The sequence below is a fragment of the Ixodes scapularis genome, unplaced genomic scaffold, assembly GCF_016920785.2.
Source record: "Ixodes scapularis isolate PalLabHiFi unplaced genomic scaffold, ASM1692078v2 PGA_scaffold8__174_contigs__length_109621045, whole genome shotgun sequence".
Taxonomy (NCBI): Eukaryota; Metazoa; Arthropoda; class Arachnida; order Ixodida; family Ixodidae; genus Ixodes; species Ixodes scapularis.
Genome location: NW_024609883.1, coordinates 20,470,970 through 20,543,058, shown reverse-complemented (window position 1 = coordinate 20,543,058; position 72,089 = coordinate 20,470,970). Strand labels below are relative to the sequence as shown.

General features: G+C 47.0%; 1 protein-coding gene across 1 annotated transcript; it reads left to right on the top strand.

Moving 5' to 3' along the window:
* Positions 1 to 47,669: 47,669 nt before the first annotated feature.
* LOC115317701 lies at positions 47,670 to 48,815 on the top strand (the record flags this gene model as incomplete). The annotated part of the gene is made up of 1 exon (XM_040210063.1): positions 47,670 to 48,815. A coding segment is annotated over one exon (1,146 nt), but the record flags the coding sequence as incomplete, so codon positions are not given.
* Positions 48,816 to 72,089: the final 23,274 nt, after the last annotated feature.

Below are 72,089 nucleotides of genomic sequence, written 5' to 3'. Positions count from 1 at the left end.
AGGCCCCTACCATAGAGGAAACAAAGATGCTGATCCTCGTTTGTAAATAGCCAACTTCGAAGAAAACGAAGGTACCGCACCTGGTTTGAAAACTAACCACCGTAAAAAAACGAAGATACTGCGCTACATTCACCGCAGAAGAAAAGAAAGAAGCTGCTTCTCCTTTAAATAGCCCCCCTGAAGAAGGTGCCGAGCCGGCACCGAAACGTTGGGACCCTACGATTTTTAGGGATTGGTTGGCGTTTGCCCTTTATTCATTTATAACATTTAACCCAACCAGGCAGACGTCTGCCGAAATGTTCACCTTCAAGCTTAGGAGGAATATGATGAAAACCATCAGAAGAAATCGGAAGACGTTTATTTGCAATGAAGACGCTATGAATGAACGTCGTTTAGCGACGGCAAGTTATGAGCGTTCGGGAATTTACAAGTTCACGTGATTGCTAACTATGGACATGCGGAAAATGAAGACCAGTTTTGTCGGGAGATGGTGTTGCGGTGATGACCTGATATCGGACGACTCGTGGCGGACGAACAAGCAAGTTTCATCTCAGCGAATGGTAAGTGTCCCCTGTCAAGCACAATACGTGGCTACCGACGTTGTCGACGTTTCGAACACTTACCGCCTTCGACAAAAGTCCTGGCACCTAGGCTAACTTTCTGGAAATACTCGAAGTCTTCCTTCAGTCCAACGCCATCATGAACATAACTGAAAACGATCCACTATTCAATCGGTGGGTGGCGAAACGTATCCGCATCTGCGGAGTCATGGGCGGTGCGCACTCTAAGTGGCTGGAAGCTTACAGGATGCCTGCCACGACGTCCGAACACGTCATTGACGTTCTACGGTCTCTTTTACCTACTTTTTCCCTACTGAAGATAATTTATTTGATAACGCGCCAAATCTTGCTTCCAAAATAAACAAGTTTTTGAAGAAAGAAAACCGGCATCAGGCATCACATTAGTGCACCACACCATTCTGCAACTAACGGGCATGGAGAGCAGATGGCGTGCGAAACAAAAAAAAAAGTTCTTTTGAAACCTACAGAAGCAGCTGTTCAGTGAAGAATCGTTAGGTTGTTGTTCCGGCAGCACGCGACGATCTCATCTTACACGGTAAAAACACCCGCCGAAGCAATATTCGGCGGACGAAGAGCCACACCCTTTGATCTCATGATACTATGGCTTACAAACGAAGATCGAGAGATTCCCAGGTCGAGAGTAATTGCAGTTTATTCGGTCGGACAACTCGTCTACGTAAGGAATTTTAGCGGAAGTCGGGCCTTCCATGTAAAACTTGAGTAGAAAAGGCTCTATGTTGGTTGACCAGAACGTGTCATATCTCTGAATGCGTTGGATATCAATGCTTTTGAGTGTACATATAACTAAATCACAAAACTCTCTTTGTGTATTGTGTAACTGCCCTTGTATTTGATAGTAGAAGCTATGGTGGTGATTTGGACCTTTCACACAGGGCTCCTTTTTCTTATTTTTCGCCTCATACTTATTTGCGGTTTAAGAATTTTTCAAGGATCTTTTGGAACGGGAACACTTTACGTCAACGAGGCCCATTTGTTCCAAGTATTCCATCAGGAAATGCTGCTAGAAATCCGTCCCTCCTATTAACGAATAAGCCGTACTTCTGCACAGTGCAGTTTTCCTGTTCCACGTACAGTTGTAAAGCAGCATCCTTATTGATTCTACCATATTCTGTTGCGGGCGAAGAAAGTCTTTGGGTACACGGTACTTGAAACAAGTCTGGCACTGTACGTTGTAGTTCGACACCCACTAATGTCGTCGCCCTTTTAGAGCCTCATCATTTAATCATTACCTCGTCACCTCATATTGCTCTTCATCAACAGTAAGTACAATAGGCTACCGCCATATTACAATCCAAGAATTGAAAAATTGAGTCATTCAGTCCTTCAACAAGTTTATTATTTATATAATGTTATTACGTTACATCACCTCCAGACGATCGACGTCCATCCTCGATCTTCAAATACTTATACCTGTATATAAATTAGACGCACAAGGGTCCGTGGCCGAGTGCATGGTCTAGCGCACACCAGCTCGGAGCACGTGGAGCGAAAGCTCGCGCTGCAGAAGCCACCCCGCCCCTGCCCGTTTCGATCTGGAAAAGCATCGTACCGGCGTGCGGTCGTGTATCACTACTGCGTGGTGCACGTTAGAGACCCCAGGTTTGCGGTTGTACCGCACTGGCCAAATTGCTCATCTACAGCTGAGAGTCAGACGCCCACTAAGGCGGACTAATTTCCGGCTGTATAAACATACACACAACAATTTGCAATTAAACGGATAATAACAAAAAGCACGGCGTGCCGCTTGTTTTCTTTGGATGCCTTTTTTTAAACCAGCGCAAGCTCGCGCATTCTCTCTTTTGAGACGGTTAGAACGGTCGCACATAAAACCCGCATTTCTCCTGCCCGGCCGCTTCCTCCTCTCGTTATGTGTAGTTGGTTATAACTAAATAAGCTATATTAATGGTGTATTATTCATATTTACTTCCAGTTTCAGTCAGGGAAAAGGAGTTTCGCGGGAACTATACTCTGTTTCACCTTATAATGTTCCGCAGGAAAGGCTACAAGCGCGAGCTCCTTGCTCTAGGGCACATCAAGGCAGCACAAGCTCTCGTGCGTTCAGAGTAGCTCCCAACGCTATGAGCTCGCGCTTCTATACTTCGTTTCAGCTTCGGTCCGAGCGCGGCCGATGTTATGAGCCGAAGGGCCAATCAAACAGCGAAAGAGGCACAACGTCATGGCGTGCTCTCTGCAGTTGATAGGACCAGCGGGCTCTCTGTGCGTGCTCCTTCGCCGGCTAGTCCTATCAAGCGCAGAGCGCGCGCCATGGCGTTGCGCTCTTTACGCTGTTTGATTGGCCCTTTTGCTCGTAACATCTGCCGCGCTCGGACGGAAGCTGAAACGAAGTATAGCCTTGTCTGCGGTACAACATAAGGTAAACGGAGTATAGACAATTGCAAGCATGGCGCCACAAGTGGTGCCCCATGCGCGCAAGCGCGTGCAACGCGCGAGTGAACGTATAGCTTTGGCAAGCTCGTAATCGCACGGGCGTGCCTGCTCGAGCAGAGACATGGCGGCGGCCAGTCGCCCAGCTTGCAATCGTCTATAGAGCAAATAAATTAGCTGCGCTTAGAGTATCGGTACTCTCTTCCCCGACAGTGTTGTAAACGCCGCCATTCTGGTGCTTGTGCAGAGGAGGCGCAAATTCCGATCGTCATGATTCAAAAGTGCGACATCCTCAGCATTAGATTCGCTGTTAGGAAGCTCATGATGTTGCTTTGCTTTCTCGGACACTGTTTAAAGTGGAGGACGGAAAAGCGTTTCTTGTGATTTCAGATAAAGCTTCAAATAACTGGCAACCATGATTTTAAGCCACAATATGGCAGGTGTCACTACTCTGAAGCGTAGCTTATTTAATGACTGTATTCATGCTCTTGTTCAAGAGGCTTGTAATACCTGGAGGGGACATGACGTAAGCCCCGTGGATTCCACAAGCCACTGCCTTTTGACACCTTCCTCTTCCTCATTGTTCCCGCTTCTGCCAGTAAATTAGCTACGGTTCAGAGTAACGACACTTGGCCATACTGTGGCTTAAAATCATGGTTGCCAGTTACCTGAAGCTTTATCTAATATCACAGGAAACGCTTTTTCGTCCCCAACAAATGTTTAAACAACCCGCGACAGAGCATTGCAATATTGCATCAGCTTCCTAGCACCGCATCTAATGCTGAGGAAGTCGTACTTTTGGATCATGACGATCGGCAGTTGCGTTTGCTCTGAACAAGACCCAAAATGGCGGCGCCCAAAACAATTTTGGGGAACGGAGTGCCGATACTTTAAAGCTATTTAGTGACTCTTGCCATGAGGTGAACTTGAGCGTATTATTTTCCTCTTCGTCTTTATTGTTTATTGATTTTAATCATATCGAATAATGAACACATTATATTGCCGCGCGTCAAGTAGTCCAGGCAGCCGTGGCCTAACGGTTATCGAGTTTGCCTCCCACGCGAAGGGTCAGGGTTCGATTCCTGGGAGCGGCGCATCTTTTGTTTATTCCTGTAGACTAGTATTCTGGTAAATTCGTGAACCGTCTTGCTGATTCGAGATTAGAATGTTCGACGCGCCGAACCTTCTACGGCGAATGCTCCAACAGCCCACGCGTGTACAAAAGCGGCTCCGCGTGGCAAGCTGGAGTCAGTTTCGCCCCAGCGTTCGACTCTGCTGCTACGCCGACGTCGACTCCCGCGACGCTCTGTTATTATCGTTTGTACCCTTTTATTTTTGGCACAAGTTCGCCACATTAAACGTTTATTTTTTTTTTTTCAGTTCACTGTTCACCTTCTCTTCGCCTTAATTCGCGACATTTTGGTGGAGGTGCTGGGTAGACATCTTTCTTCGTCACCGCGTTCAGCTGCTGATAGTCCACGCAGAACCTTAGCGTTCCGTCCTTCTTCTTAACCAGCACGACTGGCGAGGCCCACGGACTATTTGAAGGTTGGATATGTCGTCTCTCAGCATCTCTTGAACTTGCTCCTGGATTACCTCCCTTTCTTTAACTGAGACTCGGTACGGCGATCGATGCACAAGGCGTGCGTCATCCTCGGTAACGATGCGGTGCTTCGCAACGGCGGTTTGGCGTACCTTCGACGACGTCGCAAAGCAGTCGCGAGTATTCGGCGACGAGGTTAAACAGCTGCCGTCGTTTCGGGCCCGGAAGCTTAGAGTCAATGTCGAGCTGCGCCGGCAACGCACTGATGCGCTGAGACGGACATTCACCAACCAGTATCGACGGGAGAGGGCCGAGGACCTTCTTCGAATGAGGACCCAGGGCGCAAACGAGACGATCACCAGTTTTGTTGAGGATGTTCTGCGCCTGGTCGCTCGCGCCGACCCTCAAGCCACCGACGAAAAGAAGCTGCAGATCCTGATGCGAGGCGTAAAGGATGACATTTTTGGTGGTCTTGTCCGCAACCCTCCAGCCACCATCGAAGATTTCGTCAAGGAAGCTACGAGCATGGAACGTGCCCTCCTCAAAAGAGCCAGCCATTACCATCGGCACTCGAGCATCGCTGCTTCTTCTGCATTGGACCACGACATCAGCCCGAGCCTCCCCGGTATAGGCGACATCGTCCGTGAAGTCGTCCGGGAAGAGCTCCGCAAGATGCTCCCCGCTGCAGATAGCCCGTCCTCTCTAAGACTCGCCGAGATTGTCCGAGAGGAGCTTCACCGAGCCGTCCAGCCTGAAATTTCCACCAACACGACGACGCCAGAGGAACCAACGCAGAGCTACGCCGCCATGGCCCGACGACCGCCGCAAGCTAACCGCCAGACAACGGCACCACCCCGACGAGACCCTCCGATGCCACAGTATCCTCGGCGTCAGGAAGGACAGGCCCAGTACATCCGTCCGGAGCAACCCTCGACGAGGAAGACCGATGTGTGGCGGACGGCCGACAGGCGGCCGCTGTGCTACCACTGCGGTGAGCTCGTAGTTCAGCTCGCCAAGGCGACTTCGTCGCCTCGCGAGGTGATGCCCGACGGAACACGAACATCGTCACGCCGCCCACCACGACCTGAGGTCGTCCACGTCGTGCGCCTGAAGCCATACTACGCTCGATAGGACTGTGGACTTTATGTGCTCCAAAGGACTCTTTAGTTTATTGTTCTTTTTTTATTTTGTTTTGTTTTGCATTGCATCGGGGCGATGCACTTTTTAAAGGGGGGAGTAATGCCGCGCGCCAAGTAGTCAACGTGGCCGCGGCCTAGAAAGAAGAAGACGCCGTTTCGAACGGCTGCGTTTTCATGTTCTCCGCCCAAGAAAACACATCGGCCTCTGGCCGAGGTAATCCGTCTACTGCTGCAACTGATACCGTTACTCCGATGAATGACTACCGAGTGCTGATGCCACGCCTGCCTACAGGTAACCTCGTTCTGAATTCAGTGTTCCTGCATGGAGATCTCGCCGCTCGACCCTACACACTAAAAATTTCAACACCCATGTTCGTGTTAAAAGGGTGTTTTTCCGAGCTCACACCCTTCCTACACCATTTTTACATGATTTTTGAATATTCAAGGGTGTACGGAAAGGCCTACACCCTTCGTACATCCTTTTTACACCCTACGGCTACCGAAATCGTGTTAAGAGGGTGTTGCCGTGTTGCGGTGGTACACCCATGATTTCCGAATCGTCGAACTCGTCGACAGCAGAAGTCAAGAAGCAGCCTGCTCAATTTAGAGGATTTCGTGAAGTTCAAGTAAGCACAATGGGCAGCTGACATCCAAGCCAAGCCAACGCTCAAGTTGTTTTCAAGCCAGATGAATGCCGGCGTTGTGTACAAGCTCCTTGGTTGTTTACGTGCAAGCGACCCCGAAAATAGCATCGGTTACTCGCGCACTTCTGCTCAGAATGGTGAGACCACATCGGTTCTATTATGATACATTCCGTCTCATCCTGAGATGCACTAAAGCGATGGCTAGACGTGCGAGACGGTTCGGGCTCACAGCTTTACTGTGAGCCTGTACCGTAAAGGTCGGTTCCGACACATGCGTTTGAGTGTGTTTGTCTGCGTTGCGTTTAGAACCGAAAACGAGTCACCGACACATCTGTGCTTCGTATGAAGCGTGGATTCCAATTCAAAGAATCATCTTGGCACGCGATATAAGCAGCAGGGATGTCCTGGTTTCGGTAAAGATGTCGCTGGTCTGCCGCTGGCGTGGCCTAAGAAGAGGGGAGGAGCCTGAGAGAGGGGAGGGGGAGGGGCTATTGCGGAGCGCCAATGGCGAGGTGCGCGGAGGGGCGCGCGCCGGGAAGCAGGCACGGAGGCTGCGGGCTCCTATTTCAGTTGCTTTGTCGGAGTACAGATGGCGCTAGGAGCGCGCTGTCGCGTGGAGCATAGAGTTATTATAATGTACGCTAGAGGTTCAAGTGGCGCTAGTGTGCTGACGCAAATTGAAGCAGACAGCAACCAGTCGAAAATTGACTTCCGGTAATGCATTCCTATGGGAAAATGCGAGTGCATTTTCTCACTGCGCTCAATCATAAGAGCAAATATCGCAAATAATTCGTACGTACTAGGTAGCTTAGAACATTTTTCAGTCAGGCCGACGAAATAATTGGTCAGTTACGGTGTTTTTCTTTCAAATTCATCGCATTAAAAACGGTGCTAAAACAGCTTCGTACGTGTATTTATGTGCACTGTCGGACACTGTTAGCGCGAACACGACTTCGGCGCTTTTCAGCGTGGGGGATATACGTGCCAAACGAAAGAACATCTGGAAATTAAGAAAGACGGCAAGAACTACGTAGTAACACCGGATCAGTAACTACACGTGCATATACGATCAAAATTAATTGAAGGCCGCGTAATGTATTCCTATTTTAAATAAGTAAGTACCGTTTTATTCTTTCTGCTCTGAGCGAAGCTGCTTGTTCTACGTTCAAAATATCACTCGCACGCTCGAAATCTTTGAGAACAAGTGCCCGATAAAAGCTGCCTGGCAGAGAAAACAATATGAAGAGACAACTTTTATAGCCCACGGACTTTATTCTCTACGTTTTGAATGTTTTTATCCGCTCATGCACGACGGGGTCATTTTTATATAGTGACAAGACTGGCATATTATCAATATATAAGCGTCACCGGATTGCTGGCGAGCCTTGAACACACTCTACATTCCTTTCGATTGTAATTTTGCTTCGAATCGTCGCTTGTTTCTACACACCTGCTGGGGAACACACGTTTGGGACTGAAATGTAGCGAAGTTAAACATCGGTCACTGATGAAGAAAAATGCGCTAACTAAAGCAATTACACTTTTACAGTCTTAATTAAGGTACATACTATTCGGTACGACCCAAATAACCAAAGTGTTCCGTGTTATTTTCCGGCGAAGAGACAAAATGCACGCGCGCTTTCCCATAGGAATACACAGGAAGACTGGAAAAGTAGACTGGTTGCTGTCTGCTTCAATTTGCGTCACGGAAGTCGCATAGACACTAGCGCCAGTTGAACCTCTAGCGTACATTATAATAACTCTATGGCGTGGAGTGGGGAAGACGGGGCGGACGGGCGTAGCAACGACGCGGACACCGCTTTGAGTTGCTTTGTCAGAGTACAGATGGCGCTACGAGCGGCGCAGTGCGCTTGTGACGGTTGTGCGCCTTTGCGCTACGCGGTGAAACGGGCGCACTGTCGCACTAGCGACGCCGGCATGTTGTTGCAGCCCGGTCGTGACGGCTCTTGCGGCGCGCCGCCGTGTTTCGCTTGCTTTTGATGGCTCTGCGCTCGGTCGCGCGTCGTCGCTCTCTGGGCGCGCTTATGGCGCTGGTCACTTGATGAACTCGCGCTCACTTTTCTGCGCGCTTTTAAACTGCAGATGACGGGGCTCTGTAGCGCTTTTGAGTGTACAAATTTGAAAAGTGATGGCAGTGAGGTCTTGTGAAAGTAATCCGGAATACGTAAAACAATCCCTGATTGATAGACAGTTTGACGTCTATTTTTAGGTTATTGGTTGTCGCACCAATACTGCTTTTCTTCTAGCAGTCTGCTAGCTGAAAGGCTCAAGACAAACAAAGACAACGCACTGGGTAATTGACCTCTCACTAAAGGAGATGAAAGCGAGGAACAGAAATAACTGTCGAACGGTAATAAAGTTGTTATTTTTGCATGAAAAAGCAATGCTTGTGATTTGCGAAGGGAAATGAATTTCCTTATCAGATATTCCTGCTTTCTTTTCACAAATTTCTTTTTCTTTTCGTACGTTTGTTAGTTTGTGCACGGGTATTGTGACCCAAAATTGGAGCGAGCAAGCCAAAAGGCACTACGGCGCAAAGCAGCAGGGACTGGGTTAAAGAATTTTACATATATCCAATTTTTTGGACTGCACAATTAGTTCACATCTCTCGCCCACCATCAAACAACTTCTCACTCAGTTTATCAATAACATTAAAAAAAAAAATACAGTAGAAATATTTCCACTTCTGTAGGTGATCAACCCAGTATAAAAGGCTCTGGATCAACCAATCGAGCGAGCACGGAAATAGAAACCGGAGCAGCTATCATCCAAGCATTTCAAACTTCGCAGTGTAGCAACTGCTGCCAGGCGAAAACAATAAAAATAAAGGAACAGCTGCACTGCGCGAAAAACTGGCTCCCACGCCACAATGCCCGATTGGAATTTTTTTTTTTTTTTCGCGGTGGTGCTTAGATACGTGTTCCCCATCATTACAAGCCTCGCCATCATCCGTTCATTAGACCTAAGTTATAGAATTTATTGAGGTTTTTTGTGTCTTGTTTTTGTTCCCGAAATACCTGTCAACGTGCTTTTGGCATTACTTGACTGCGCGCTGGGCAGGGGACGTCGCGGTGTTACAAAGTCCCTAGATAAGAGCTTCCTACTAGTTGCGACATTTCTTGAGGCGCCGACTGCGTGGCGGTGCAGTTTTAAGGCAGCGAATGGCGGCGCACAGCAGAAGACTGAACGGAATGGCGCCATTTTGTTCCAGTGGAATCTGCTTCGTCATTTGTATACATGCCTTGAACCTACGTCACATGACGACGTTGAACACCGGTAACAGCCATGATGGTGGTTGAGTCGATGGTGATTCGCGGCAAGAGCCTTGGTAAACTGCGCCGCGCTCGGTTGTAGCAATTGCTAAGTGCCCCGCCCAGCGTTTCGTCGGCATGCCCCGCGACAGAGTAATCATCAAGTTAGAAAAAGTACGAGCAGCAGGAAAGGAATGCGGGCGCGCATTACTGAGTTTGCGGACGGATTTCATAGCGGCGAGCGACCGCACCTTTCTACCGTTGTTTACGTTGGTGCACACCTTTGCATCTGCTTTCTCCGTTCGTCCTGTGGATACCCTTGGCCTTTCGTTTCATCACGCCGTTTGCACGCTTCAAGCGCACATTTGGGCTGTTTGCCCGGCCAGCGGCGCCGCCGTGTGCACGCTCACAGTCTGCGACACGATAACCTTTGCAAAAAGCGAAAGTGTGCGAGTGAGCTGCTTAGGAAATATAATTTAAACCTTGATACAAGGAGAGTCGTCTTGTTCAGTATTTTTTCTCTCCTTTTTTCAGGGTTTAGATTATGACGGTAACCTACTTTGCTTACCAGTATTTCTCAAGATCGTAAATTTTTTTACTACAAGCGGCTCCTTGAGCCGTCCGTCACAATTAAAAACGCGCAATGAAAAAAAAATTTTTTTTTTTTTGCCAACAGGATGATTTTTTTGCGTCAAAACTTCGTTGGCGGCATATGGAAACTTTTTGCTCATAGCGAAATCGCACCAACGTTAGCAGCCGCCTGCCGCTCCTTTTATAACGTCACATTTCTCCATATCGCTAGCAGGGAATCCCGATGGACAATGCCCCGACCAAAGCAATAGGGCCATTGTCTCAACGTACAGCTATGCCTTCCCCTCTCCCTCAAACACCGCCATTCGCATTAACCACACCCGCGCCGAGGGGCCAGACGTCCTTCGTCGCTGTGTCGCCATCGAAGTCCGGACGGAGGATGAGGATAATCCATGCGGTAAGGGATAATTCCACAAACGCGCCAGAAGCTAGGAGAAGGCGGAATCTCTCCAAGGCTGTCGGGACGAACTTCGTCAGTCAACTCAATAATCCTTCGTTGGAGGCCACGTTGGCGAACCCAAGGCGCCTCTCGCTTTGCTTCCGGGCACAGCTGACCGGAGTCATCCGCATATTTGTGTATGTCCCCGGCCACTTAATAAACGTATACGGTATGGGCGACGAAAAAATAATAAAACGCTTCAACCTGTAAATAGTAAAAAAAAAAAAAAAAAAAAATAGAGGGGCGGCGAAACGAGAATGTGTGACGGCTACACTTTTATCCTAAATATATTATATAGGTGGTATTCACTGAGCCTGCAGGTTCGATTTTGCCAGGGAGCGCCACCGTCGATCCGCCATCTTCGAGGTCGCGGTTTGGCTGCAGGGCTTGGGTACTCGGTCGTACGCTGGTAGTATGTGCTAACTTCATATAGTTGAAGGAGCTTCGTTGAACAAAAGAGAGAAAAAGGTTTATTTCGGGGGTGGGCCGTTTTAGTTTTCTTGTTGCCGCCGAGTACCGTGTGTAAAGGTTGAACCGCATGTAAACAATTTAGCGAGCGACGGGACGAGACGAGTGACAGCGACAACGACCCGCTTCGCTGTCGCTCGGTCACTCGCGCGACGAGGCAAACCGCATGAAAACGGCGGGAGCAAGCGACCAAGGCGATTAGCGACGTTTTCTAGAAATCCAAAAAACCGAGCGACGCGACGACCGATCGTGAGAAAGCTCCGTCGCTCGTCGCCGACTCCCGTCGCTGTCGCCGTCGCTCGCTAAATCGCTTACATGCGGTTCACCCTTCACTGTCGCTCGTCGCATAGCTGGGTTTTGGGATTTCTAGAAAACTTAGCGCTCATCGCCTTGGTTGTGTGCTCCCGTCGCTTTCATGCGGTTTGCCTCGTCGCGCGAGTGACCGAGCGGCAGCAAAGCGGCAGCGAAGCGGGTCGCCGTCGCTTGTCTCGCCAAATCGCTTACATGCGGTTTTTAAATCGCTTGGGCTAATGAAAAATGCGCTGCATTTTTCATAAGCTGCGCACTCTGTGAGCCGCACGGTATGTTTTTGCACAGGAAAGAACACCGAAGGCACAACGTATGTACGACACAGAGGCGATGTAGCAACACGACACGGCCGCAGTGCAGAAAATCCGCTAGAGAAAAACAATAAAGAAACTAGCAAAACAAAACAAAGAGTAATCACGCCGTGCTACAAAAGCACCAAAGTAGAAAAATCAATGAAAAAACTGAGTGCGCAGGCGAGCTGGTGGATGTTGATCATAATGTAGAAAACCCGAGACTGCGGTAAAAGCAGGGAAACGGTGTCGGAGAAGAAAGACAGGGGAGAAGAACGTTTTGAGACGTTCTTTTCCCCTGTTTTTCTTCTTCGACACCGTTTCCCTGCTTTTACCACAGTCTCGGGTTTTCTACATTATGATAGAAAAATCAGTTCTTGCGAGAGCTACCGCCGTGGGCACGGCGCGCGACACGGGGCGCTTTATGGAGCCGATGGAGCAACGCTGCCGCTGTGAACGAGTCCGATAGCGACAAAAACGAACTAAAACACACAAAAAATACTCCTGCGGCGCTTCAAAAGCACCAAAGTATAAGAAAAACCCCTAGTTTCGGTCAAAAAGACCCTTTAAAGTTGTAAAATGCTGCTAAACCACGCTCAAAAGGTCCGATCAGACGGTACCCGCAATAGAAAGAGACCTCGAAGATGGCGACCGTGGTGGGCGACGCCAGCGAACCTAGCGAGTGACGTCAAGTGAATGTCACCTATTGGCGTGGCGATGGCAAAACAATGTTTTCGCCGATACTGGGGTACTGGGGCGCCCTTGTGAAAGATGTCTATTCTCCATTTCACTAAAACCGTGCAGTACAGCCAAAGTTACAGGGGAGAGAGCATGTGCTAACCTGTTCACGAGGAGGGAACGGGGGAACGGGATTCCCTCCTTCCCCCTTTCCCTCCTCTTGAACAGGTCAGGGGAACACTCTCTCCTGTAGCTTTGGCTGTACTGCACAGTCTTAGTGAGACGGGGTATAGTCACGCGATAACGCAGTGCATGCGCACTTAATAATACTAGTAATAATACTATTAATAATATAATAATTATACATTTTTATTCATAGCAATAAACAAATACAAATACAGGTCTGCGTGAGCCAAGGGAGGCTTATGTTGCATGACCTTGAGGTACAGCCCATTCCTTGCAGAAATAGCAGGTAGCAACATAACTCACTAAATATCAACTGTTGATTTATCACTTGCTGATATCATGTAATAAAGTTTTTCAGACTCTCTTTGGAACCCATGGTTAGAATAAGTTATCTGGTAGCTCATTAAAAATCTTCGGCACGTAAAATTACCTAATGCTTTCCCCATAATGAGTATAGATACGAGGAATTTCAAAGCCGAGTAGTGTTCTAAATATACGTGGGGCCAAACTCTCAGTTTTAAAATCACTGCATCAAATGTGACAAAAAACAACCGCCTGAATAAATAACGAATAGAAACAAGGCAATTTGAGTAAACTAAATAAGTTATCACCTGAGGTGTTGAAGTAACACTTTTCAACATCCCCCTCAGAATGCTATCAATTCTGGCGTGCCATTGTCGAAAGCAGTTAAAAAATAGAGTGACACCATACCTAAGGACACTATACACCAAAGAGTGCGTGAGCATTTTTCTACTTGCAAACAGAAGGTACACCTTTAGGTTATGGAGCTAACAAGATACACTTGCGACCAATCTCCGATAGAGGCGTCCGCCTTCAAACGGCAAACGCTCCCCATAGTTTGAGTTGGACCCTCTCTACAATCTAGGCCACAATCTGGGTAAACTCAGTTTTCCGAGGGACGTTTTTAGATTTCATTTGTTTATATGACTACTCTGGGCCCTGACTTGATGTGATAATGATAATTAAAATGACACCGCCCCGCCAACGTGCTCGCATTTTTAAAATAGGAGAGCAAGTATACTGTCGTTCCCGTTGCTCAATTCACTCGCGAATTAACCAAGCTCGATATGTCTCTATGAAAGAATCAGTTAATTTGGCAGTTCTTGTTTTCCCGAAGATTTTCATTACAACACCCACATACTTGTCTTTTCATGGCGATATATATATATATATATATATATATATATATATATATAACGGGCATGGTGGCGGGAGGCCGAAGGCGTGGGTATAAAACTGAGAAGAAAAAAACCCTTAGTTGTTGCTGTTTTTCACTAAGGGTTTTTTCTTCTCAGTTTTATATATATATATATATATATACTTTTTTTTTTTAAGGCGAGAATTTTGAGCTTGTAGTTTTATCTTAGGCAGTTGCTCCTGCTGATCGAGAGTTCTCTGAGATGCATTTTTCAAGGAAGAGTTCACGCTTGCAGCCTAGTCGCGGAATTGTTGTACATTACAAAAAACTGGGAAGCAAAACATAAAGCGAAACAAAGGGCAAATGAACACAGATAGGGTATGTAAAAACGATGCGAAAAAGTTGAAAAAAGAGGGCCACTTTCCGAGCGAAAATGAATAGGCGAGATGAGATCACGATGGCGCAGGCCATTTCTAGTACTCGAGACATGGGAACCGGGACTCGTAGCCGGTTGCCTGCGGGCTGCGTCTCGGCGAGTCGCGGGCCGCATGCGGTCCGCGTGTTTGAGACCCCTGATCTAGGCTATCACGAGCAATAGGCGAAAGAAGCGATGCCGCCGGCATGATCCTTTCCTCGTTATGTCATCCCTCTAAGTATCGAAGCCGATTTTATATAAAGCCATTTTGTCTCGTTTATAGGCGTCAGAAAACAGTTCCGATAACGCGTCTTGCTCTCTTTATGGCGCACAAAACAAACATTATTGGCTTCGAGACCCAGATTGGATTGTATGGAAGCGTGCTTTTGTTTATCTATGGTTCTCTATGAGGCATGTGGTGATTCCATTTGTCCACAATGCGGGTGGAGACAAAGCATCCACACCAGCGGCGCAGAGCACGGGCAAGGGTACAGAGCACGAGCTCTTAGCACTTGATCCCAGTGCGCGAGCGCTGCATTGGCGTCTCCCATGGGTTCGGGCTCACGTGCGTAGCATTCCTTTTGCTCCAAGTAAGTGTAAAACAAAGCATAGTTCCGATTTTTACCGTATGAGCCGTGTCGATCGAATCTCGGGGCGAATAGTCGTGGTGACAGGCGAAGAGCGCAGTCGAAGCTCCGCCTCCAGCGCGAGCTTTCTCGTTTTGAAAGCGGAAGAGTGCTCACGCAGCTGTAGGAAGTATTCACTGGACGCCATATTTGTGGGTGCTGTTTAGAGCGCAAGCTCAGAACGAGCTCACATCAATAGGTTGCTAAGACCGGCACTCTTGATGGTGCGGAATGCACGTTGCAAAAGAACTGTGGAAGCTCGCCATCAGCACGCGCTCAGCATTCGCGCACACAGCTATGGCCGACAGTGAATACTCCCTATACACGCAGCCAAAATACACTCTAGCCAAAGCGCTGCGAAAGACAAAGAGCGCGTGATGGAGGCACTGACTGTAAATGCCACTAAGATGGCCGCAATGCCATCAAAAACATCTCTTTTTTTTTCTTTTTTTAAGACAAGAAAAACAACTTTGTTCTGCGACGTGCCGGGATCGTGGATTTGTACAAATTCGTTTTGTTAAACGTCTCACTTTCCTCAGTTATTCGTCGTTCTGTTACATGTCATTCGTAGTGATTGGCGATGCAAAAAAAAAAAAAAAAAAAAAACTGACAATTTTTTTAACACTAAAATTGTTGCACTACCCCTACAAATGGGCGGTGCAAGGATATTCAGTTGGAATGTGTTTCACTTTACACGAGTTTACTGGTGCTCGTGGGACCCATGTATACTCGCACGCAACACCACTGACCGAGAAACCTCTTTCTTGCAGTGTAATTTCAAGGATAAAAGCGAGCGTGATCTTTCAGTCTATCCTTCGCAAAACTTGATGACGTGCGTGGGGGTCGCAGTGTTGGTATAGTCCCCTAGTGATAATATTTAAATGCGGCTCATAGATTGAACCCGAGCATCGCGTGAGCACTCGATTTCGACTCGTGATAATCGATAGCTCGACAAGCATTCGGGTATAGTGGCTCGTGTGTCCGATCGCGGCAATCACGACGCCGAACACAAATAATGTCTGAAACTCAGCGCGTGTCCTGTGCTTTGCCAACCTCAGCGTGTGGCTATGATCCACACTGGCGGCATATCATCGACTCCAGATCACTCGGCCGCTTGTTCTGACTGCAAGTTAAAAGAATAAACGCTGTTTTTTTTTTTTGTTTTTTGTTTTTCTGCGACGTTCATTTCGTGCGGAGCAAAACGAACGCGTGTTTTATTGGTCATAAACGTGCAGGGATTCGTTCTAAGCCAGGGGTTTCAAACACGCGGCCCGCAGGCTATCAGCTTCGAGTCCCGCGGTTCCAATCAGGGACTCAAACCGAAAAATATAACGTTTCGGTTACGGTTACGGTTACCGCTTCCTGTTGATAACGGTTTCGTTTCGGTTTTTTACGGTTTTAATTTTTACGGTTTCGGTTACCGGTTACACGTTCATAAAAACCGGTTTATTTCGGTTTTTCCAATAATTTGTCTAATTAAAATGCTAGCCAGCCATTTTTAGAAAAAACTGTTTAAAGTAGTCTCAGATATCCAATAACGTGAAATACAAGGAACCTAGAAACCTCTTAATACTTCTAATTGGTCAGAAGTTGCACACGTTCCTAGCTCCAACTCTTGTTCACTACATCTACTTACATTATTTAGTTTGATGCCCGAGCATACATGTTACTTCTAGTACTCGGGGATCATCGCGTTCTATATAATAAAAATTAAAATAAACACCGCTACTCTGTTGTTTGGCACCATTTATGAACAATTACCCTAAGAAAGTTCCCACTTGATGCTGGAAGAACCATTCGCTCTTTCTCGTCGCTACAGTTGATTTCAACCTCATACATGCAGGCGAGTCTTCGCTTCACTGAAGGAAGAAACAGAACTACAGCCATTCACTAGTAAAATACTGCTAAGTGGAATGAAGTAATAAAATTCAGAGCTGGGCTGGGCGGGCCGTGAGGCAAGAAGCCTTCCTGCAGCGAATGGAAAGTCCGCCGTAGTCGGGCGGCCCGTGAAAACTACTTGCCTCACTAAACACTGCCCAGTCGACTTCAGGTGCCTGCTGGGTCGAGTGGACTGGCGGTGTAGGTCCCGTCGCTTTTGACTTGTAGGCAGTGCTACCCAGGTCCGACTGAGAGTCTTCGACGACGCTTTGTTTGTCTGTAGTGTGTTTCTTTGTGTTGGTGTGGTTTTCCTCCTTGCCATCGTACGTGTCGAAGGAGCCGTCATCGGCGTGGGGCTGAATGACAGTGTCGGTCCTGCTGAGTTACTCCAGGATTCGCTCGGTGGCGGTGGTTGTCGAGTCGGGATCCGTTGGGTCGTTTTCTTCGATCCAAGATCAAGATCGGGCACGGTCGGCCGAGACGCCAGCCTCGCAAAGAGCATGGGCGAGAATGTCCTCGACAGGAAAAACGCACAGGAGTGTCGAGGAGACGACTGTGCCGTCGATGACGGCACTGGTGGGTTTCGAAGACTCAGCGTAGCTGCCGGACTCACGATTAGGGGGCCTCTTCGACTTGGTGTCTGGGCGGTAGCTGGTGTGCGCGGGAGCACGAGGCGTGCGGCGTCCGCGTCGAGGCTGGTTGGGTAGCTGGTCGGGGAGCTCTCTGAAAACCTCAGACTCGAATCCTCGACGTCTGGGATAGGACTGCCGTCCTACAGTTCCCTCTCGCGACGACGTGGAAGAGTTCCAGTCTATCGAAAATGAGGTGCTGGTGTTCGGGGAGCATGTCATCCCAGTAGAACCGATGGCGGGGGAGATGCCTGATCTCATGGACATCTCTCGTGGAGAAACCTATGGTGTCCTGGGCGAGGTCGCTCAGAATGTCGTAGGCATGACGGACCCTCGCTCCGGCATGGGTGGTGGGGGCTCTATCAGAGGTAGTTGGATTGCGCTGGTGGCTATGGTAGAAATGATTCTCGTAGACGCCATACCTCCGGCGGTGGCAGGGGGAGGCCTCTGGCGATGCTGGAAGCGATCTCTCGGCGCGTCTGTGGATGTTCGAGCTCTCCGTGCCGACGTTCGAATAGCTCGCGTTCACAGTTTTGCGAGGGAGACTGTTGAGACTGCTGGCCGTGTGGGGCGAGATTGGCCAGGCCATCGACGATTGGAAGCAGGGCAGCTCCCAAGGTTCAGGCGAAGGAGGCAGAAATTGCATCCCATGTCTGTTGGACGAGGGTGGCGCGTTGGCGCGTTTGACGAGGAGGCATCCTTCTCCTTGGCTTTTTCTTTTGTCATGTTGAGAAGCTGAGAGGCGTGGCAGTGCCGGCGACGGTAAAGCCCCTCTATCCTGGGAAAAGTGGCGCCGTTCATTGTTGTTAAATGCTCGAGGCACGTGCGACGCGCTACTTCTGGGAAATTCATGCCGTCTGAAATAGCTAAGTGTTGCGCTGTGCCGCCATAATCTTCCCAAGGGCTGCACGTTGCACGTGCCTTGTGCATCGACGAACATTGCGCTACTTTTGAAACATGAAGGGGCTTTAGGCGGCGGGTGCCACTCGGTTTGAAGAAGGGTCTCGGCGCGGGAAGGAAAAGAAAAAAACTCGGACACCCTTCTGACGTTTCCTCGCTCCTTCCACCACTCTCAGCCCGAGCATATATATATATATATATATATATATATATATATATATATATATATATATATATATATATATATATATATATATATATATATATATATATATATATATATATATATTGTATATATAATACACAACGCCAATGTCAAACCCCTGACTTTTTTTTTTCTTTCTGTGTTGTTTCAAAATCGTCACTCGCGACACGTTTCACACTAAATAAACAACATAAACATTATTAATGAACAGCAGGGCCCATTAAAGCCCCTTCATGTTTCAAAAGTAGCGCAAAGTGCGTCGATGCACGAGGCACGTCCAACGTGCATCCCTTGGGAAGGTCATGGCGGCACAGCGCAGCACTGAGCTAGATTTCAGACGCCATGTTCTTTCCAGAAGTGGCGCGCTGAACGTGTCTCGCGCGTTTCCACAACAATGAAGGCGCCACTTTTCTCAGGATACAGGGGCTTTAGGGCCCGTTTGCTCGAAGCGCTAACCGCGGCTAAAGTTAGCCGCAGTACCTAGGAGAGGGATTCTGAGATCATGTGACAGGGATCGGTAGGGATGCGGGAAAACATGGCGGTGCCCCGCAAAGTGAGCGCCGCTCGCTTCGGAACTAATATGTCGTTGTAGCTGCAATATCGCGCGCGTTAGCCAGTAACTAATGGTGCAGGAGGCTTTCGCTTTGCCTTACCTCACTTAAATCGCAAAGCATGAGCAATGACCTCGCCGCATTTTTTAGATAGTATTTCGATTCTGGCCATTCTTAAGCCTAAATGAACACGATAATTGTCGGCATGCATGGAAACGTCTTTGGAAAGTGGATTGCCTTGACTCAATCGGCCTTGTATTGATAGCACCCAAATTTTCCAAGCACCGAGGTGCATGCTACGAGTGTAGTTGCAGGCATTGCGCGTGCTGGCGTATGCAGTAGTAATATACCCGTTGCTCTGGGCAGGGGGCGCGAGCGCGTCCGGAAGACTTACGCAAGACGCGACCAAGTTTTGCTGGCTGCATCATCCGTGTGGCGCTGTAACGTTCGATTTTGCACGTGCCACGTTCGAATACAAGCCGCTGTCAGCATCTGTAGATGTGCGGTAACAAAACGTCTAAAAAAAGCTTAAAAAAAAAAACAGAATTATGCTGCTTGCGGCCGCAGCGTTCCATTACACATTCCTTTTATATTTGCTTTCTTTCACAGCTTCCGCGAGCACGTATATTTCACTTTACGTGATAGTGAAGCCGAAGCTACTCGGAAAAGCGCGTCATCCTGAACGATGCTCGCACTGCACGAGCGCGCGTGCTTGGCAGGGACGCGGAAAGCTCGCAGCTCGCTCTTGTAGCCTCTGCTACTTAGAATGGAACTGAGTAGAAAAACCTCTATACTTCGTTTCACCTTATGTGCGAGCGAAGGCATAACTGGAAGTGCGAGCACGGAAGCTCCGCGCGTTCAGGCTTTGCTCGAGCGCGCGAGCTGGGGAGAAACGCAAAAAGCGCTGGTCTCGCGCTTCTAGCTTTGGCTTCGCTCGCAGATAAAGTGAAACGAAGTATAGTGGGGAAGCGTATTGATGCACGTTCGAAACGCGAGCCAAATATTCTATTTTGCTCGCCTGCAGTGCTGCTCAAAACTTGTGAGCTACCCAAGCAGCACATAAACGTGAAGAAAACGTCGAAAGAACGTCGAAGACGTCTGTTACGTGACGTCGTAAAACGTCGAAGGTCCGGACGTTACCTTCTTTCGACGTCGATGAAACCTTTAAATGTCCGCGAGAAAAGGTGCACAGAAGGTCGAGGGGACGTTCCAAATGACGTTTGTTGCACGTCACATGCACGTCTTAGTGGGCCGTTACGTCCTACCTCGACGTTTATGATACGTGTGTTTACGACATCCGGACTACCAACGACGTTCACAGAACGTCGAGAAACCTTTCCAAATTACGTTCTCTAGCCGTCGTGGGAAAACGTTGTCCCCCCCCCCCCCCCCCCCCCCCTTCCAAAAAAAAAAGTATTTTTTTAGTATTATTGCGAAGGCAAGTTGCTATCATGCAAGTACGAAGGAAGTAACTCAAACACAGGTTTGGTACGAACTGTTTATTTGAGCATGTTCAGACATGAGATGCAATACGAGCGCCTCCAAAAGACGTCCCTGGATGTGCCAGCCTCAAAGATATAAAAGAACAAACAAATTCACGTAAATAAATGAACAAGAGACGATGTTACGCGGCGCGGAATGTTCCGCCGCTTACCTCGTTCTGCTTCTGATTAATGCGCTGACGCGCGTGCTTTAGCCGTCCCATTGCGCGTAGCTGGTACTCTCGCTGCCTGCACGGGAATGGTTTCAGAAGGGGGATCCCGTCCGCTGGGCGTTCTTGATTGGGATCGTCGGAGGCGTCTGAAGGGTCTTGATCGGAGACTGGACTTGACGCACCGTTATGCGCACTGCCACTTGTTTTCTGGGGGGCGTCATTCATATCCTCACAGGCACCTTGATCCGAGCAGTAGTACGATTCAACGTGTGAAGCGTTATAGCCTTGAAAAAGGTCCTCGAGCCGTGACTGAATACGACAGCGTTTTTGGCGATCACCGACTTCTTCATGGGGGCGACTTGAACGACTCATCCAATCGCAGCACTTATACTGTATGCAGACTCGAACAAAAAAAAATCACGGCGACATAGCAGCTTGCCTCGTAGACCCGTAGACGTGACGGCCGGTGCTAGTGACTGGCTTTCGGAAAAAGCTGGACCGGGTACCAGAGCTGTTCTCTCTGGGCCAATTCGAAGAACAGAACATTCAGTGAAATATTTTGGGAACGACTGGGAAAATAATACGTGCCCCCGGAACTTAGGCTTGTCAATTGTTCGTCGTCGCTATCTTCCCCCACTTTTCTCTCTCGCCCTCTTCTTGCCGAGTTTCCTGACGCATCGCATGGGGCTCTATGGAGATGCCATCTCCTCTGCCTACCTTTCCCCCTCTCTCTCGCGCCGTGCCGGCTGGTTTTTTTTTTCTTTCTTTTTTTCCTACTTTTTTTTGTGTTTTTTTTTTCGGCACGTAAGTGCGGACTGGCCTAGAACGCTTTTTGGACCGTCATCTGGGCCATTCAGGGGTTGGCATCATGAATGTCAATTTCCACACACCGTTGACAGTGTATCTAACGGATTTCGTCATTGCCGGGCATTTTATTTATTTTTTTTTTTTGAGTCAACTCCAAAAATGCGCAAGTGTGCAGTGAAGTTGCATGCGATTTTTGTTTGGGTACGTCACCAGTGGCAACGAAAGCCAGATCTGTACTGACAGTCACGTGACTTTGCGCCCCGATCTACCGAAAGCGCTAAGACGCTGGAAGTTGGTGTTTTTATGGATGAACTGTGATGTTGATGCGAATTTTTTGGTTGTGTGCAGGTGAGCGTGGGTTTCAAAATACGAAGAGAAATTGACGAACCTTAAAACAATCTCGGGTGGTCGCGGAGCAGTATGGATGCTCCTAGGAAAGGATGCAGGCCTGAAATCACCTGGAGAGGGGATAGTGTAGCGGCTAGGGTGCCTCAATGACCTTCTGTTTAGAGTAATGCCGCCCTTTGTAGTACCCGATGCCGACAGCACGCGCTCACGGGGAAAATACAAAGAAATCGACGAAAACAAAATGTCGCCACAGCACAGTCAGCGCCACAGACGCGTGCAGGGACACGCTCTTTCACGCGCTTCTGAACAAAAAATAAATGTAAAAGTGGGAACAAAATGGCCAGATGTCTCCACCTAGTGCCACTAAATAGGCTACGCTTCAGAGTAACGACACTTGGCCATATTGTGTCGTAAAATCATGGTTGCCAGTTATCTGAAGCTTTATCTGAAATCACAGGAAACGCCTTTCCGCCCTCCACAAATGTTTAAATAGTTCGTGACAGAGCAAAGCAATATTGCGTGACCTTTCCACAACCGAATCTAATGCTGAAGAAGTCGCACTTTTGAATCATGACGATCGGCAGTTGCGTCTGCTCTGCATACGAGCCAAAATGGCGGCGCCCACAACAATGCCGGGGAACGGAGTGCCGATACTCTAAGCGCAGCTCATTTAGTGGCTCTATCTCCACCCTAAGCAAAGCGCACATGAAGGCACCCTAGTAGCGGCGCCCCTGAGGCTCGTGCCAGGGCCCAGGACCCATGGAAGACGACAACGCGCGTGCAAAATGCAAGAATGGTACAATTCGATCCGTTCTAGACGCCATATGGCCTTCGCAAATTAAACCAGTAACAATATTTTAAACAAACCAAAATTATAACAAGCACATCTAAAAGGAATGATGTTCCCAACATGCTTTCATATTATTTTTTTCCTTCCGTGTACATTGAGTTTTGTAAATACCCTCCTTAGCGTCATCGATGTGCAATTAATAGCTTTTTGAAATACGCTATTTAATGTATAAATAATTAAACTCCTCAACCTCTCAAAAATTAAGTTTTTTTTGCGGCTCTTGAGCACTGTCACCTTGACCACAGTGATTCTGCGGCTGGAGATTGAGCTGGAAAATCTAAAAACGGCGAACAAAACGTGAGTGGTCGACGTTGCCAGCACGTCTTGTATGACGTTTACGACATTTAGGTGTGAACGCGACGTCGCCGAAACGTCACTGACGGGGCAATAATGTAACGTCACCCTGGACTTTATTTTAACTTTGAAGACACGTGAGTGTTCGACGTTGCTAAAACGTCTTGTCTTGACGTCGTGGCGACGATGACGACGATAAAGTTGAAACGCGACGTCGCCAGCACGTCACGGACAGGACGATAATGGGACGTCATTTATGAACTTCAGTTCAACGTCAAAGAAACGTGAGCGTTGGACGTTGTGAGAACGTCGTGCATCGACGTCGTGGGAACGTTGACGACGTTTGAGTTGAAATACAACGTCGTCACAACGTCACTGATTGGACTCTAATAGAACGTTATATAAAGACGTCACCTCAACATCGAGAAAACGTGATCGAAGTCATGCGGGACGTCACGGACGTCCGGGACTTTTTCTCGACGTTTCCACGACGTTTTGTGCTGCCTGGGTACGGGCCTATATCGTTCTAAAGGAAAAAGTCTAAAACAAATTTTGCCTTGCAGGCGCGTTCGTCCAAGTCTTATAATGATTATTTACTTCGAATCTTTTATAAGAGGAAGGACAGCGAGCGCGGACCATAGAATTACACTTCCAGCGTTCTTCTCGATGCTTGGGTAATTTAGAAAAAAGTCTGTCGGGGCGGTACGCTGGTCTTCTTTTGTGTACTATTAATATCCGGTCGATTGAGTCAAGGCAATCCGCTTTCCAAAATCGTTGCCATGCCGACACTTATCGCGTTCATTTAGGCTTAGAAAGGCCAGAATCGAAAGACTATGCAACAAATGCCGCGAAGTCATTGCTCGTGCTTTGCGATTTAAGCGAGGTAAGGCAAAGCGAAGGCCTCCTGAACCATTCGTTGCTGACTAACGCGCCTGATAGTGCAGCTACAACGACATATTAGTTACAAAGCGAGCGGCGCTCACGCACCGGGGCGCCGCCATGCTTCCCGGCATCCCAGCCCCAGTCACGTGATTTCAAACTCCCTCTCCTAGGTACGGCTGCTAACTTTAGCCGCGGTTAGCGCTTCGAGCAAACGGGCCCAGGTTTTCTTTTCCGCCAGCTCTGCATGATGGCCAATTTACCTCGTTTCTTTATACTGGCTACTGCATGTCAGGAACATCGGTGGTTTTGATAGAACCGAGTTGGATGGACATCTGAGAATTCGAACTTATTAGTTAATACACTGAAAGCGACACGTACTGAATACATGTAGCGATGTAGGAGTGTGGCAGATTTAGAAATATAGATTTTTTTTAATTATAAGCTTGACCACTAATTCAATCTGAGTATTCTTAATCCTAAAGTCAGATTGAATGGAAATATGCAACCAGATGCACCACTCGCTGACAGTAACTCTGTCAAATGGCCACAACAATTTAAGATCCCTCCTCCAGGTCATACTTCAGAAAAACTAATAGTTTATTTTTCGGTTAATATTGGTTAAAACCGGTTACCGGTGAATAATTTACGGTTCCGGTTACGGTTATGGTTTTTATAAATATCAAATAACGGTTTCGTTCCGGTTACGGTTACAGAAAAAATTTCGTTCCTAAACGGTTTTTGGTTTCGGTTACGGTTACGGTTTGAGTCCCTGGTTCCAATGTCTCGACCGCTAGACATGGCATGCGCCGTAGTGATCTCGTGTCGTCGATTCATTTTTGCTCGAAAAGTACCTCTGCTCTTTTAACGTATCCACATAGTTTAAACTTATCCGTGTTCATTTGCCCTTTGTATTGTTTTATTTTTTGCTTTCCAGCTTTTTGTAATGCAAGAGCGAGCTATTCGTTGAGGGATGCATCTCGGTTGCGCAATCTCTCGATCAACAGGAGCAACTGCTAAAAATAAAGCTAAAAGCTCGGGATTCTCGCCTTCAAAAAAATATAAAATAAATATCACCATCAAAGAAGCCACGAAACGATTTTTGTACCTTCGCCAATTACTACTTAAAATCACTCACTAACGTTAATAACTGAATAAACTTGACTTAGTTTTTCTTTCTAGGCAATGGGCAGTCGCTAAAAAAATTCGAGAAATATGCAAGAGCGAGCTATTCGTTGAGGGATGCATCTCGGTTGCGCGATCTCTCGATCAACAGGAGCAACTGCCAAAAATAAAGCTAAAAGCTCGGGATTCTCGGCTTCAAAAAAATATAAAATAAATATCACCATCAAAGAAGCCACGAAACGATTTTTGTACCTTCGCCAATTACTACTTAAAATCACTCACTAACGTTAATAACTGAATAAACTTGACTTAGTTTTTCTTTCTAGGCAATGGGCAGTCGCTAAAAAAATTCGAGAAACTATCTATATGCATCGTCTATCCCCTCAAATCTAAGCCAGAACAAGCGGCCACGTGGCCTCGTGCCAATCCTATGCCGTTAAACGGCTCCAGGAATCCAGGAATTGTTACGGCTATTCTCATCACCGCAGTGGGTACACACGAGCCACGATCCGAGTGTCCGCCGAGGCATTGACTGTTACGAGCCGAAGTCGAGTGCCCACGCAGTTGTCGTGTCTAATCTATAAGCCTACACTCAAATGAGTTTGAGACCACTGTACTAATACCCCTGCCAGACGGGCACGTTAAATGACATTTAAGCAAAATGACATTACAGCTCGGCCGATCCGCGTGTTTAATAAGCCACGCTGCGCGTGCACCCGCCACATGCAGAACTATAGCACCACGAGCTGATTCGCCGAGCGATGAATGACATTCAATCAAAATGACATTTACCTTCCCGTCTGACGTGCACGTATAGGCCATATTCGCGCAAAATACATAATTTGTTTTACCGCCCCCTTTATGGGCTAGTTTTGATTTCGTCTTGAAAGAGCAACATATAATTGTTTTTTCTCTTTATATCCAACGGTCGCATTATGAATTGTATTTGAAATGATTACGCGTATCTTCAAATAGATCCGACTTCTGTGTGTAAAGTGCATCAGTTTATTCAGTGCGACTGAAAACTCTGTTCATGTTCATCGCAGAATAAAAAATCTACTATATTTTTCCTTATTCCTTATTTTACTCTTCTATGCTTTGTCTTACTTTCATACAGCTTTTTGTGTTTTTATTTGACTCTCCGCGTAGCTGGGTAGTCTAAAAAACAAGAAAACATAATAGTCTCAGAGTGCCAGACTTCTAAACGGTACGTCCCTACGGTGGGTTTGTACGATTGACGTATGCGAGCCATGTCTGAAGAAGTCAACTAGAGGTGACGATACGTGGGGAGAAACAATTTCAGAGTAAACGTAGCGCAATATTTTGGCTCAATAGCGTTCTGAACAGTTTGTAGTCGTAGATAGTAGTAATAGGGACTTTTAGCAATCCGCTACTGAGTTTCGCGTACCGCACTACCGGAGCCTCTGAAGCATGCTTCTAAGGGCGCGCCCCGATGATACCTTGAGCGGACGGTAGCGCAGTACGCGGAACACGGTAACGGATTGCTAGAAGTTCCCAATAGCAATGTAGAATTCCATTCTAACGGAACCTGACTCAGAATTCGCGGCTTGGGGCCAGCACATCCATCGTGCCATTACATCCATCGAGCAAATCCGTCCAATCTCGTGCCATTACATCCATCGTGCCAGTACATCCATAGTGCCAGTACATCCATAGTGCCAGTAGATCCATTTCGGGCCAGTTCGTCCAGCGTGTAACCAAATCCAACGTGCCATTGGATCCATCATGCCATTACATCCACTGCGCCATCACATCCATCGAGCAACTTCATCCAAAGCGTGTCATTACATCCATCGTGTTATCATATCCATCAAGCAGCTTCATCCAAAAACGTGCCATTGCTTGCATCAATTACGCAAATTTTCTCCGCTACACATTTCGTTTCTTTCTTTCTTGAAAGCTACTTCAGACATTTGCGTTTGCTTATGAACGACTCTTTGCGACCGCTTGTGCCGGTGCGAGCAGCAATTGCGAAAGGGTTATACTTCGTTTCAGCTTCGGTCCGAGCGCAGCCGATGTTATGAGCCGAAGGGCCCATCAAACAGCGAAAGGGGCACAACGTCATGGCGTGCTCTCTGCAGTTGATAGGACCAGCCGGTATTTTCTGTCTTTCTGTGCGCGCTCCTCCACCGGTTGGTCCTATCAAGCGCAGACAGCACACCATGACGCTGCGCTTTTTGCGCCGTTTGATTGGCCCTTCGGCTCATAACATCGGTCACGCTCGGACCGAAGCTGAAACTAAGTATAGTGTAATTCTCTTAAGGATGGTTGAGACATTTGCTTTGACTGCGTTGACTCCCCATTGGCTCGTCGTGAGGATCGCCATTGGTGTAACCAGGCGTAACGCAGTCAAGCGCAAATGTCTGAACCGACTCTTTTAAGCGCTGTTCAGACACTTGCAACCGAGTACGACCGAGAGAGAAAAGACGGCGTAAGACCTGCTCCGCGGCAGCGCATCCGGTCCTCCGCCGTCGCAAGAGGCTTAAAAATCGGTCTTGTCTCGCGGTAGTACCTGGTTGCAAGTAGTCGCATCGTCACGAGAGGTGGCGAAACGCATCACCATAATAACGGGCCAACACGAGATATACTGATGTGGGGAGCGGTGTAGCCTTAACCCAGCGAATTTGGCAATCCTGAATATGTTCGGAGTTTTCCATACTCAAGCCTAGAAGGCTTTTCTGCTATCTGTACATTTGTAAACATGGTTCGCGTGACGCAATTTCACCATATAGTGCCTGCAAGGCAAAAGATCAAAGAACGAATCCGCTTAGCATGCCTATCATCTTGCCCTGAGCCCGACCCCAGCGCGGCCCTCGGCCTCACCGAAGCCGCACGAGCCTCCCCCAGTCCTGATGAATATACCGGATTTAACGGAGCTCGAACTTCAAATTATCAAGAGGGAGTATGGGTGTCATGCCATATGAAAACACTCCGCGAACCCGTCTCGAAAGTGTTTGGGCCCGACGTGGCCGTCGTTGGCCCGCTTTGCGCATGCGCCACCACTTCCGCCGTTGGGAGCCAATCCTTATGACAGGGCGTTATTTTCCTTGTTTGTTGTTTCCACATGTATGAAACGTTAGTTACTGCTCTTTAACTCTCATAATTAACTCAATAGAAACGAGTTTAATTTCGCGGGCTCGACATTTCGCGAAGTGCCGGTTTCGGAAATTTCGCGGCAGAACATTTCGTGAAAGGGAGATGTACGCAATGTATTCGTATTCATGGGGTGACTTATTCGCGTGACCAATTTTTCGCGAATTTGATCAAATCGTGAAATTCAGGTCCTCGCGAATATTAGGTCATCGCGAAAATTAAATCTACAGTAAACTACTTTAATAGGGGATTAGGACGGTACACATAATCTTACTTTTTATTTCGCTTTTCGACAAGAAAAAAAAAAGTTTGAATGCCCCGTTGAGTTCAGTTGTGATTCACTAATGTTCTGTGGCTTACCCCTTGTTTGCTGAGGCTCCGAACCAATGAGAATATGAATACCGCAAACAAAGTAATCAGCTTAAATATAATTGCGGCCCCACGGTGGCCATCTTGGCTTCTATGGATGTACTAGCACGATGGATGTAATGGCACGCTAGGCATGATAACAGGAACGGCGAGCAATTACATCCACCGAGCCACTTCATCCAGCGAGCAACTACACCCAACGAGCAACTACATCCATCGAGCAGCTACATCCATACGCATGTCAATACATCCATCGAGCCCGTACATCCACCGAGTCATTACATCCATTGATGGATGTAATGGCTCGATGGATGTGCTGGCTCGATGGATGTGCTGACACGTAATCAGAATTCGCCACGGTCCGAAGCATGTGCACTTGCGCCGCCGAACAACTGCGCGTTTCAGCACGTGTCAACGCGTTATGATCCCCCCCCCCCCCCCCCCCCACACACACACATTATCTGGCACTCCCAAAAAAGTGTCGTTAGATGGCTGTCCATTTTTCCATGACTCTCATTCTGCGTATGTATGACGGTTTATGAGTTGATGGGAAACTCGTACATTAAAAGGAGCTGTGCAACAATTTTTGTACTGTGCACAAATACCGCTTAAAACGGATCCCTAACGTTAATGACCTATGAAACACGCGTTCGTTTTTCACTCCACGCAATAGAAGTCCCAGAAAAAAATGTAAGAATAATGAGCAGCGTTCACTCCCTCAACTCGCAGCCAGAACAAGCGGCCACGTGATCTGGAGCCGATTATATGCCGTCAGTGTTGATCATAGCCACGCGCTGGGCTTGGCAAAGCGCAGGACACGCGCTGAGTTCCAGACATTGTTATGGCTCGGCTGTTGCCGTCGTTGCAGCGATTGGACACGGGTCACAACCCGAATGCTTCTCGAGCTAGCAATTGTCACGAGCCCAAGTCGAGTGCCCACGCAATGCTCGGGTCCAATCTATGAACCGCATTCAAATATCGTCACTTGGGTGTACTGCGATCCCCGAGTTACGTCATCAAATTTTGCAAAGGAGAGATTGAATGAAAATGATCGCTTTAGTCCTTGAAATTACACCGCAACAAAGGAGTTTCTTGGCCAATGACGTTGCGTGTGAGTATCCTTGAGTCCCAGGTGTGCCAGTAAGCTCGTGTAGAGAGAAAAACATTCCAATTAAATATCGTTGCACAGCTCCTTTAAGATTGATCGAATTCGCTTGGCTTCTTTCGTGCCTTTGTCAGACTGGCACAGTCTCCGGACCCCCTGGTATCGATCCGCAAGCTTGGGAGAATGAAACAATCAAGGGCTCGAGATTGAGTATGATAATTGAGCATAAAGGTGTCGCACTAAAAAGGGCAACGAGGATGTCTTATTTCTTTTTTTTTTTAAGACAAATAAATTTTAGTGTTAAACTATCACGATACTTATGTTATGAAATTTCTGAAATGCTGTCATAAAGAAAGAGAAAGCAAGTGACTGCAAAGCAAGTGGGAGCCTTCCGGGAGCCGCGAACGAAAGTGTACGTCCACACGGCCACAGGCGGTCACTGGTGGTCACACGACAGCACGACAGTGACCGCGTAGCCTCCGCCGTGCATTGGGAGCGGCCGGCGCTTGGAGGACGGTGACATCACGATGTAGGGGACGCCCCGCTTCTTAACACTGTAAAGTCCCTTCATTATTAATTTTATAAGTAACGAGAACCAATCCAAATGACGGGGCCCATTCCGCTGAAACAAAATGGCGCCATTCCGTTCAGTCTTCTGCTGTGCGCCGCCATTCGCTTCCTTAAAACTGCACCGTCAAGCAGTCGGCGCTTCAAAGAGTGTCGCAGCTTGTAAGAATTGCTCTTATGTAGGGACTTTGTAACACCGCGACGTCTTCTGCTCTGCGCGCGGTCAAGTAGTGCCAGGAGCACGTTGACAGGTGCTTTGGAAGCAAAAAACAAAACACGAAAAACCTCAATGAATTTTATAACTGAGCTCTAATGAACGGACGATGACGAGGCTTGCATTGGTGGGGAACCCGTATCTGAGCACCACCGCAAAAAGCAAAATTCCAAACGGGCACCCTAACGTGAGGGCCGGTTTATCGCGCAGTGCAGCTGTACCTTCATTTTTATTGTTTTCGCCCGGCAGCAGTCTGAAATGCTTGGATGATAGCTGCTCCGGTTGCTATGTCCGTGCTCGCGCGATAGGTTGATCACGTACACAAGTCGAAATATCTCTACTGTATTTTTTTTTTTTTTTCATCACTTGATACACCTTGTGAGAAGTTGCTTTGAAGGTAAGTGAGAAATGTAAGCTAATTGTGGAGTCCCAAAATGATATATGTATAATTCTTTAACCCAGTCTCTGCTGCTTTGCGTAGTTGTGTCTTTGGGCTTGCTTGCTCCGATTTCGGATCACAATATCCGTACTGAAACTAACGAAAAAAATGTGAAAAGAAAACATAAATATGTGATAAGGAAATTTATTTCCCTTCGCAATTTTCTACCGTTGCTTTTTCATGCAAAAATGATAACTTTATTACTATACGAGAGTTATTTCTGTTCCCCGCTTTCATCTCCGTTAGTGAGAGGGGGGGGGGGGGGGGGGGGGAATCAGGTACCAGCACTATACGTAATGCGTTTTCTTTTTTTTTTTTTATATTGAGCCTTTCAGCTAGAAGACTGCTAGAAGAAAAGCGGTATTGATACGACAATTAATAACCTAGAAATAGACGTCAAACTGTCTATCAATCAGGGATATTTTTATATATTCCGATTAAATTTTACAAGACATCACTGCAATCACTGTTCAAATGTATAAACTCAAAAGCGCAACAGAGCCCCGTCATCTGCAGTTTAAAAGCGCGCACGAAAGGGACCCCAAGTTCATCGCGTGACTAGCGCCATGTTTAAAAGCGTGCAGAGAGTGCGACGACGCGCGACCGAGCGCAGAGCCGTCAAAAGTAAGCGAAACACGGCGGCGCGCCGCAAGAGCCGTCACGACAGCACGCCGGCGTCGCTAGTGCGACCGTGCTCCCGTTTCACCGCGTAGCGCAAAGGCGCACAACCGTCCCGAGCGCACTGCGCCGCTCGTAGCGCCATCTGTACTCTGACAAAGCAACTCAAAGAGGTGTCCGCGTCCTTGGTGCGCCCGTCTATAGCCCGTCTGCCCTGTCCGCCCTGTCTTCCCCACTCCACGCGACAGCGCGCTCGTAGCGCCATCTGTACTCCGACAAAGCAACTGAAATAGGAGCCCGCAGCGCCCGTGCCTGCTTCCCGGCGCGCGCCCCTCCGCGCACCTCGGCATTGGCGCTCCGCAATAGCCCCTCCCCCTCCCCTCTCCCAGGCTCCTCCCCTCTTCTTAGGCCACGCCAGCGGCAGACCAGCGACATCTTTACCAGCCACGGCGGTAATCGGACTGGTAGGCTGCTCCCTTTCGAGCGGGCGGAAGAAGACTACGGAGAATTCGGCAGCGAACGGGCGGAAACTCGATTACGTACAGCTTCAGTAGTCGACGCTTTGTTTTCTCGATTGCGTTCGTGGCGTTCACCGTGGACTCGCGCACTCGGCCGTAGCCAAACGGCCGAACCAGCTGGACGGCTGCCGGCGCGCGTACCGACAGCGTCGCCATAGCAACTACACCGCGAGTGTGGTTGCCAGACAGAATTCACACGATTTTTTTTTCTCGTCACTCACGTTGAGTTACTAGAAGTTAGACGCGTATCATTATAACACATTATGCTGTAAGAAGTTATTAAGGGATATGTGTACCTACCTAAGACAAATGCAGAAAAAATATTATTGAAAAATAAAATTGGCGTAATCTCTTCATATCGTGATTAAGACTAGCGTGGTCACTGGGCTAACCGATGCGCGAAATAGGAGGGCATATATACCGCTCGGGGCACTTGAAGGTTTGTATAAGTAAAAAAAAAAAAAAGTAGGTTGTATGTACTATTTGTTGTGTGTTGTGCAATAGATAGTGCTTGTATGCCCGTGTGTATGTACAGTGTTGTGTGTATGTCCATGTGGTAAGTGAATGTAACCGCGCGGTGGGCAGCAAAAAAAATGCTGTTTTCTTTTTTCAAATGTTGATCCCTTTTTTTTTTCGTCGCTAGATGGGGGTTGTCACCGCCCAATTTGAAAAGTGTGGCGGTTGGTGATCTGTAACTATTAAAGGGCTGGATGCCATTAGTCCATCCGTCGTGTTGATCGCTCCGAGTTTTTCGGTTCCGCTTAGTCCATCCGTCGTGTTGATCGCTCCGAGTTTTTCGGTTCCGCTGGTAGCTGTGTCGTCGTGTTATGCTGCCTGATTGCAACAAAAGGAGGTTAGGCGGCTTCCCCAGCGCGTGTTCTAGGTGCTGAATGCCGCTGTTCACGCACAAACGTTCATGAGTGGATAACGCACGTAACAGAGGTGAGCACAGGCAATAGTTAATCGAGAGCCACACGGAGCGCGAGTGCGATACCTCCTAGCCGCTGTCGACAGAGGGTGTCGGAGCGATGCGTTGTCAACTTGTCGTCCACGGCAAGTGGGCGTTTTGTTCAATAAAGCCAGCCTGTCAGTGTTTTGTAAAGCTATCCCTTCTTTATAAGCGCTTCTGATGCGATGAAAATGCGACCGGCATTGAGCAGGCCGAGCGGGACTTCGGCGACAGTTTTGGCTGTTCATTCTCCAGCGGTTTCGGCCTAACTCGTATTATTTGCGGTGTTGGCGCTTGGAAAGTTTTTTGCGCCTACAGATGACACCAAACGAGCGTGCGAGCCGTATGCTCTTGCTCCGGCGAGAAGCCGCGTACGGCTCGCCAGGCTCGTATCGCCTGTCGCATACTGGCCGCCATATTGTTTTTAGGGTGTTAGCAGTTAACACGATTTTCACCACCTCCGGCGGCTAACACCCTTACACGAATAAAGGCGTTAGCCAGAGGACGAGCCATTTACACGAATAAGGGTGTAGAAATTTTAAGTGTGTACCGAGCTCCGGACTTTCGCGACGCTCTGAGTGGCGTCATTGACCGAAAGGACATCATCGCCATGGGACAATACCAAATGTCGCATGTCTGGATGGTTGTGTGTGCGACTTCCCTCGCGAAATTCAAGCTCGTCTCCTGCGGAGAGCTGAAAGTGAAAGGAAAAAAAATGCCTCGTTGTTGACCCAGAGTCAAAAGAAGTGAAGCTCAGGCTTTTGTGGCTACCCCCCCACATGGAAAACCGCAGAGTCGTTGAAGCACTGGAACCTTTCGGTACCGTGCGCTCTATCGTACGAGAAAAATGGAAATGCGAGGGAATGGAAGGAATGGACACTCTCAACAGAGAGGTGCAGCTGACGCTCCGAGACGACATAAGCGTGAGCAAGATCCCTCACCTACTGACTATCTACGGGTGCCAGAGCTTGCTACTGATCCCCGGTCGGCCTCCCCTGTGCCTGCGATGCAACCGCGTGGGCCACATCCGCCGTCAATGTCGGACTCCGAGGTGCACGAAGTGACAAAGGTACGGACACAGCCTCGCTGACTGCGTCCTCACCTACGCCGACAGGCTGAAGATCGGGACAGTGGACGAGTCAGCCACAGAACACCTGATGGATGCAAGCGAGGTGGTTGAACCAAGTGGGGATATCCCCATGATGACTGAGCCTCCAGACCCTACACTTCAGCCACTCCCGCCAGAACAGCCAGAAGGAAGCCTCCCCTCTCCCGATGCGTGTACAGAACATCCCGCCAGCCCCCCGACCAAACCAAAAAGTACACTGAACATTTCTCAGACACCAGAGCACAGAGAGACTCTCACAGACGACCAACGGAAAACAACCACCACCGAAGTTGAGGATGAAGGTAACTCAACACAAGAAACTGACGATGCAGCCGATCCCATACTCACAATTGAAGCCCTTACAAACGCAAAATTGAATGACGGCCCTTTAACTAGATCAAAACTGTCCGACAGACGACAAGCTGGAACGCGGCACAAGCCGTATTCGAAGCCACTTTCTGGCCCTAAGCTTGTCGAAGACACCCCAGTGAGCGATAACGCTCAACCATAAGCGATTGCATGTCCAGCGCCCCTCAGCTCCGTGTAGCTACCTTAAATGTGAGAGGTCTTAACTCTAAGCGAAAGCAGTGTCAGCTTCTTCAGCTCATGTCCCTACAACAGGTAGACGTGGTAGCTGTACAAGAAACAAAATTATCCGTCGAGGAAGAAACCGAGATCGCTTTGAAACCTTTTCTGAATGATTTCGAAGTATGTGTCACCCACGCAACGGGCACCTCGGCTGGGTGTTTTTTGTTTCTAAAACAAGGAACGGGTCTGACTGCTAAAGCTCTCACCACCGATCGGGAGGGTCGCTTCATCGTGTGCGATCTTACTTATGGCAATGACGAATGGCGCATAATGTGTGTTTACGCTCCCAACGCTGTGAATGCACGTAATGACTTCTTTTTACTTATAGAACCATACTTAAGCACCGATAGAAAATTACTGCTACTTGGAGATTTCAACTGTGTGTTAAATTTCAATGATCGTTCCCAATTCACGGCCAGATTTGACCCTAGTGCAGCGTTACTACAGTCCCTTGTTAACGAAAACAACTTAGCTGACATTGGAGAACACAAAGGCAGCAGAGTTCATTACACACATTTTCAACACTCCTCTCACGCACGACTGGATCGAATATACATTTCTGGAGAACTCTATGAGGCTATTTCAGATTACACAGTGAAACCTGTATTTTTCTCAGACCACTGTCTCGTCTCAGCTATCCTTGGTGAAAAGAAACGGCATTCAGTACGTCCTGAATGGCGCCTATGGAAACTAAACACAACTCTTCTAGATGACGAAATATTTACTGACCGTATCCCAGAAATCCTTTTACGAGTGCAACAGATACCCTCACTACACATATTTTGCAAATGGGACATGTTCAAACAAGACGTTAAAAATTGGGCAATCGAACGCTCCAGTACTATCACATTTGAAAAAAGGCGAGAACTAAAGACTCTCTTTAATATGCTGTCAACGCTTTATGAGCTTGAAAGTAAGAAACCCGGTGAATACACAGAAGAAATAAACATGACTAAAACACAGCTCCAGCGATACGATGCTGAGAAGCATCGAGGCGCAGTGATTCGATCGCGCTCACAAAAATTTCTACTCGGAGAGACGCCCGGACGGAGGTCCTTAGAGGATGAGCGAAAGTATGCTTTAACAAAAGAAATAGTTGAAATTGAACATAAAGATAGTACGAGAATAGATACACCAAATATTTCAGAAGCCTTTCTCGACTATTACACTAGTCTTTTTGGGAAGAGTATTCCAATCGAAGAAAGTACAGACATAGAAGAGCTAGTTCGCCTCGTGCCCTCCTTATCAGACGAGGAAAAACAAATAGTCGATGGTTCTCTGACCTTGCAGGAAATTCAAAGTGCCATAAAAGCTCTTCCTTCAAACAAGACACCTGGTCCTGATGGCTTAAGTGCTGAATTCTACAGGAAATTTTCTGATCTGTTAAGTCCATTACTACTTGATGTCCTTAAAGCTTCATATGAGCACCAAACACTACCACCAACCTTTTATCATGGCCACACTGTACTAATTCCCAAAACAGAAGACACATTAGCTTTAAGAAAGGTCGAAGCTTATAGACCCATATCACTTTGTAATGTGGATTATAAAATCTTAGCAAAAGTTTTAAACGAGCGCTTACACATCGTAATACATAATCTAATTGGAGAACATCAAACTTGTGGTATACGAGAACGAAACATTCAAACAAATATTCACGTAGCGAGATCTGTGATTGACTCTGTATCCGATGAGCAAAATCAAGTAGCTATAGTTCAACTTGACTTGTCCAAAGCTTTCGATAGAGTAAGCCATTCATTTTTATTCAAACTACTTTCTCACGCAAACGCAGGGACCATGCTTCTAGAGGGCATTCGGCTCTGTTATAAAAATAGCAGCATGAGGCTGATTGTAAACAACTCTCTTTCCGATTCCATCCATATTAAATCTTCAGTTAGACAAGGTTGCCCATTATCCCCGCTTCTTTTTGCTTTATACCTTGAGCCTCTATGCAGGAGCATTATTACGAATCATAATATCCGTGGCTATACACTTTGCTTCACTGAGGTAAAGTTACTGGCGTATGCTGATGACGTGGCCTTGTTCTGTTCGAATAAGGAAAGTGTGGAAAAAGCCCTTCACGTAACAGAAAAGTATTGCGAACTAACTGGAGCGAGGTTGAATGCCGAAAAATCTAATGGCTTCTGGATAGGGGAGTGGGCAACTATGCCAGGACGTTTTGCTGGGTTGTCGTGGAATTGTTGTCCATTCAAATATCTTGGCGTTCCACTAGATCAAACAAGATCCAATAATCTATACTGGAATTCTGTTGTAACTGAGATCAAACGAAAATCATTGGGATGGAGGGCGCGAGATCTTTCCATCTTCGCAAAAGCAGCAGCGTGTAACATTTTTTTAATGTCCAAACTAATGTATGCCTTACAAGTATTACATTGTAGCCGTTCAAAAGTACAAGCTTTCCACAGAATTTTTGCGACCTTCATCTGGAGCTCATCTTGGGAACGGATGAAGCGTGACAACTTATTCCTTTCGTTGGAAACTGGCGGCTTAGGTCTGGCACATTTATTCATTCGACAGCTCGTTTCGCGACTATTTTTCTTTAGGAATTTATCCCATCCTTTTCTGCTTACCGTAGTTCAAAGAAAACTAGCACATCACTTGCCCTTCATGATCATTTCAACAACAAATTCTACCCCAGGCAAACTCTGGGGATTTTGGAAAGAGATAGTCGATACCTTCATGTTTCTAAAAGTCCGCTTCTCGCTAGAATTCCTTTTTGAGGTATCAAGAAGAAGACTATCACAAGCCCTAATTGAAAGTGTCTTTCCTATTCCCCTATACAGAACACGGTTTAGCGATTGTGAAGGACGCGATGTTTTAAAACGAGTGAAACGAATGTGCGTATCTCCAAGTGCTAAAACATTTTTCTTTAAGTTGCACACATCAACGCTTCCAGTAAAATGGTGGCTCCAAGAGCGGGGTTTTTTCGTACCGTGGTTGGTTGATTGTCGTTTATGCCACCGACCAGAAACCATAGAACATTGCTTTATCTACTGTACAGATGCAGTTTTCTTCTGGGATGTCCTTCAACGAACTCTTAGAAGGACATAGACTTTACAGACCATAGTATTCGCTTTCTATACATCCCCACCGAAACAAACATTCCTCATGATTTATTCATGCTGATTGGCCTACACAGCCTCTGGAGATGCCGGATGATTGACAGGAATGCAGACACACCACGAACCACTAAATCCATTTTTCTAGAACAAATATCTAAAGTAAGAAGTGTTTATGAAGCTCACCAACTGGTGCCTGACTGGTTTCCTCTTTTTGATGCGTGCTTAAGACTTCCAGATTTTTAATATCTGGAAATGTTTGAGACTATTGCGTACCTGAAACGTTGTTTGTTAGTGTTTGTGAAGTGCCATGAGTGAAAATGTGCTCCAGGACTGTGGTTCAGAAAGACAATCACCTTAACTTTTCATCTCATTTCTATCACTGTGTGCATAGTCATCTTTTCACCTTATGCCCTTGTAACCTGAATTTTTAGCGCAATGTTCCATGTATTAAAAAAAAAAAAAAAAAAAAAAAAAAAAAAAAAAAAAAAAACGCGGTTGTGGTTTAACGGTTATCGCGCTTGCCTCCCACGCGAAGGGTCAGGGTTCGATTCCTGGGAGCGGCGCATCTTTTTTGTTTATTCCTCCAGACTAGTATTCTGGTAAATTCGTGAACCGTCTTGCTGATTCGGGATTAGAATGTTCTACGCGCCGAACCTTCTACGCCGAATGCTCCAACAGCCCACGCGTGTACAAAAGCGGCTCCGCGTGGCAAGCTGGAGTCCGTTTCGCCCCAGCGTTCGATTCTGCTGCTACGCCGACTTCGACGCCCACGACGCTCTGTTATTATCTTTTGTGCCCTTTTATTTTTGGCACAAGTTCGCCACATTAAACGTTTATTTGTTTCAGTTCACTGTTCACCTTCTCTTCGTACTTTTTGGCAGGTCATTACTCATCTCCTTTTAAATACTGTTTTGTGGGATTGATGTCATTCGAAAGGCAATGCAATCCTCTTTCATTTGATATTAAGTGTGTGTTGGTTTTTTCTGTTCATGCGCATTTATAGCGATGCGAATATGATGGCGCGGACCCTCACTTGCTCCGCTAGTTCATGTTTTATTAACGATCCATTAAAGATAACACGGTTCCAATATAGCAGTTTTGTTAAGAGGATGTCGGAGCAAAACGTAACGATACACGTTTTTGGTATTTGCACTACTTTGTTTTTTTTCATCGATCCAAATATTGCCCTAAAATTGACATTTTTCAGCACAAATATGTTTTTAATGACAAGCGCTAGGACAATGAAAAAAGCTACATATGTAGTGCTTATAATTGGTAATATGCAGAAAAAAATTTAATGTTGTGTAAAATTTTTTTGTTTAGATATTTTATGTCAAACGTAGCATTTTTTTTAGCTTCGAGTCATGGTACCTCAAATGCCGCTGAGGAAATAATTAAACTATGATAAAATCTTTTTTTAACATTTAGAGCTACAATGGTTGCCCAGGAAGTGGACGATGGCTTTTTTTCATTTAAGAAGTCATAACGCTCCCGGAGCCCTTCAAACTTACCTGCTTTTGACGCATATCTCTTTTGGACATCAAACAGATTTATTGGTATCTAATCAATTTTATTGTTTGGAATATATATACATTGCAATATATTAAATCTTCACAGTTTCTTGCTTTGGTTTTTGAATAGGTGTCGAGCTTAGCTAATTTTAAAAGCAATTAAAAACTGTTTGGCTGTTTTATTGCGCTACCTGGCGGATGGCAGACAAACTGCTGATTTCTAATGTTCAAAAAATTTCCGAGGGCGGCGTTGGCGTTTGTATCATCATCAATCTCCGTGTCTTTTTACCTTCACATTTAAAAAAATCTATTGGAAGATTTACTATCAATAAATGAATGGTTGAAGTACTGGGTCAGGTTAATAAATCTAAGACAAATAATTACACAAGCGTAGCGTGATATAATGTGTTCACTATTCGATATGATTGAAATCAATAAACAATAAAGACGAAGAGGAAAAAATACACCCCAGCTCACTTCACGCCTATAGTCACTAAATGAGCTTTAAAGTATCGGCACCCCGTTCCCCGAAATTGTTTTGGACGCCGCCATTTTGTGTCTTCTTCAGAGCAAACGCAACTGCCGATCGTCATGATCCAAAAGTGCGACTTCCTCAGCATTAGATGCGGTGGTAGGAAGCGGATGCAATATTGCAATGCTCTGTCGCGGGTGGTTTAAACATTTGTTGGGGACGGAAAAGCGTTTCCTGTGATATTAGATAAAGCTTCAGGTAACTGGCAACCATGATTTTAAGCCACAGTATGGCCAAGTGTCGTTACTCTGAACCGTAGCTAATTTACTGGCAGAAGCGGGAACAATGAGGAAGAGGCAGGTGTCAACAGGTAGTTGTGGAATCCACGGGGCTTACGTCATGGCCCCTCCGGGTATTACAAGCCTCTTGAACAAGAGCATGAATAGTGTCTTTAAATAAGCTACGCGTCAGAGTAGCGACACTTGGCGATATTGTGGCTTAAAATCATGGTTGCCAGTTATTTGAAGCTTTATCTGAAATCACAAGAAACGCTTTTCCGTCGTCCACTTTAAACAGTGTGCGTCAAAGCAAAGCAACATCATGAGCTTCCTAAAAGCGAATCTAATGCTGAGGATGTCGCACTTTTGAATCATGACGATCGGCAGTTCCGCCTGCTCTGCACAAGCACCAGAATGGCGGCGTTCGCAACACTCTCGGGGAAGAGAGCACCGATACTCTAACCGCAGCTAATTTATTTGCTCTATACTCCGTTTCAACTTATGTTTTACCGCAGACAAGGCTAGAAGCGCGAGCTCATAGCGTTGGAAGCTACTCTGAACGCAGAGAGCTTGTGCTGCCTTCATGTGCCCTAGAGCAAGGATCTCGCGCTTGTAGCCTTTCCTGCGGTACATCATAAGGTGAAACAGAGTATAGTTCCCGCGAAACTCCTTTTCTCTGACTGAAACTGTAAGTAAATATGAATAATACACCATTAATATAGCTTATTTAGTTATAACCAACTACACATAATGAGAGGAGGAAGCGGCCGGGTAGGAGAAACGTGGGTTTTATGTGCGACCGTTCTAACCGTCTCAAAAGAGAGAATGCGGGAGCTTGCGCTGGTTTAAAAAAAGGCATTCAAAGAAAACAGGCGGCACGCCGTGCTCTTTGTTATTATGCGTTTAATTACAAATTGTTGTGTGTATGTTTATACAGCCGGAAGTTAGCCCGCCTTATTGGGCGTCTGGCTCTCAGCTGTAGATGAGCAATTTAGCCAGTGCGGTACAACTGCAAACCTGGGGTCTTTAACGTGCACCACGCAGTAGTGATACACGGCTGCACGCCGGTACGATGCTTTTCCAGATCAAAACGGGCAGGGGCGGGGTGGCTTCTGCAGCGCGAGCTTTCGCTCCAAGTGCTCCGAGCTAATGTGCGCTAGACCATGCACTCGGCCACTTGTAAATTCCCGGACGCTCATAACTTGCCGTCGCTATACGCCGTTCATTCATAGTGTCTTCATTGCAAAAAACGTCTTCCTATTTCTTCTGATGGTATTCATCATATTCCTCGTAAGCTGTACTTACAACATTATGTGTGTCGGTACTTCCGAAAATATTGCAACGGCGTTTGTTTTCTGGGAACTATATAATGTAACAACCTTTACAACATCTTCCGGACCCCGTGAAACACAATATTTCGTGACGTTATCTTAGTCGTCAATAAAATGGTGAGGTAAATCGCGAAGCAGTTTACTTGACGTCCGCTTCCACTGGTGTTTTGGAAGATTGAGTCTACTGAGCGTGCATTCCTGCAGAAGAAATTTTCACTGATAGAATATTGACACGTCAATCAACATTTGATTCCTTCTTGGTAAGATTTATTGCTGAAACCCGTCATAACCGCGGAACCGCATCTCCCTATAGACCTTTTTTTAAAGGCGCCGCCATCTTGAGAATTGTGGCGCCGACGACGCCGTCTAGCGGCTTAGAATAAGAGATATCGACTTGTTCTGGCAGCATAGCTATCTGGGTAGGCAACGGTGTGAGTATGGGGGGAACTTGGCTAGACTTGGCTATTGTCGGCTGCAATAACTTGGTTGGAGCTTATCCGCTTAAATACAGCTGGCTACTCACAGGCCATCACCTTGCCGCCTCGAGAGAACGAGGATGAAGACGGTGGGGTGTTTTAATTGAGCTTCCACAGCGAAGTATATATGAGCGATTTATTGTAGTATATATATATGCAGGTAAGTTCTCGACATTTGATAGCTCCATCTTGATTGGTGGCATGGAGACTATTTCATACCTTTCACATACCATGGGGCTTGCAGTGATAACCTAATTGGACCACCTGCACCGGGAATTAAAATCTGTCCCCTTGTCGTAGACGAAGTGGTCGTGAGCTTAAACGTGACGTTCGGTGTGATACGAATCTCTCGAGATTCAATCTCGCAACTTATTTCATAAATAAGGATTCATGGGGAAAATGCGAAGCTCGATAACATTGCAGCCACACTCGCGCTGCAGCTTCTTGTGCTCATGGCACACTTTCTGCTATTGTTCTTATGCCTTTTGAAATTATTCATCCATCTGACGACCACGCAGTGGTAGCCAGACAACCATAGATTTTCGAAAATTGCAGCACGGTAAAAAGGAGCACTCGGAACTAACTCATGCACGACGTCCGTTTTTAAGCGTTTTCGCCCATATCCTCGGCGGTTGCATACCCTGTGTCAGCGGGCAATCTCAAAATGCACCAGGTCGAGGGTACGTCAGTTACTGGCTGGTTTGAGGTTATGCGAGAAAGGTCTATATCGGAGAACAATTCATACCCAGCCTGACATTAGACAGTTTTAGTATAGCGTTGCTGGCTCTTGCGTACGCAATACGCAATAGTATAGCGTACGCTAAAAATGACCTTTTCGAACCGAATTTAGTTGTGCGTTACGTTTTTGAGTGAACGCCGCGCATGATCTTGGTTAGCGCACACCAGCTCGGAGCACGTGGAGCGAAAGCTCGCGCTGCAGAACCCAGGGATCCTGGGTTCAATCCCCACCCCTGCCCGTTTCGATCTGGATGAGCATCGTTCCGGCGTGCGGTTGTGTATCACTACTGCGTGGTGCACGTTAAAGACCCCAGACTAGCGGTTGTACTGCACTGGCTAAATTGCTCATCTACAGCTGGGAGACTCGTCGCCCCTGTGAGGCAGACCAAGTTCTAGGCTGTATAAACATACACACAACCCAATTTTTTTTTTTTTTAGATTTGCTAGAGCTGCAGAATTCCGCGTGCTTATAGCCCAACCATGCTCCTGGAAAGAAATATTGAAAATGAAAACGTGTCCAATCATTTTATTTCAAATTAAACCAAGCCGCAGCTGCCTCGTCGAGCATGCTTTTCTGCGGGGTACAGAGGCTACGAGTAAAGGCCGGTTCAGACACTTGCGTTTGAGTGCGTTTGACTGCGTTGCATTGAGAACCGAAAGCGAGTCACCGGCACATCTGTGCTTCGTATGAAGCGTGCAATCCAATTCAAAGAATCATCTTAGCACACGATATAAGTAGCAGGGATGTCCTGGTTTCTCGCGTCCGCAACGCAGTCAAACGCAGTCAAACGCAACTGTCTGAACCAGGCTTAAGAGTGCGTAGCCAAATTCGAACACGGAGCCTCCGTCAATCGTCCCGTTGAAACGGTACCTTTTATCAATGCTATCGCGGAATGAAATTCATGACCCTGATGTCCAGTGCATACCGAGATCTTCGGCGATTTCTTTTAGAGTCGTTCGTCCGTCGGCGATGAACTGTGCGAATAGGCTTAGCGTTGAGCAGATCGCAGCGTTATTGTAACATATTCCGAGCGGCGAACATTTTCACTGTGCACTCCTTCAGCTGCGCGACGATCTGATTTGACCGCGGTAGGTCCCAGAAAGAATTGCCGAGCTGAACACCACGCAATTTCACGTAACACAGAACTTCGAAAACACCACGTCGCCCTTGCTGCGCCAGTCGAGGTAACCGCCATCTTGAAACTGGCGCTCTCGTTGGGTCCAAGATCTCTCGAGAGCGTCCCGCAAAGCCCGCTAGCCCGCCTCGCAAAATCCCCAGCGTTGCGTGCGTACGCAATACGCTAGCCCTTCTATTGCGTTCTGCGCAAGCGCACTCACGACCCGCAATTTTATTGCGTACGCAAGGCTTTAGCGTACGATCTACTAAAACTAGACAGTAGACAGTTTTAGTATAGCGTTGCTGGCTCTTGCGTACGCAATACGCAATAGTATAGCGTACGCTAAAAATGACATGCTCGGACCGAATTTAGTTGTGCGTTACGTTTTCGAGTGAACACCGCGCACGATCTTGGTTAGATTTGCTAGAGCTGCAGAATTCCGCGTGCTTATAGCCCAACCATGCTCCTGGAAAGAAATATTGAAAGTGAAAACGTGTCCAATCATTTTATTTCAAATTAAACCAAGCCGCAGCTGCCTCGTCAAGCGTGCTTTTCTGCGGGGTACAGAGGCTACGAGTAAAGGCCGGTTCAGACACTTGCGTTTGAGTGCGTTTGACTGCGTTGCATTGAGAACCGAAAGCGAGTCACCGGCACATCTGTGCTTCGTATGAAGCGTGCCATCCAATTCAAAGAATCATCTTAGCACACGATATAAGTAGCAGGGGTGTCCTGGTTTCTCGCGTCCGCAACGCAGTCAAACGCAGTCAAACGCAACTTTCTGAACCAGGCTTAAGAGTGCGTAGCCAAATTCGAACACGGAGCCTCCGTCAATCGTCCCGTTGAAACGGCACCTTTTATCAATGCTATCGCGGAATGAAATTTATGACCCTGATGTCCAGTGCATAGCGAGATCTTCGGCGATTTCTTTTAGAGTCGCTCGTCCGTCGGCGATGAACTATGGGAATAGGCTTAGCGTTAAGCAGATCGCAGCGTTGACGCATATTCCGAGCGGCGAACATTTTTACTGTGCACTCCTTCAGCTGCACGACGATCTGATTTGACCGCGGTAGGTCCCAAAAAAAATTGCCGAGCTGAACACCACGCAATTTCACGTAACACAGAACTTCGAAAACACCACGTCGCCCTTGCTGCGCCAGTCGAGGTAACCGCCATCTTGAAACTGGCGCTCTCGTTGGGTCCGAGATCTCTCGAGAGCATCCCGCAAAGCCCGCTAGCCCGCCTCGCAAAATCCCCAGCGTTCCGTGCGTACGCAATACGCTAGCCCTTCTATTGCGTTCTGCGCAAGCGCACTCACGACCCGCAATTTTATTGCGTACGCAAGGCTTTAGCGTACGATCCACTAAAACTGTCTAGTTTTAGTATAGCGTTGCTGGATCTTACGTACGCAATACGCAATAGTATAGCGTACGCTAAAAAGGACGTGCTCGGACTGAATTTAGTTGTGCGTTACGTTTTCGAGTGAACACCGCGCATGATCTTGGTTAAATTTGCTAGAGCCGTAGAATTCCGCGTGCTTATAGCGCAACCATGCTCCTGGAAAGAAATATTGAAAAAGAAAAAGTGTCCAATCATTTAATTTCAGATTAAACCAAGCCACAGCTGCCTCGTCAAGCGCGCTTTTCTGCGGGGTAGAGAGGCTACGAGTACGAGTGCGTAGCCAAATTCAATCACGGAGCCTCCGTCAGTCGTCCCGTCGAAACGGTACCTTTTATCAATGCTATCGCGGAATGAAGTTCAGGACCCTAATGTCCAGTGTATAGCGAGAACTTCGGCGATTTCTTTTAGAGTCGTTCGTCCGTTGGCGATGAACTGTGGGGATAGGCTTAGCGTTGAGCAGATCGCAGCGTCGACGCACACAGCGAGCGGCCAACATTTCCACTGTGCACTCCTTCAGCTGCAGGGCGATCTGATTCAACCGCGGTAGGTCCCAGAAAGAATCGCCGAGCTGAACACCACACAATTTCACGTAACACAGAACTTCGAAAACACTGCGTCGCCCTTGCTGCGCCAGTCGAGGCAACCGCCATCTTGAAACTGGTGCTCTCGTTGGGTCCGAGATCTCTCGAGACCGTCCCGCAAGGCCCGCTAGCCAGCAACGCAAAATCCCGAGCGTTGCGTGCGTACGTAATACGCTAGCCCTTCTATTGCGTTCTGCGCATGCGCACTCACGACCCGCAATCTCCTTGCGTACGCAAAGCTAAAGCGTACGGTCCACTAAAACTGTCTACTGTCTATTAGACAGTTTTAGTGGACCGTACACTATAGCTTTGCGTACGCAAGGAGATTGCGGGTCGTGAGTGCGCTTGCGCAGAACGCAATAGAAGGGCTAGCGTGTTGCGTACGCACGCAACGCTGGGGATTTTGCGTTGCTGGATAGCGGGCCTTGCGGGAGGCTCTCGGGAGATCTCGGACCCAACGAGAGCGCCAGTTTCAAGATGGCGGTTGCCTCGACTGGCGCAGCAATGGCGACGTGGTGTTTTCGAAATTCTGTGCTACGTGAAATTGCGTGGTGTTCAGCTCGGCAATTCCTTCTGGGACCTACCGCGGTTGAATCAGATCGCCCTGCAGCTGAAGGAGCGCACAGTGGAAATGTTCGCCGCTCGCAGTGGGCGTCGACGCTGCGATCTGCTCAACGCTAAGCCTATATTCTCACAGTTCATCGCCGACGGATGAACGACTCTAAAAGAAATCTCCGGAGTTCTCGCTATGCACTGGACATCAGGGTCATGAATTTCGTTCCTCGATAGCATTGATAAAAGGTGCCGTTTCCACGGGATGACTGGCGGAGGCTCCGTGATCGAATTTGACTACGCACTCGTACTCGTAGCCTCTGTACCCCGCAGAAAAGCGCGCTTGACGAGGCAGCTGTGGCTTGGTTTAATCTGAAATAAAATGATTGGACACTTTTTCTTTTTCGATATTTCTTTCCAGGAGCATGGTTGCGCTATAACCACGCGGAATTCTACGGCTCTAGCAAATTTAACCAAGATCATGCGCGGCGTTCACTCGAAAACGTAACGCACAACTAAATTCGGTCCGAGCAGGTCATTTTTAGCGTACGCTATACTATTGCGTATTGCGTACGTAAGATCCAGCAACGCTATACTAAAACTGTCTATTCTCGCATACATGCGTTTGCTGGGCCACGCTACTTGAGCCAGCTGAGCACAGCTTGCAGCGGCGCGAGCGAGGCTGCGAGGGGAACGTGATGGTGCTCGAGCCATCCCACCGTGAAACAATGTTTCGGCCACCCCACTAAAGCCCCTTGATAAAGGCGTTTTTACAAGTACCGCCAACCATTGTTGTGGGAATGCGCAAGACACGTGCCACGAGCGGGTGCTCCGCCGCCATTCGCTTCCAAGGGCCGCTCATTTCAGTGCTGCGCCGCCATTTGCTTCCAAGGGCCGCTCGAGACCTGGGCCATGTGCGCTCGCGCATTTGGCGCTACTTGCAAAGACGAACGAAAACATATCGAGGGGCTTTACACCCCACGGGTGCGTGTCGCCATCTATTGGTTGAACTAACGCCTTGTTCAAGATGGCTGCCGTTTGACCGCAGCCTTAAACGAACTCTTAAGAAGGATATAGACTTTACAGACCATAGTATTCGCTTTCTATACGTCCCCACCGAAACAAACATTCCTTATGATTTATTCATGCTGATAGGCCTACACAGCCTCTGGAGATGCCGGATGATTGACAAAAATGCAGACACACCACGAACCACTAAATCCATTTTTCAAGAAGAAATATCTAAAGTAAGAAGTGTTTATGAAGCTCACCAACCGGTGCCTGAATGGTTTCCCCTTTTTGATGCGTGCTTAAGACTTCAAAATTTTTAATATCTGGAAATGGTTGAGACTATTACGTACCTGAAACGTTGTTTGTTAGTGTTTGTGAAGTGTCATGAGTGAAAATCTGCTCCGGGACTGTGGTTCAGGAAGACAATCACCTTAACTTTTCATCTCATTTCTATCACTGTGTGCATAGTCATCTTTCCACCTTATGCCCTCGTAACCTGAATTTTTAGCGGAATCTTCCATGTATTAAAGAAAAAAAAAAGGTGGAGTAGCAGGAGAAAGAAGAAGACGCCGTTTCGAACGGCCACGTTTTCCATGTTCTCCGGGGAAAATTTATCGGCCGCTGGCCGAGGAAACGTTATGACTTCTGATAACGTTACAGAAGACTACCGGATAATCCTGCCACGTCTGACATCAGGTAACCTGAGCCTGAATTCCGTTTTCTTGTATGGGGACCTCTCGGCGCGCCCGTATCGAGCTCCTGATTTTCGAGACGCCCTACGTGGCATCGTCGAATTGAAGGATGTTGTGAGCCTCGGACAGTTCCAGATGTCTCACGTCTGGATGCTGACGTGTGTCAACGCTGTTACCAAGGCAAAGCTCGTCGCTCAACGAGAGCTCCGCGTGAAAGGCCGAAAGTGCCTCATCATTGACCCGGACAAGCAAGAAGTAAACCTAAAGCTTCTTTGGCTTCCACAGCATCTAGAGGATCGACGAGTTATCGAAGCTCTCGCCCCGTTTGGCAAAGTGCGATCGATCAAGAGAGAAAAATGGAGGTGCAGCGAGCTTGAGCACATGGAGACTCTAAATCGAGAGGTAGTACTGGTATTAGGGGATGGTGTCAATGCCAGTCAGATACCACATCTCCTTCAAGTCTACGGATGCCAGAGCCTCGTCCTTATTCCTGGCCGACCTCCGCTGTGCTTGCGCTGCAACATGGTGGGACATATTCGACGCTACTGTGGAACACCGAGGTGCTCCAACTGCCGGCGGTATGGTCACCTAACCGAGGAGTGTGTCAACGGCGCCACTTATGCGGATATGTTACGACAATGTCAAACACACGAAGATGACACAGCCGCAGAGCTCCTAATGGACGTCAGTGAGGTAGCTGACGTCACCGGGGAATTGCCACCCGTTGAATCGGCCCATCCTTCAGGAGACGCACGGCACGGGGGCAGTACAGACACCCAGCCATCACAAAACATCGACAAGAATGACGAATTTCCAGTGTTGGAACCTGCAGCATCCCCAAACACCAGCACCACACAGAATGCTCACATGGAACCTGATGCGACTCCCGTACCGACTGTCTCCAAAACTCCGACTACACATCAGCACGCAGTTAGCGAGGACGGCCCTTCCTCGAGCAGCAGCCAACCACTCAAGCGACCGGCACCGGTTGACACAGAGGCACCTTCGTGTTCAAGCGGGTCCTCAACACTACTCAACCGTGTTGGCGACGGAGACGTCGCCAAAAAGAAGGCATCGGGGTCCCGTGACAAGCCGAACGCGAAGCCAGGAGCTACCTAAAGTGTGGCGAGTGTCGTTCAACGCTGAAATGCGGTCTCTATGAGGACGGATAGAAGCTAAGAATATTCCACTAAATTTCACAACACTAAACGTCCGAGGTCTAAGATCTCGTGCGAGGCAGGTGCAACTTTGTCGGCTCTTGCAACGTGAGCGGCTGGACATTGTTGCGATTCAGGAGACAAAGATAGAGTCGGAGGAGGCCACAACAAGTGCGCTCCAGCCTTTTCTACACAGGTATGAAGTTTGTGTGAGTCACGCTGTGGGGCTATCGGCTGGTTGTTTCTTGTTTCTCCGCAAAGACTTGAACTACACCTTGCTCTCGTACACGGTTGACACTGAAGGTCGTTTTATCTGTTGTGACATTTACTTAGAGGGAATTCACTGGCGGCTGATTTGCGTTTATGCCTATAATGACTCTTCAGGTCGACTTTCACTTTTCCAAAATTGAGATGCTTTTCTTGACACCGACAAATGTATTGTCCTGTTGGCGACTTTAACTGTGTATGCGAAGCCCACGACCGCTCGACGATCAGTCTGAGACGCGACAACAGCAGTATCGCTCTCGAGAATCTTGTGCGCCAACACTGCCTAAGTGACGTCGGTGCTTCTCGAACGTCCATCAATCGCTTCACGCACCTGCAAAGTTCTGGCCACGCACGCCTTGATAGAATATACGTGTCTAGTTGTCTTTTGGATCACACGTTTGAATATTTGGTAACGCCGGTATCCTTCTCTGACCATTGTGTTGTAACTGTGAGGCTAGGCGAGAAACGCAAACAAATGTCTAGACCAAAATGGGCGCTGTGGAAGTTAAACAGCAATATCCTTAAAAACAATGACTTTAATGAGAGACTAATTACCTGTTTTATGGCTATTCGTAGTAATACCGATCTTTCCATTTTTGCACAGTGGGATAGTTTTAAGCAAGAAGCTAAAAACATCGCAATTGAGTGCGCGTGTATTCAGGCATATCATGAGAAAGCTGACAGGCGTGCACTTACTCATAGCCTTCACGAACTGTATGAGCTGGAATGCGAAAAACCAGGTAGTTTTCATGAGGAAATTTGCTTTCTAAATCTGAGCTCCAACGCCACGAGCTTCAGCGTCACCGAGGAGCGGCTGTGCGATCAAGATGTCAACGCCTTGTATCGGCCGAGCAACCTACTAAAAAGACTTTAGATGACGAGCGCAGGCACGCCTTAGCTAAAGAAATTCCGGAGTTGCTATGTAACGGCGCTTACTCAAGAAATACCGAAAACATTATGACCACATTCACACAACACTATCAAAACTTATTTGGTCAGGTCTCCCCCTCATCAAATGAAGAGTATGCGCCTCTCGTTTCACTGCTGCCCAGCTTGAGTGACGAGGACTCCGAACTATTTACTAGACCGTTTTTTCTCAAAGAGATATGCCAGGCCGTGGGGTCTCTTCCTAGCTCGAAGGCACCTGGACCAGATGGCCTCTCAGCAGAATTTTATAAGCAACACATAGACATGATATGCCCATTCCTCCTTGAACTTTTCACAGCTTCACTTCAGTATGGCAGGTTACCTCCATCGTTTTATCAAAGTCACACCGTGTTAATACCAAAAAGCTCCGACTCTGACAAGTTAAGGACTGTTGAAGGGTATCGCCCAATAGCGCTCTGCAATGTCGATTACAAAATATTTGCCAAAATTCTTACTAAACGTTTACAATGTGCCATTTCAAGAGTGGTTGGAGCTGATCAAACATGCGGGATTAAAGGCCGCACAATCCAGACAAACATTCACGTAGCGCGATCAGTTCTTCATTGCTGCGACAGTTTACAAGATCAAGTAGCCATGCTTGAAATTGACCTAGCAAAAGCTTTCGATCGCGTAAGCCATTTCTTTTTGTTTGCTCTTTCAGAACACATAAACGTAGGAGAGGTCCTCCTTAACGGTATAAAAATATGTTATTCCGAAGCAACAACTCGATTAATAGTTAACGGAGCTTTTTCCAAACCAATTCCCCTTCATTCATCTGTAAAGCAAGGATGTCCCTTGTCTCCCCTTCTGTTTGCATTATATTTGGAACCTCTGTGTTTAAGTATACTGAAAAGTACAGACGTAAAAGGTTATAAATTGTTATCTCATGAAGTGAAAGTTCTGGCTTATGCCGATGATGTAGCTTTTTTCTGTGTTGATAAGCAAAGTATCGACGCTGCATTACAATTAACCCAGCAATTTTGTAAGGCAGCTGGAGCGGTGGTTAACACCTCCAAGTGCTGTGGACTTTGGTATGGGACTTGGGGGACAACGCCCTCGGATTATGCAGGAATGGCGTGGTCTGGCGTGCCAACTACTTACCTTGGCGCGCCACTAGAATGTGTTCGAAATAGCTCACGCTACTGGACAGAAAGTGTCAAAATCTTAAGCGCAGAGCGGACATGCTGAAGCCTAATCATCTTTCGGTGTTTGGCCGCGCTACTGCATGTAACATCTTCCTAGTCGCAAAACTGTGGTACGTGCTTCAGGTTATTCACTGTGCCCGAGGACACCTTCAGCGTTTCCATAGGATATTTGCGACTTTCATGTGGGACTCTTCATGGGAGCCAATGCGGCGCGACAATCTGTTTCGGTCTATCGAAGCGGGAGGACTAGGCTTAACCCACTTATTTGTACGGAAAATTGTTTCACGTTTCATGTTCCTCAGAACGTCTTCCCACCCGTTCATTAGAACCTTTCTCCAAACTCACTTGATGGATCTCCTCCCTGACCTCGTTGTTTCAACCGATCATGTGGCAATGCCGCGACCTTTTGGCTTTCTCAAAGAACTCGTCGAAAGCTTTTGAGTTTTCGAAAGTGCGTTTTTCTTTGGATTATTTATTCACCGTTCCCAGAAAAGAGCTCTACCATAACCTAATAGATTCGCTATTTCCAGACCCTTTATATCGCAGTCACTATCCAAACAGTACAGATCAAGATGTTTTAAAACGAGTTCGCAGGATGCGCGTTCCCCCGACTGCAAAAACATTTTTCTTTAAACTTCATACTAACACACTACCCGTAAAACCATGGCTACGTGACAAAGGAATTTTTGTACCGTGGTCGGTCAACTGTCGTTTATGCAACACGCCAGAGACTATTGAGCATTGCTTTATTTTTTGCACAGATGCATACCTTTTCTGGGATGTGCTTCAAAGGACTATCAAAAAGGACTTGTATATCAACGCATACTCTATTCGTTTTCTTCCTTTGGAAGATCCAGACACATTTCCCTCAGATTTTTTTGTTTTGCTTGGTATGCATAGTCTCTGGAAGACTCGCATGATAGACAGAAACGCTGAACCACCAAGGACCACCAAATGAAATTTTATCGAAACATGCAATCACGTAATAAGTGTCCTTGATGAACTCGGGGAAAAGCCAAGATGGTACTGGCGACTCGAAAAGTGCCTTTCGTTTCCTGATTTCTGATACAGTCGAGTCAGTCCTGGGCACCCGAAGAGCTACGCAAATTTGTCTGAATTGTAAAAGTGTTGGTGAAAATGTATCTGAATAAGCTTGTATAATCTCAGCGCATTCTCGTTTCAAAACTGCAACTATGTCCCATGTACCCACCGTCTGTGCTTCCATGCAATAAAGAAAAAAAAGGTGGCGTAGCATAGGGGTTAAGGTGTCCGATTTCTACGCAAGTGGTCGCGGGTTCGATCCGCGGTGGTCCTACTTTTTTTTTTCTTTTCTTTTCTCGAAAATTTTATTTTATCGAGGCATTTGGCGATATTTATGAGGGTGTATAGCTTTACTTTTATATAAATGCTGCCCTTGTTGATGAAATTCCTTTGGCAGTGGCAATCAGACGTCATCTGATGGACCATCAGATAATAATAATAATAATAGCATTATTTTTTCCAGCAAAATAAAATGTTGAAAAGGTGACATGGGAAAAAAGCTGAAAAAACAGCTTGACGAGCCCCGAGCCACCTATACCACCAGTCGCGATGCAGGCGCCAAAGAAATTATACAAAAATAAAACATGACATGTGTACTACATGTTTGAGAAACTTGACAAAAAAAGAACTGACGCTATAAAAGATAAGTAGCATATTCACACAATTTACACAATAGCGAAAACATACACAGAACGTTAGGACATCACTGAAGTAAACGCGAAAGAAAACATCGACAATCCAAGAGATTTTAGCGCTTATTGCGGACAATGTGGCTAGAAATTAACATTTGAAATAAACATCAGATGACGTCTGATGGTCCATCACGTTCCACCAAGGCTGCTGACTGGCAGTCAGTGTCCCAAATTACGTATCTTGATGGAATTTTCAATAGGGAAGTCAAAAAAGCGAACTACGTCTTGTTTTTTTTTTTCTTGATTGAGTATTGTTTTTTGTTTCTTCACGAGCGGGCCGGTATGTCGCTATGGCGTGGTCGTGTGATCGCGTGCCCAGAGCATTCCAAGCACCGAGATCGGCGGTACGAACCATCCCCGGCACCCGACACGAAGGTAAGTTAAGGACAGCTGTGTTGCGGAATGGGCACCCGCATTCCATTCCAATTCCATTCCGGGGAATTAGAGTTTTCGATAATTCAATTCCTTTCAATTCCCAGGAATGGAGACACTAAGCCCATTCCCACTCCTGCATCGCTAGGTTGGACATTTGAGAAAAGGTACATGGAAGTGACGTAATGCAAAGGAGGAGCGTATCCTAGCAACACTCACGTGGCGGCTCTGCCCACTTTGACGCCGCTACGTCATCGCAAACTTGACACCCGTCACCCGTTTCAGCGACGTCCGGAGCCAACCACCGACGAGCGGAAGTAGCTACGCATTCCCTGAGGCGTCCCTACGCGCGGGATACGGGGTAGGATTTACTACGATGCGGGGAGCAGTTCCTGCGTTTAGCGAAGGAACGGCAACCAATCCTGTGTGTCGCTGGCCGTCGCATCTGTTCTAGTACAGGTAAAAGTATTGAAAAACGATCAAAACCTTTTGGGCGTTGTTAAAACAAACCGCTTTTTTGTACCCTTTTGCAATACATTTAAGAATTAATTGGAGAGAAAGTTGTTCCAATATTATGCGGGATGTGCGCTACGCGCCTTCTTCATACCAAAATGTCGAACCACGAGGAGCCGGGTGTGCCGGGGGCAGCGGAGGGGTCGGCGGAACCAACGGGGAGCGCGCGAATGACGGCTGCTTTAGTCAGAAACAATTTTTTTATCTTTCGAGAACTTGCTATTGCCGTGCTCAAATAAGAATGTTTGGCGCAACATCTGTGATAATTCTTTCAAAGTGGTCCAGTGTTTATATGGTGGTATGCTAGTCAGAGAATATATATATTTTTTTTCCTTTCGAAATTTAACTATTGTGCTCAAATAAGACCAGAGTGTTCAACAAGATATCTGTGATATATACTTAAGATTGCCCAATTGCTTACATGGTTCCAGTCGATGCTCAGTTTTACTTCCAAGAATGAAATATTAGATTCCATGTTATCACACTTTTATTCATGAAGTCACAGGTTTTTCTTTAAGAAATAAAGCAATTTTCAAAACAAACTACATGTGCACTGTCTTGAGATAACACAATCACCTAACTTTGATGAAGTACCATAAAAGAGATAATAAAATGGAGCAGAAGGCAAGACGCTTTGAAGCATTTGTAAAATGAAACAATGTCCATGACAACAATATCCCTGGTTCAATCAGCAACTAAGAAAGCAATCTCTGCAAAAGCAAGCATTTCTTTCTAGAGGTAGTCTAAATTACTTCTGAGTTCTTTGCAGGGGCAATCCAGATGATTTGTTGGTCTGGCAACTAAACCTCCGAACCTTTTCTGTCACTGTCGACTGCGTCTCGTGCCTTCTGCTCATAAGAATAAAAAAAAGGCTGTATCGATTTCACCGCGATGCACTCGACACGTATCCGGAGGCAGCACGCTGGCTGTGCGACGAACTTCACAAGGTGTAGGAGCTGAAGAGAGTATGTAGCTTGTGGACGGCCATGACTGTGGAGCAGGAAGCGAAGTGTGCACTTTACGGCTTCCACGTGTAGGGCTTCACTGAGGGCAAGGATGTGACGGGGTCCTTGGTGGTCAGGACCTCAGTCGTGGTGGCGAGAGGTTCCCTGTCGCTGGCGGCGTCCGTGCTGGGCACCACCGCAGCGAGGGCGCTGAGGGGCTTCCCGACGGTGTCCCTAATGGTCGGGACTACCGTCGTGGCGGCGGACCCCTTGCGTGTGGCGCTCCGCACGGGCACGTCTGCGGCGGGTTCCAAACCGGGCGACAAGGCGCTGCCTCAGAGCCTTCCCCCTGTCCGAGAGGCCGACCGGAAGGTTGACCGGAGGGCCGGCAGGAGACAGCCTCTCGGGAGCCGACGCTGACCTCTCCGAGCTCGGCTCAGAACCGTCCGAGCTCGGCTCAGACTCCAACTCTGACTCTTCAGGGTCGGAGTCTGACTCCGGATCTGGCTCGCTCGATGCAAGGCAGATGTTGTGGAGCACTGCACATGCCGAAATAATGGCGGTGGCTGTCGAAGGGTGGTAATACAGAGCCCGGTGCCTTTGCAGACACCGGAATCTGTTTTTCAACAGCCCGATGCAGCGCTCCACAACAGACCTGATCGAGGAATGCGCCTTATTAAACCGGTCGCAAGCGGTGGAGGTCGCGTGGTTCCCGGGGACAGGGGTGATGAGCCAAGGCTCCAAGGGGTACACTCTAAAAAAAAAAGGTGTCAAGGGAGAGTAAGTGCCCTAACTTACTCTCCTTTAACTCTATCTGAATGGAAGTTACTCTTTCCCGACCGCTTCTTTCGATGATACTCTCCCTTAACCCTCCCTCGACCTCCAGAGTAACTGTAACGAGAGTTAGTTTCTCCTCGCGATATCACGGGCTGTCGATAGATGGCGCCGCTATGGGTTCGGCGCTAATTCGGCGCAAGTTCGACGCTGTTCGGCGCAGGTATTTTTTTTTCGTTTTCTCGGGGAAACCTTTTTTTCCTATCCGCTTTTCTTTTTTTCTTTTTTCTTTTTTTTTGGGGGGGGGGGGGGGGGAGATGGGCAAGGATGTTTTAATAAATGAGTTGGTACAGCCTGCCTCGACGGGTTTATATTTCCGTATTTATTAACTTAATTATTACGTGCGGCAGGAAGATCATTGGAGCGGGGACACTACTTTATCCAAGCAGTAAGCATTTATTGTTTTTGCTACACAGATATATCAAACAATAAACATATAGATCAGTGTGTAAACGGGTGTATGAGCGGATGCTGACCCGCGTGTGCGATTATGTTTCGTTACATAAGTGCCTAGGGTTGTTATGTAGCCCAGGGATGTTTTTGGGGCATTGTTATATTTTTGGGGGGTCGTTTCAAGTTACTGCTGAGCCCGACCTCACTGATCGTAGGAACAGGTATATGTATAAAAAAAGTATTTTTTCCACATTCGCATTAAAAGCAAGCAAAGAAGAAAACCTCCCTCCGTGACAGAAGAGGTCGGCTTCGCGCGGTCTATTGCATACGCCACGTGACGACCATTTCATAAAGCGTCGCCCTAAACACGGCGTTCGTTTCGAAGCCATGTATAGGTTCAAAAAACCTATACATGGCGGCAAGCCAGGTTTATGGTACGTGACACTAGGGGCTCCCCTATTTTCACCGCCGTGGAGAAAATAAACGACGGAGCCAGAGCGTTTGGAAAAGTTGTTAGCGATGATTTCCAAACTTGTTATGCGGTCTTTGTTTTGAGTCATTAAATAAACTTGGCTTGACTACTACCTTTTTTTTTCAATATTTACATTTTACTTTCCGAAGCGCGGGAGTCGATCAGTCTTCTGCTCTGTTCAAGAAAAGCTCTGGGGGGTTAAACCTTTAACTCTGCACAGTTTGCTACATCCTTAACTGTTTTAACCTCGCTCTCCGAAGCTCCCTTGACAGGAAGGTTTTCGATATAAGGGAACATTCAAGATCGCTGCTCTTTTCCGCTGTTCATCAAACAGTTCCTAATGTACAGCGGAAGCACCGTGTAGCATTTCGGATATCGATATTTGTGGTACGGATCTCACTCGCTTTAAATATAGATACATTAGTGTGTATTACAGAAGCCTTATTTCGCTGTCCAACAGAGCCACATTTAAACTGCCATTGACGGGTTCACCTTACGTTCAGTTGATTCTACACAGCATGCGATAGCTCAATTATTTTGGGTAGAACGTAGACTGCTCTATGTCGCCCTACGATATGTTAAAAAGTATGCTAAGCTTCTTATGTTCAATGTCCCCGAGGTACGAAACACGGACGACAGAAGCTCAGTTAAAATGAATGAGCGAAAATATCTCTATGTTCTGTAACTAGCGGTAGCTTCCTCCATCTAGCATGGCCTTTGAAAAAGCCTGTGTCTAGAGTGCCGTGGTACTCTTGCCAAGCGTTCAAGTGCCCACGTCCGATGGCACTCTAAGCACGCATTGGAGTGCCGTCCGAATGCCCTAAATGGGCTGTACAGAAGACGTGGGTCAGCGCGTCCCGAGAAGCATAGCCTGCCGCATCCGTGAGCTAAAGAAATCCGATTCACAAAAAACATTTCACCATCGAAGTGCTTCGGAAGTGAGGGAAGTGTCGCAAGCGAAAATTTAGAGGACCCAGAGGAAATTAGAAAGTAAATAAATTTAGAGGAATTTAGAAGATAAATAAATCTGTCTTTTAGAGACAGCCAAATTTACTTATAAGTTTGGTCTTGGTACCAATCCAGCCAGCTGAAAGTCATGATGTGGAAAGATTGTGAACTTTAATTTGGTCTCCTGTGTTTGTTAGTTACCGAATTGACAACAAACCAGCACCGACCAACTAGCTCTTTTACGACGCAAATATTTTCACGAAAAAACTTTAAAAAAAAACTTCGAAAAAACAAATAAATAAACACAAAAAAGATAGTGTGGAATGGGAATGCTGCGGACACTAAAGTTCGTTAATATTTTTTTTTTTTTTTTTTTTTTGTATGGAGCATTAGTGCAAGCTGGGTGCAAGTAGGGAGCCTTCATGTGCGCTTTGCTAGGGTGATGCCACCCTTTGTAATACCACTCGCCGACAAACCATCAGCCATTTTGTTCCTCGGCGATAATCCGTGGGGCTTATAGCCCTCCGGAAACAAGCACCTTATCTCAGAAGTTCGGAGCAGCGTTGTGGAACCCACGGGGGGAGGATTAGCATCTTCCCCCTCGGATGGGATTACCGATGGACACAAAGGCCACTTTCCGGCGCACGGGGAAACAATGAGAGAAACAAAATGGCGGTGGAAGAGGGTGTGGGAGAGGGAAACAGGCAGTTGGCATCACTCTATGCGAAGCGCACATGAAGGCACTCTAGGTGCAAGGTGCGCAAGGAACGAGCGAGGCGCCCGTTGAGTCCGGATTCCCTGGATTACCGCCTTCGGAAGCACACGCTGTCCTCAGTTGCCACACAAAGCCTTTAGTAATGGATCGGGGACTTTATCCCCCGTAAGCTGACAGCGCGGTGGAAACGGCAGCATCCCCCCTGGGCCGACCCTCGCGGAAGGGCCGAGCGTGGATTAGGGCCGAGCGAGCCGGAACTGCCGAGTGCGGGGGCTAGGCCGACGACTGCGAAAGGGCCGGGAGGGGTGTCGAGGCCGAAAGAGGGGGGAAGGCCGGGCACGGCGGCAAGGCTTAGGGAAGCGTAAGGGCCGATAACGGGGGTGGGGATTAGAGCGATCAGTGCACGCGTGGCTCCTTCGTCGACGCGGGAATTCGTTGGAAAGAAAACCGATAGATGGCGCGCCCTGTTTTCGCTCCTTTCTGTTTGGAGACCTGTTTGGTTTGACGAGTCTGGCGTGGAGCACGGTGGAAAAATGTGTTTCTTCCACCGTGGCCTAAAAACCCTTCTTTTTTTAACACACATTTTGAGCGAGCGATTGTAACGACAGAGTGAAGTCTGGAAAAAGCGAAACAACGTAATCCCGCTGCATGAGCTCTCGTGCAGCCAGATCCTCTTGCAGTGCTATGAACTCGTGCTCTAGCTTTCGCTATAATACAGGGGGCTCCTAAATAGACCGATCTCACCAGCCAGTTTGACCACGCTGCCGCAATGCATCGAGGGAACTTTAGTCTTTCCGCATGTGCGACAACTGCGCTGGAGCTCTGCGCGTGTGGAGCACGAGCCCTTTCGTGCACTGCCGTTTGCTTTATGTGAACTGAAGTTATGGCGGCGTCACGGATGCGCCAAACACTTAGTGAGATCGCCCAATAGGGCGCGGGCACAAGCCCTGTTTGAATAGAAGCCTCTTGGCTCCCCTCTAGGTTAACTGGCGCAGTGTCTTCACGCAGCAAGGTCAGGAGCTTCGTTTCGTCGCGTACTACTACTTCCGACTTTATAAGCCCTCACAGTGGAAGGCAAGAGGCAGAACCTCAGTTTTTTCTGCGCCCCTGCCAACAGAAGAAAAATAAACTTACCATGATCCCACGGATAAATTCGGAGTACACTTGGTGTGTGGTGTCTGAGGTGGCCAAAAAGAAAAGTGCAAAATACTCCTACGAGGGCAGCTAAGCCTATCGCACATATTACACATTCTGTGCACTCCGAATTGTGTGTGCGATCGATCTAGGTAATTTGCAAAGAAAAAGTCTTCTAAGCAAACGTTTGGATACAAAACAAATGAGGAGATCTACTGAATGGGATTTGCTCCTTTCTGATCCAGGGGCCCGACATGGAATTCTAAATTGACACCCGGCTCACACCGCTTACACCTTATACAAAAGACAGTCTGACGGACACGATCGAGTCACCGCGAGATCCGTGTTTCGAATGCCGCGTGCCATGTCTCTTCTTCAACTCATTGCCCTGCAGCATTCGAAGAATGGCCCTCGCGGTGACTCGCGTTCGAATCTGTCCGCAGACCGTCCTTCGTAGGATTTATGAGCAGTGTGACCATGGCTTAACGTTCAGGTATCAATTTTATCATGAAAATCACGAAAGATCACGTAGACGGGAGTGGTATGTCATAAAGCAAAAGCGACGGGATTGCCATGGTGGGGAAGAACAATCAGAGATGCTTAAAAGAGATGTAAAAAAAATTGCAAAGCGAGTAAAAAAAAAAGAATTAAGATTAATTAACCGCGTCTCTATGAGAAAGCAAATGACGTCGCACTGAGTTTCTATTTGTGCACGAGCTCACTAGGTAACCGGACAAAAGCTCACCGGACAAAAGCTCACCGACAAAAGCTTACCTAATTTTTTTGGCTACCAGGGCGAAGACAGGCTGGGATAAGGTGCGGACACGATGGACATTGCACCATTTTTAGGATAACTGGTACCCCTTACCATACAAAGGTGTCGACAGATAAGCCATAACAGGCAAAGCGACGATTTGGAACCAAAATTTAGGTCACCGATATTGAGTGGAGCTGATAACATAAAGCTTGCTTAACTTAAGGTATGCCGGAGGGGTAGCGGACATTTCATCGAACGCCGTTTCATCGAATGAATCGACATTTCATCGAACGCCATTTCATCGAACGCCGTTTCATCGAATCGCTAAGGGCCGTTTCATCGAATTTCTCTGTATCGAGTTTTGTGGCATAACAGTGCTTTATAGATGTTTTACATTACATTTGTTAAGACTAAGGTAGTCACTTGTGAAACTGTCTTTAGGGTGAAGCCAAATTACTAGAAATAAAAACAAATGGGTATGCGACTTACTGAAAAGTTTTACTCATGTACCTCTCAGAAAACATGACACTGGAGGTAAAGGACCGACACTTAAAACACTTTTGAATGTCTTTGTCGTTTGTTTTACCGGCTGTCCGGGGGTTTCGGTAATGTAATGTAAAATATAATGATACTCTTATCAGCTTTATGCTCAGATTGAACGTTTCTGCTTTTTTGTTTAGTTTTCAAACTCTACAGAGTCAAAAGCTGCACAAAGTGACAGTCAACATGGTTTCGGGCTACACCTGGACTGGAACCACCTCCCCTTCACTGTCAACTTTATTACCGACTCTTTTGCCTATGAATCATCTTCAGGACGCTTTCTTAGGACGGCCAACCCGCACCTGACAATAGTAAAGCCCTGGGTGTACTCTGTCACCCAAGAAGACATAACCCTTTCGGATCCTCACATAACCCAAGGTTACAGGTCAAACAATAAAACAACAATAAAACACTACCCGCTTCCCAGAAAGAACATCGTGCTTTCTGTTTTTTGTTTTTTGTTTTTTTTTGTCTCATTTTTAATTGTTCCATGTGACATGGAGAGGGGTCATTGTTTCATGGAGGCTTTCTTCTCGAAGCAGGACATGTTCACAATGGAACTTATCTCGTCACTGCATACTGTGATTTAAAAAAAAAAGGAGAATTAGATGACGTTGTGTATAGACCCTTTTCGCAAGGGAGCCGCCATTTTGAATTGTCGTCACTTCCAGTATGGGCGAAAACATAGTTTTGACGTCGCCACGCCAATAGAATGTATTTAGAAGATAAGTGTAACCGTCACCCATTCTCGTTTTGCCTTCCCTCTATTTTTTTAACATTTGCAGGTTGAAACGTTTTGATATTTTTGTGTCGCCTATACCGGATGTGCCTAACTTGGCGGTCGGGGGCGAGAGTAAGCGGAAAAGGTCTATAAAAATCAAAATAAATTGCAAAAATATTGCAGGCTGTAACAGCGTTCGATGAAAAGGCGTTCGATGAAACGGCTTCGATGAAGCGGCGTTCGATGAAACGGCGTTCGATGAAACGGTGTTCGATGAAACGGCTTCGATGAAACGGAGTTCGATGAAAAGGCGTTCGACGAAATGTCCGGACCCAATGCCGGAGCACCCTTGCGCCACGCTAAGGGACTTCGTGGATCGAAGTTTTGAACCCGCTTTTTCAATGTTCTTATGTCACGCTAAACGCGTACAGAGCGCGACACTGTTAGCGCGAACAAGCGATCGCCGGTTTTTTCAGTTTTTCTCTTTTAAACCAAGGGATGTCATCCAAGGTATTAGTGCTATGGAAAGAGCCCATTTAGCTCTATAATGTAACCGATAAAATTTCGTGCTCGCTAATATTATTTAGAAGTAAAATGCGAAAATGCGCCGATGTCGTGTTCGCGCTAACAGTGTCGCGATGTGTACATAAAAATTATGCAGAATCTACTCATCGACATTGCAAGAACACAGTGGCATATAATGGTCAGTGTTAGTCTGGAAATACCTTTAGCTTATTACTGGAAGCATGCTTAAATAGGCCGGTTCAGGCGTGTTAGCTTTGCCTCGAGAAGTTGAAGTTGCTCGAGCGCTTGTAAACTTTGTTTAATTTTGTCAACGCGCGATTCAGGTGAATTTCTGCAAAGTAAAAAAGAAAATAGCGTGGTACAGAAATTATATATGTTTTGCTGTTTCTTTGTGCATATTAAGGCGTCGCAACCAAAATGGGTTCATCGGGACCGCCAACTAGGGCCGCCGTTATGTCCACGGGTCTATGCCTCGCCATTCCGTCGTGGCCAAATGCATGGGAATTTCGCTCTAGATTATTATGTTGACTCTATAATCCCGAGAGACAAGCTTCGTACCCCAACTGCGGGTTTATGGACAACACTTCGTGTCAGATGAGGAACCTCTTTGCGATTGACTAGAAAAAAATATATTCTGAAATGTGACTATAAAAAGACGGCTCTCTGACTACGGCACTACCGCTGCCACACTAAGACGCAGAATGCCTCCAACATGGCATCAAGGCACTGATAGCAGACAAGGAGGTTATAATGGGCAGGAGGTGGCGTCCCTATCCCCAATGCATGGAGCGAAGTGTAACGGAAGTAGGCGTGGGCATGAGCCGCAACGAGCATTTCTTGACCAATGGGACCAATCGGTGCAAAAAACCGCGTTGCCATGACATTTCCGTGGCAACGCGATTGTGTGCACCGAAAGTAATGGAGGCACCCACTGTTATTTGAAACAGCGCTTAACGGGAGACTTTTAAACCGGTATGGTCAGAATCGAATGAGATTATTATAAACGAACGCCTGGTTGCCCAGCAGAAAGTAAGTGACTAGAATTGAGACGCTCTTGGCTGTGCGCAACGCATTTTTTAATAAACAGCAGCAGCAGATCGCACGAGCGCGCATGCAAGCCAGGAGCGCACAGAACAACGGGCTCGCGCTTCCAGTTCTGACTTCGCTCGCACATAATGTGGAACTAAGTATAAACACTCACGCTGCAAAGCCTTTGCACCGTGGACTCCCACGGCGGACGCCGACCGCATCGAAAGCTAGCCTCGTGAAGCACACGCCGGAGCGGATTAGAAAGCAGACAAACCGCCGGTGCGCTACCCCACGGCCTCGGAACGGGTGCGCAAGGCAGTCTGGGATTAAACGCCTCTTCCGGCTTCACTCAGGCTGACGTCATCCCGGGTCCTGTCTGTTTAAACGTCCTTGGCTAGCAGACGACAATGTTGATTTCGATCGTTTCGATTTCGAGTCTAACCGGAAGTGACGTCAGGTGCAAACTCTAATGGCGAGTTCGTTTCACACGCACTGGCACCGTTCGAGTTCTCTCCCAAAATCCCCAGAATGGGTCGCACTCGCAGAGTGTTGCACGGAGAACTGGACTCAAACGAACACGCCAAATGCACCGAGTGCAGAAGACTGATGATGCCGCCATCTATGTTGTAGAAAGAGTACCGACCTCAAACCGAAACTAGCGCCTTTCTGTTCGGAGTGATGGGTGGGAATGCGAGAGTGTAGTCACTACCAACGTTTATCTGTACAAACGTTGAACGCTGCAACCCGTTGTTCACAGTTGCGATGACTTCAAACAACTCGGCTGTCGTAGAGATATATATAGTTACAGACGGCGTAAATTTCCGCATCCAGCTGTCTACAAAGCAGCTGCTTGCGTTTACAGTGAAGAAAACTGATGAGGCTGTCCGAGCAGAAGCTTGATCCGTTCGAGCATGGTATTATGCGTGAACCACTGAAAGGGTATGGCTTAAAACTAGTCTGTTGGAATATCCAGCAAAGCTTTTCGTGGGACTTTCGATTTCGATCGTCATTACAGGAGGATCAGATATTAGCCTTGGTGAGGACGTCGAGAATGAGAGCTTTCTCGAACAAAATACAACGGGGCAAGTTAGCTGACGTAGGTAAGTGTTAAACATGATGATGTTGCCCAAGCCTCGAGTAAAGTCACAATGTTTAGCCTTCTCGTATGCTTATTGGGCAGACAGAGGTATCTGTTGGGGGAGTTTTGTCGACAAATGTTAAATTTTTCATCCGCACACGGATGGGGATAAACATCTCCGGGGCCGCTGATGCGTTTGTTCTGAGCATTTCTTGACACACTGGTATATTTCAGCGTCTGTACGGTAACAGAGCGACTTAAAACCTGCAAATAAAGCACGGGTTGTTAATTGCTTCTTTATGAAATAGCAGACGCTCACAATTCAAGCTCGCGTTTGATTATGTTGCACGCGGGACGCGATTTCTATCAGAAAATCTACTTTTTTTTCTTTTCGGTTCCGCGACACATCGTAGCAGACGAACCCTCGTCGTCTGCTCCCGCTCCTCGCCGGCCTTGCCGGAGCGAGGCATGGCGGGATTGCACTTTGGCGCACGCCCGATTTTTTCGGTGCAGCGAGTACATGCAAGCGTAGGGTTGCCGCCGCTGAAACGAACTCGGAGAGTGCAACCACTCGTGGAGTGCCTGCCGAAACGAACTCGCTTTACGCCGCGAGTGAACACGCGTGGACACGAGTGTTGTGAAACGAACTCGCTATTATACTTAAAGACGCAAAGAAAATGAGCACAAAGAAGTAGGCGTGCACACTCGGAGCGCTAGAAGCAACTAAATTTTATTTTGAAAAAAAAACAAAAAAAACTAACCTATATACACACTTTATTATACCTCACCCCAAATGAACCTGAATTCCTTATTTGATGAAACGAATGACGACGCACTGATGCAACCGTCATACTCATTTACACTGATTTTGAACGCCTCAAAACTTTCTCCTCTGTTTTGGGTTCCTACTTCCCCGGAATCTGTGTTTTATCCAACAAAGGATCACACGAACACTTATTACAGTGGACTTCGAAGTTCCACGAAGGAGACCGCTTTGCAGAATGTTGATGATTTATGTACGATCGGGTGGTGCATGAAAGCACCCGATGACAAAAGCTCCGTGTGAAATGACCACGACTGACACATTGCCCTTTTGCCCCGCCTTAAAATGGCCAGTTTCATCAGGAGCCAATGACGCGAATCCCCAGATAAGGTGGCCGGGTCGTCACCGTGACGGCGGAGCATTTTGCTTTTAATTAAAGGGCCTCTGACACGCCAAAAAATATCAAAGTGCCCGCCAGTACCCTGTGACGTAACAGTGTACCGCAAGGTGTCGGAGCGGTCAGAAGGGAAACATTGACTTACGTCTCTAAATTGTGTTCGCCGGAAGTCACGTGAGTGTCGCTTCTCGTGCTCCCCACGACCGTGTCTAAGATTTTTTTTTTTTGTCTTCTCCACGAGCGATTGTAGAAAACGAAGTTTCAGTTCCACTAGCTTTTTATCAGTGCACCGTTTGTTAGTTTGCGCGCTGTAAAAGTTGAGGACGAAGAGTCAGTAGATTGACGTGATGGAGGTCAATGATGAAAGCGTTGCGAGTACAAGCCAATGCAGGAGTGCATGCCATCAGTCCGATCGTACAGAGCCATACTGGGGACAAAACAAGCTATCAAGTTTTGAAAATAAAAATTAGAACGCTCGCAGAGATTAGGAGGTGTAGCATACGACACGCCCGATCGCATTGCTGAAGGTTCAGACACCGAGGTCGTCGAATCATCGGATACTCTCCAGGCTGAAAATGTTTACCGTCTAGAGAATACGAGCTGGTGAGTGTACCAAGTACAAGTAAACGTCGAGTATGAAGTACGTGTTTTGTCTAGAACATGAGCAGAACTTGTTTACTGGGCTCACTGACTCCTCTTCTTCTACCGTTACAGGCTCATTAAACGGTGAAAAGCAAATAAAGAAACCTTGTATGCTTGAATTTCTCGCGCAGGTGCGGAGAATAACAAAAATATAAAAACAATATTACGCGCGGACGCGGTAAGCACGAGGAGTGAGACAGCTCACGTGACTTTCAGTGATGCCTCCCTTTAGAGTGCCTTCATACACACGCGCGTTTTTGCTTGAGTGGTGACATCTCAGCCATTTTTCCGCCCAATCGTTTTTTATGCGTCTTGAAGCGTGCGCAATCTGGTGTCACTCAGCTCGAGCGCGTAGCTTTGGCTAATGCATAGATGCCATTTTACCGCCCAAGTCACGCGCCGAGTGAGCGAGAGCGTCACGCGCTGTCACATTCAGGGCAACAATGGATGTCTTCACCCTTAGACAGACAGACATGTAGGCACCCTACCTCCCTTTAAAGCCCCTCGATATGTTTCTGTTTGTCAAGGCGTTTTACCTCCCTTCTGACCGCCCCGACCTCTTGCGGTACACTGTTACGTCACAGTGCACTGGCGGGAACTTTGAATTGGCTTCGTATTTCTATTTTTTATAAAGAATCTACGCAACTCTAAAGTGAAACAATTCTTTGGTGATATCCTGATACAACATTTTAACGCCTAGCATGAAACAAAAAAATTTGGGGGGGGGGGGGGGGGGGCGTGTCAGAGGCCCTTTAAGCGGCAATAAGTGGGCACGCGAGCGTGTGTAACGTAATCATGCCGTCATTGGAACAATGCTGGTTGAAGCTTCCACAGGGATTCTGCACGTGGGGCTATCATGCTACATACTTACGAACGCCCATCTGTCGTTGATATTTTAGACTACCGATGTAGCGCATCCCACATGTTTGTGTGAATGTTTTTTTTTTTGTTTTTTTTTGTGCGCATGCTCTCCTGTTTTGTTTATTTTGAAGCATAAACTAGTTAGCTTCAATGGTGTTCTGAGGGAACGCCAACAAGGCCGACAAGTTTTCTTGAAATTTATATCGACCCTTTTCTTGTTCGTTGGTAGCCATTTTATTTTTTATTGTCACTTTTTTAATTTTGACAGTAGGCTTCAAGTTGAGTTTCGAGCTTCGTGTCTCTCAGTCGCTCTTTGTCCTTTTGCTTTAGAGTTTTTTGTTTTTGTTTTTGTTTTTCTTATATAAGCAAACTTTACCACATTCGTTTTGGGACAACCGGATGAGAGCCTTTTCTACTGGGAGCATAAAAGGCTCTGAACCGGATCGCGAATTTGAGCAGAGAGAGACGAAAGTATTTGAGAAAGGGGAGAGCACAGGGGAGGGGCGAGCCTGACGGCCTCGGAACGGATTGCTTACCAAGGTCGCCCGGCTAAACTCATGGCGCACCCTCTCTTTCCCTCAGGAAGGCGAGAGACGTGATGGGAGAACAGTTACCCTCCCGTTTTCCCCACACAAATCTCCTTTGTGGGCGAAGAGGACTCGGCGTCCTTGAGCGACAAGGAATCCGTTCATTCCTAAGCTGACAGTACAGTGGGAGCTACGCGCCGGCCGGATCAGTCATCACCTACCCCGCTCTCTGCGTGTGGTTACGGGAAGGAGCGTGATCACGTGATTAAAGTTAGACGTGCGATTGGTTTACCGAGCACCTTAGCTTCCTCCACACTCTCAGCTCAGGGGTGGCGGAGTCCAGCCAGCGAAACACACACAGAAAGTGAGGTCGCGTTGACCAAGGCCACACGATAAGGTAGGGGTCGACTGGAGGACGGTGGGGACTGTTCGACTGTTTCGGGGAACTTTCGGCAAAATTCGACAAAGTTCGCCATCGTGAACAGTGTTGCGCAACCGGGAACTACAAACGGGCAGAAACAGCTCTTTTCTCCAAGAGAAAAGAATTTCAAGATCAACATGCGCATATCAGCACATCGTAATGCCAGTCTTTAAGTTGTTTTAGTGCATTTTATTGCTTAGCGGACTATTTTTATCGTTCGAAGGTCCTCGACATCTTCACCATCCACGCTACCTCTACTGGAAACGGCAAAAACGGTGGTTTTAGAGCTCCGATCACCAGCAGCGCATTCCGTCTTAATGCCAAGTGCGATCTTGAACATGCGGATTGTCAAAACTTGTGCCACTAAATAAGCTACGCTTCAGAGTAACGACACTTGGCCGTGTTGTGGCTTAAAATCATGGTTGGCAGTTATGTGAAGCTTTATCTGAAATCACAGAAAACGCTTTTTTGTCCTCCACAAATGTTTAAACAGTTCGCGACAAAGCAAAGCTATATTACATGAGCTTCCTTACACCGAATCTAATGTTGAGGAAGTCGCACTTTTGAATCATGACGATCGGCAGCTACGTCTGCTCTGCACAAGCACCAAAAATGGCGGCGCCCACAACAATGTCAGCGAACGGAGTGTAGATACTCTAGACGCAGCTCATTTAGTGGCTCTAGTCAAAACCATGGATATACTCTCGGCAGCCCCTACACACCTGTGACCTTCCTTTGTTGTGTCAATTCATGTCACTACTAGCTTCGGCGGACCGAAGACGCGACGGACCGCCCTTTCTTCCATATGAGTGACAAAGAGATGACCTCTTGACCATCGGGGACATGTGTTCTTGCTACGCAATGTACGCTCTGTCATGATCCGATGAGTTTGGACTGCGTCGAACTCTGTGACAGGAATCTCCGACGAGTCCAGCCTGCCCAGCCTGTAACCCACAGAGATCGGCCCGACAGGCCTTGTACAGCGCTAATTGTAAGTTTTTTTTCTTTTTTTTTTATTCTAATAGACTATTAGAGACGTTCTGATTGGTTATTTTTTATGTTCGAAGTCATTTTTATTTCATTTTTCCTGTTAAAATATGGGCATCTTCGTGTCGCAAGATGTATGTCTAAAGCTGAATACCACGGAAGCTTTGGTTAACCCTTATTTGCCCAGATTCGGTTTGTTGGCTGGAAGTGGAGTTTAATTTATGTCAACGCGCTATGTGAGTGTATTTGCCTGTAATTTTCTTTACTCGTCAAGCTTTTTTTACGTGCGTGATTTATTTTAAATTCTTGATTGATTCAAGCTTTATGTTCTGTTCAACTGTAATGTTCCTCTCGTATAACAGGCTACTTATTGAACTGTTAATTTCGTAGTACATTTGACACTGGTGAGCTGAAAAAGGCCAGCGATTTGATTTATAACTTGTAAATATTATGGAGAAAATATTAGTATATTTGTAACTACATATTTCTGTGCCGCAAATGCCGTAAATGTAAAGAATTTTTTTTTTCCAAATCAACGTAGAGATATAGGTGTTAACTTAAATGGTGAGATTGTAATTAGCAGGTCTTAAGGCTAGATGAAGGGTTGAGGAACCCTGTGATGTTGCAAGAATAGGGCTAAGCAATTTATGGATTAACCTTTCTACTATTTGATTAATTTCTTTAATCACTATCAATATTTAATACTAGATCGGTTGAACTCTGAGTTAGGACAAGTCGGGCGAACAAAACAACAGTTAACGCCTATGCCGGCTTGCTGGAAACAGCGTCTCAGCTGAGACTACGGAAAGCACTGTCGAAGCCAGCGCAGAAGCTGAGCGCGACTCATACCTCGTCTCAAGACGCTCGCGCGCCCCACCCTTTGCAGTGCTTTTTTTCACCCATTGTCGGCTGGGGCGCTGATTGCCGCATGCTGGCCCGGGTGTCTTACTTGCTCATCTATTTGTTATATAAGGCAGTACTGCTATCTCCTAGAATACTCAAGAATACAAAATAACGAAAAATATTCGCTGGAGAAGAAAGTTTTCATTATAGAAAAGTAAACATTAAAAGAGTCGGTAGGCCTTTCTGAGATTTTATGTTAGAGAGCGACTGAATCGATTAATCGAACAGTTGATTAAAGGGTGACGAATAATAAAGCTATATTTTATTTCGATATTCATAATTGACAAGGGTAAGAGAGAACTGACAGTGACTGAAGATGAAAGGTAAATGAATATTTAAAATTACAGTAGTATGAGGTGGCCTAGTGGGAACTGGCACCTGAATCGAGGTCCTCGCTTCTGTTTCTTTCAGAACTTTGTGCCCAGAACTCTGCGTGCGATCCCACCACGTTCTTGCCCGGTTCAATGCTTGCAGGGGTGAATCCTGGCACTCATTTTTGCTTTAATTTTCCTTTAATTGTAATACTTAATAAAATGAATTGACGGTACACTTTGAATTGCATGCTTCTATATTTACCTGGATGCGATAAAAAAAAATTCCACAGTGAATGTGGCTTCTTTACTGCAGCTTTTTTTTTTTTCAGATGTATATGTAGTGTTCAACTGATCACTATAAATACATCTGAAAAGAAAGCTGCATGTCCGCTAATATGGCTGCCTAAAATAGTACAACCCGCGCTTGAAATCGGATGCCAAAATTTAAATAGCCAGGGCATAAGGTTGGTTGCTAATATTGGATAAGCCAGTGACTAAACTTTGATGCCAATATTGGTTGTAGGATTCACAATCAATAGTGGTTCAATGATGGCTTAGGTGTTGGTGAAATTGTGGCCCAGTGTTGGGCTTAAATTTTGGTTAAAAGGCGGTCCAACGATGGCATAAATGATGGTCCAATATTAGCCTAAATATTGGTTGAATCGTGGTCCTACATTGGCATTAGTTAAGGGTCCAACGTTGGATCGGGTAGCGGTTTCGAGAAAATCAACATTAGGCCAACATTGGAGCCAATATTTGCCAGTTGCGGGCCTATTTGGTCAAGCAATGGTGTGCTGTTTGGAAGTTGGGGCGCAGTAATCGTCTAAAACATAACGCACTATGTTTTTTTGTTTTTATTTTTTTTATTTGCGGAAGTGATGTGTTCTGTCGTCTGCTCTCAAGCGCGTTCTCGCTGGGTTGAATCATCGGTCTTCCTCGCGCAGATTCCGTCTGCGACGCAGGTGACTTCTACAGTCATTATATAGAGCTGCGACTCTAGTGTGTAGTTACTTCCAAGCATGCTTTGCGATCCGTGATCCTTCAGTTTTAGCAGACCGTTTTTGCACCTTCGATACGATACTTCAGCGGTGCGATCGGCCATGGAGTAGTTATGCCTGGGCGCGTAACGGGCCGACTGGAACCACGGCTGCTGTTCTCGCACCGATTACAAAATTTTGATTCCGGCGTCGTAGCGGGACTCAACAGGTTTTAATCACGACTGAAAGTAAACATCTTGCTGTACTTTAGCTGCGGCAAGTATATTTGAGATTGCTAAAATTATTAATAAAAAGAAATGAAAAAAAAAACAAAAACAGGAGATGTGCATTCTCGTTTTTTCTATTTATATTCCTAAAAAGTTGACGCAAAATCCCTCATGCATCCATGGCCTAGCGGATAAGAGGTCTGCTACTTTGGCCTACCTAGCGAGTGGATTCTCAATTAAAAATATTAAGGAAACCAGCCCGTCCTGGGTTTCGAAACCCAGGACGGGTTGGTTTCCCTCATATTTTTTCCTTATGAAAGTTTTGCTAATAAACTGTGCGTTAAAAAAAAAAAGAAAAAAAAAAAAGAAAACAGGTTTCCAGACTAAACTTGTCAGACCAAACAGAGGCCGGATTCTCAAAGCGAACTTACGACGAAAAAAATGCGTACGACAATTTTGAGAGAAAATCCGTATTCTCGAAACGAAATTGTCGTAACTTTTGCGCAGGTTACGACAAAATCCTACGACAGCTCCGAAGCTGTCTTACGCACTTTCTACGATCAAATTAACATGGCCGACAACGTCGATCAGTTGCTCGGTCGCGACGACCCAACGGACATTTATTTTTCTACCTGCTCTTCTTGCGCGTCCCGACTTCAAGCAGCAAGAAAAAAATTAAGTACTTGAAACCGACCACGACGAACATGAACGCTGGATCCACAGACAGCCGGAAGAGGCAACAAAGGCGACGATCCCACCGACCAAGCGAGCTCGGCAGAATATATAGGCTAGCAGGCACTCCGACCCGTTCTGGCGCAGCATTGCTCAGACGGTCCTTGGCCAAGACCGTCTGCCCACGACCGGCTGGCTTGCTGAATGGAATATGCCCGCGCGACCCTTGTGGACCCTCCACGTATGAATAGTTTGATAGCTGAACTAAATTTCAGAGGTCAACCGATTCCCCTTATCATCTCGATCACCTTGTTTTCCGAGGCAGCGGTGACGAACGCTGTCGTCGAAAAGGGACTCCTCGATTCTATCTCCTTGTTTTGTGTGATATAGAGCTCAAATAAACTCCGTATGGATTACCTTCGCAACACGGTATGTACACTTTGTTATTAGTATGCCATTTTTAACTGTCGAGCTGTATCAGTTTGTGGGAGCTACGTG